The sequence below is a fragment of the Cavia porcellus genome, unplaced genomic scaffold, assembly GCF_034190915.1.
Source record: "Cavia porcellus strain 051 isolate PalLab524CR breed Dunkin Hartley unplaced genomic scaffold, mCavPor4.1 scaffold_5, whole genome shotgun sequence".
In the NCBI taxonomy this organism is placed as follows: domain Eukaryota; kingdom Metazoa; phylum Chordata; class Mammalia; order Rodentia; family Caviidae; genus Cavia; species Cavia porcellus.
The window spans coordinates 6,089,790-6,161,018 of NW_026947488.1; the positions used below are offsets into that span (position 1 = coordinate 6,089,790).

The 71,229-nt window shown below is 48.2% G+C and overlaps 2 long non-coding RNA genes across 3 annotated transcripts in view; both read left to right on the forward strand.

Annotated features, from left to right (window-relative positions):
- The first annotated feature begins 1,285 nt into the window (after positions 1-1,285).
- Positions 1,286-34,281, forward strand: LOC106029058 (uncharacterized). Of its 2 annotated transcripts, XR_010047284.1 has the most exons (3): positions 1,286-1,526; positions 33,115-33,184; positions 33,606-34,281. It is a non-coding gene; the product is annotated as an uncharacterized LOC106029058 (long non-coding RNA). The 2 variants fall into 2 exon arrangements; XR_001202689.3 differs by lacking the exon at positions 1,286-1,526 and having other exon boundaries at positions 31,326-33,184.
- A 34,168-nt stretch (positions 34,282-68,449) lies between these two features.
- Positions 68,450-71,229, forward strand: part of LOC134475946 (uncharacterized) — an 8,192-nt gene continuing 5,412 nt past the window's right edge. Inside the window, exons 1-2 of the long non-coding RNA XR_010047285.1 lie at positions 68,450-69,247; positions 69,570-69,867. This is a non-coding gene — a long non-coding RNA (uncharacterized LOC134475946). The remainder of the gene's footprint in view (positions 69,248-69,569; positions 69,868-71,229) is intronic.

The following is a 71,229-nucleotide window of genomic DNA, read 5'->3' on the forward strand; positions in this document are numbered from 1 at the left end:
AAAACAATATGGGTTTCAAATCATGATAATAGATTAACAACGGCTACTGTCTTCCCTGGTTAGACAGTTCCTCCCCTTTCCCTTTCTCAGGGTGCACTGTACACTTTGCATCCCACAACTTCTTTAGTTCTTAGATTAGGGAGGCAGCCCGCTACTCACCTAAGTGATTCTGAACCTTTTTACCCCTGAGCATGATCTCAAGCTGAATCCATTTTCCTAAAAGAGCCTCAAGGTTATCTTTCTTTATAGCTGAGTAGTTTTCCTTTATATAAAAGCCATTATCCTGTTTTGGAGTCCCCTATCATTTTCACTCTTTTGTTTTGATTGGCTTTATTCTGTTTCATTTTGCTTGTTTTTATGTTCTTTAAAAGAAAAAAAGTGGAGGGGGAAGCATCATGCCACAGCGATGTGTGCATGCCCATGTTTACAGCAGCAGAATTTATTAAACCTAAATCTTAAAAACAGCTCATATGTCCATCAACAGAAGACTGGATAAAGAAAGTATGGTCTTTTTGTTTCTTTCTTCTTTGTACAGAGACAATCTTTTTTGTCTATGGCTCCTACTCAGAGTAACATTTTGGTCATTCTTTTAAGAGCACTGTACTCAGTATATTAAACATTGTTATTCTCCGATGTGTGTGTGACATGTGCCACGGACAGGACACTGAAGTGTGATTCCACATTCTACCATGGCAGCCAATTTGCTGTTACTATGATAAAACACCCAAGCAGAATAATTTAGGAAGAGGAAAGCTTCATTTGGGTTCATGGTTTCAGAAGGGGTAGTCTGTGGTTGAGCAGCTGATCCCAAAAGGGCCTGTGGTGGGGAAGAGACGGGTGGGGCAGCCTGTGGTGGAGCAGATCTGCCTACCTCCTGGAGTCCACGAGGCAGACAGAACAAAGGAGGTAGGGACCAGGAGGACACGCAGCTTCCGGCCACCTACTTGCCCCAGTTCCCCTCCCCCTGGTAAACAGTCAGTGCATGGAGAGTTTGATCCCTGTGGAAGACCACAGCCCTCTCGATCTGGTTCCCTTACCTAAGTCCCCACCTCTGGACACTGCTTCCCTGGGGACCCAGACTTCACCACAGGGGCATCAGGAACGTTTCCAATCCCGTTTATAAAATACTCACAAGACTAGGAGATGAGTATTAGTATTTTCATTATGCAAATGAGGAAACTCAGATTCTTCGGAATCTTGCCCAAGGTCACATGAACAGGAAGAGGCAGGGCAAGGATCAGAGTGTGGTTCTCAAGCCTGGGCTCGGAGCCACTGGACAGTGGCCTCTCCCAGGGTGTAAGCCGTACACACAGGGAGCACATCTGTTCTCACCTTTGCACCCAGAATTTTAGTCCAAGCTCCAAACCTGAAGTCCCCTGAAGCAGGAGCGAATGCTGGTTTGCAGTTGAGCTGCATCATACACGAGCAGTGCAGTGAGGTGAAACATACCAGGAGTTTTAAAACAATAACCCAGAGGAGTCATGTTCTGGAGCAGCCCTGGGCGGCCAGCTGGGAAAGACATCACAGTAAGTAAGCCCTCAGCTATAGAGCTGGCCTTCTGGTTGGAGTTCCCAGCCCTGGCCACCAGGGGGCAACACCTGAGAGACAACAGTCTGGAAATGGGGCCGCTCCCTTTCTGGGGGGCTTTGCAGTGACACCTTCCATTGGGTTGGTTTCCCTTCTTTTTTTTCCAAGAAGAGCCCAGCCTCAAAATTCTTAGAATTGAGCTATTTCTCACAGCAGATAGAAGCCAGAAAAGGGGAGGTGGGGCTTGAATAGGAGTCCCCAGGGGCTGTCTGGAGGAGGTGGACATTGCCCTGGGCTGGTCAAGGCCAAGGACATTCACAGTCATCCAAGGCAGCACCATGGGTTGAGCACCGGACAGTGCACTGCCCTGGGGCCATGGGCAGAGCCAGCCAGAGCATGAGGCTGTGCAGGGGAGGCTGAGGGTTAGCTGGGTAAAGCAGACACTCAGGACTGCGGTGAGAGACAGAAGCCAGCAAGAAAAAGTGGGAAGTCTAGCTTCCTCCTGACTGCTGGAGCTGGAGAGGCATTTGAAGGGAACTTGAGACAGGTTGGCGCTGGTCACCTGGGGCGTCCTCGGCCTGCGCGAATGTCAGGAGGTGTGTGAATGTGGATATGTGTGAGTGTGAATGTCTGTGTGTCACACACACACACACACACACACACACACACACACACGGACTGACTCAGGCAGAGCGATTCGGAGCAGAAACTTTAGTGCTGGGCAAACCTGGGTCTAAGTCTCAGCCTGGTCAGCCTAGGCAGTGACCTCCTGACACTCTATAGCTTTTCTGAGTTTAAGTTTTCTCATCTGTACAGTGGACATAGTAGTTATTCTTAGCTCAAGAGCTGTTCTGAGGGCACCTCACACAAGAAATTGTTAATGTCTTGGGACTGAAGTTCTAAACCTTTTCTACCCTTCAAAGAGAGAGACGAAGACATTCATTGATTCAATGTTTATAAAGCGCTGCCAGGCCAGGCCGTGGGGGAGAGCAGGCTGAGAGGGAGATCTCTGGCCTCATGGCTGGTGTGGAGAGGAATAAACAAAGGGGATCCACATCAGGCCAGCAGGCTGGAATCAGGAGGGAATCCATGGGGAGAGGGAAGGGAGGGGAGCTTGGGGTGTGCGTGTGTGCAGGTTACAGCTTGTTCCCGGGAGCTGCGAGCGGCCTTGCCTTGGGGTAAGAAATCACTGTTAAACTCTGCTGTGGTTGCTGCAGTACTAAGGATGGAACCCAGAGTGCTCTACCACTGAGGTGCAGCCCCAGCCCTTTTTATTTTTTAATCAAGCTGGGCGTCTTGATAAATGTTTCAGGTTGGCCTTGAACTTGGGATTCCTCACCTCACTCTTCCAAATACCTAGAGCTACAGGAGTGCACCACCAAGCCCAGACAACCAATTTTTAAAAAAATTTTATTTAAGGAAAGACTAAACAAAGCAGAAAATAGGTAGAAATAATATATACGTTCAGAGAAAAAAACAGTAAGAAATCACTAGCTGATGTTTACATAGTGTCGTTTTACAAATAGTTGTTCAAGATACAGAAATGGAGCATGTAAAGTGAGAATTCAAACAGGGACACTGCAAACAGTTCTGTTCAACTGTGCAACAAAAACTTAGTAACATGGTTGTCAGTCCTATACACTTACACATACATGTAGTTATCCATATCTTCATTTATGTTGAGATTAAACAAACTAAAGCAGGTTAAAATCATTCTGAACAAAGAATAATAGTATTGCTGGATTTCAGATCATGATACTCTGTGATCAGCACTGGGTACTGTAGTGTCTTTTTTAAAATTTAATTTAAAGAAAGACTAAACAAAACAGAAAACAGGTAGAAATAAAACATAATTTCAAAGAAAAAAAACAGTAAAAAATCACTAGTTGATGATTACAGTTTGTCTTCTTACAAATAGTTACTCAAGATACTAAAGTGGAGCATATAAAGTGAGGAATTCAAACAGTGAGACTGCAACCAGTTCTGTTCAACTATCCAACAAAAACTTAGAAATATGGTTATCAATCCTGTACACTTAAACATACATGCAGTTATCCATATCTTGAGATTGAATAAACCCAAGCAGGCTAATATCACTCTGAACAAAGAATAATACTACTGCTGAGTTTCACATTATGACACTCCAGGCTCAGCAGTGGGTATTTTAGTGTCTCTTTTTCTTCAAAGTATCTGTTCATTTCATCATGTGTCATAAGATCAGTTCTCATAATCTGTTTATAGGTTCTACACATGCATGAGTCTTAACATGTATTTCTATCCTTGCTATATTAGAAGGAAAAACAAAACAAAGCAAGACAAAACAAAACAAAACATATTTCTATAAACACATGAAATGAAAAAATCAATAAGACCATTGAACAAAGAGTTCTCCCATAGTTCCTGTGTTGTCTCTTGTTATCTCCAATAGAATTGGCTATATCATCAGACATAGTATAGTTGAATATATCAGTACATAACAGTATTAATAAAAACACAACTTTGTATATAGTATAGAATTTCAAAAACCGGCAGTTATCAAACCAGAATGTGTATCGTAGAGTCTTGTCATCTTCAGGGTAGTTGCCTATACTCTCAAACTTGATACTATCAATCATATCAGTTTTGAATAAAATCTTCTCTGCTTCATTTCTGTTATGCTCTTTTTTTTGCCATCGGTTGTCTGCTTATCTTCTTCATTCTGTTTTCTGCTCCATTCATTGAGGCCTCTCTGCCACTGTTCCTGGAATCCTAGTACTTTTCTCTTTCTCTAGAATGCCCTGCAGTATTCTCTGTAGAGTTGGATTGGTGGTTGCGAATTTCCCAAGTTCCTCTTTGTCTTGAAAGCATCTTGTTTCTCCATTAATTTCTAGAGACAATTTAGCAGGGTATATCAATCTGGGATGGAGATTATTTTCTTTCAGGGCTTGGAATATTTTGCTCCAGGGTTTTCTTGACTTGATGGCTTGTGTCGAGAAGTCTGCTGTTATTCTGATGGGCCTTCCTTTATAGGTTATCTGTTTCTTGTCTCTAACAGCTTTTTATATTCTGTTCTTATACTGAATTTTTGGAATCTTGATTATTATATGACTGGGTGTAGCTCGGTTTTTGTTGTAGATGGCTGGAGTTCTGTATGCCTCATATAACAGAATATCATTTCCTTTTCTTATGTTTGGGAAGTTTTCCTTAATTATTTCTGTGAATACCTTTGTAGTTCCTTTGTTTGTACCCCAGCTTCTTCATTCACATTCTTTATTCTCAAGTTATAGATCCTTCTGTAATCTTCTAGCCTTTGTATTGTTACTGCTTGTTTCCTTGTTATTTTTTTATTGAAGGAGAAAAAGAAAAAAAACAGAAAAAGGGTACAAGTCATACAAAATTTAAAAAATAAACAGTAAGACATCACTAGTTAATAGATTACATATTCTCATCTTAGAAATAGTTGTTCAAGTTACAAAATTGAAGCACCTAAAGTGGACTTTCAAACAGTGAGAGTGCAAACAGTTTTGTTCAATGATCCAAAAAACACTCAGTAATATGGTTATCTATCTTCTACACTTAAACATATATGCAGTTATAACCTTTAGAGCACTTTCTTTTCTTTTTTTTTGTAGAATGATGATTACACATTTTGGGTTTTATTACTCCCACAGTTATTACTTTTTTTGAAGAGAATAAAACCAAATGCAACATATCAGAACACAGTCAGTCAAATCAAAAGGATGGACATAATAGATAATCTAAAAACTAAATATAAGATGATCAACAATGGTTACCATACTGCCTCTTGCTATTTTAAGAAGAATTGGCAGTTATAATAAAATTGAACTAACCAAGAAAGAATAAAACCAAAGCATTGGAGACATTACAGGATTTTAAAAGAAAAAAATAATCAATCGGAATGGGCGTCATAATGATTCTTATTGTCTTCACAGTTATGCCTATACTTTCGATCTTGGTACTATTAAGCAAAGCAGAATAGGGGAAAATTAGTCAAAACAAGATGGTAAGGGCAATACACGATTTCAAATCAAGTTAATAGAAATCAAAATAGGTTAATGTATCCTGCTATTTTTTATTTATTTTTCCCTTAATTAAAAAAATAAAAAGAAACAAGTAAATAATTTTTAAAAATGGGGGATTGAGATTAAAGAGGGCATAGCAACAGAACAGCGCAGGTCAAATCATAATCATTTAAGCAAACCAGTGTTTCACCACAAGATATCCTGACATAAAAATAGCTACCATAGTGTCTCTTTCCTTGAAATTTTTGCATATAACTTCTTATACTGTAGCACCAAATGTATCACGACACTATAAAACCATTCAAGAGAATGACATTATTACAGGGTATTTAGAACCAATTAACATAAAATGAACAATGGTTTCTACATAGACTCCTTGTCTATAAAAGATTTTGCTTATATTATCATATATAATAAAATCCAATAAGATACAACCTTTTAAGACCAATGGAGACTGAAGAATACAAGTTTGATGGGACTTCAAAACAAGATGATACTAAATCAGCACTAGCTATTATGATGTCTTATTTTCTCCAAAATTGCTGTTCCTACCTTCCGATCTTCTCTGCCTCATTTCTGTTGAGCTCTTTTTCTGTCATTTGTTGTCAGTTTGTCATTCCTCATTTCGTTTTCTGCTCCATTCATTCATTGTGACCTCTCTGCCACTATTTCTGGAATCTTGGTATTTTCCTTTTTTAGACTATCCTGCAGTATTCTCTGTAGAGTTGAATTAGTGGTTGCAAATTCCCCTAGTTCCTCTTTAACCTGGGAGCATCTTGTTTTTCCATCAATTTCTAGGGACAGTTGTGCAGGATATATCAATCTTGGCTGGAGGTTATTATCTTTCAAAGCTTGAATTATTTCCCCCCACACTCCTCGTGATTTGATGGTTTGTGCCGAGAAGTCTGCTGTAATTCTGATGGATGTTCCCTTGTAAGCGATCTGTTTCTTGTCTCTGACAGCTTTTAATATTCTGTTCTTATATTGGATTTCTGGAATTTTGATTATCATATACCTGGGTGTTGCTCTGTTTGGATTGTAGGAGGCTGGGGTCCTGTATGCCTCATATATCTGAGTATCTTTACCATTTGCCAAATTAGGGAAATTCTCTTGGATTATTTCTGTGAATAGCTTTTGTAGTCCATTTGTTTGTGTCCTCACTTCTTCTCTTATGTTCTTAATTCTTAAGTTATAGATCCTCTTATCATCTTCTAGTTTTTGTGTTGTTTCCTTGTTATTTTTAAGAAGTTTTTCATTTCATGCTCCCATATTACAAATCTGCCCTCCAGTTCAGATAATCTGTCCTTAGTTTCTTTGAAGCTGTTATGCCAGTTTTCGATAGAGTTTTTAATTTCCTGGTAATCTCTTTGAACCTGCTTCATGTATTCTATGCTTTCTCTATCTTCTCCATCAAACAATTCTCCTCTTTTTTTCTGTTCTTCCATTCCACCATCTGTTTTTTCTTGGGCGGTGCTTAGCATTTCTCTAACTATTCTGCTTATGTCTTGCTTTGGGTCATTAATAACTTCATTCCTGAATTCATATATGAGGCTCTGGAGATAGCGCTTTATATCTATTGGTGCCGTGTTTGCTATTGCATGTTTCTCAGGATTGGGGGCCGAGGACCCTTTCTTGTTGCTCCCTCTTCCCATATTCTTTGTTCCTTATATTTAAGCGTGTATAGGAGATCCAGCTTCCTGCCCTGTCAGACACAGTCTGTTTGAATTGTGCTGACTAGGTGTTCCCGCCCACTGCAGTGTACTAGGGAGACACAGACCTAGGCAGCCTATGCTGGGCCCGCCCCTCCAGGTCAACCTACCCCAAGGCTTCACCTCTAGGGTGCACCTTCAGGCGCTGGGACCTGACTTGGGCTAGCATATTGGGTCTCAGCCAGCGGCGTCTCACAAGCCAGGCACTCCCCACCAATCCCACTTGAGAGGGGGATATGTGACTGAAGTCACTGCAGCTTCTCATTCCAGGAAGTCTGCCTGGTCCGAGTATGTCCTCCGCTGAAGGCTCCTTCTCTATGGAAGGGTCCTGATTCACTCACTCACCGCAGGTCAATGCATGGCACCTGGCCAGTCCTGCTCCCAACTCCTTTCAATGCTTCCCACTCTCCGAGCTTTCACGCCTCTCTCCCTGCTTTGCTGACCAGGATGCAACAGCGGCTTCAGGTAATTCAAATCCCAGTTTCCAGTGGCGCGGGTCCAGCTTCCATGCTGAGACCTTATCTGTGCCTGCTGTCTCACCAGGATTGCATTTCCAGATAGTTTCTCTTAATTTAGTTCGTTCCTGGGTCAGCAAAGAATATCCCCCCTTGCCTGGGACTTCCTGTCTGGCACTGTTCCTAGATTTCAAGTGCGGTTTCTCCGAGAGCCTCAGAGGCTGCTGTTATCTATCTGCCATGTTCTTCCAGAATCCTGTTTCCTTGTTATTTTTTAAAAGTTTTCCCTTTCATAATCCCACATTGCAAAATTGTCCTCCAGTTTGGATAATCTGTCCTTAGTTTCTTTCAAGCTGATTTATCATCTTTCCATAGAGTTTTTAATTTCCTGGTGATCTCTTTGAATCTGCTTCATGTATTCTATATTTTTTTATATTCTTCACCAAATGGTTCTCTCCTTCGTTTGAGTTCCTCCCTTCTTCCATCTGTGTCTGCTTGAGGGGTGCTTAGTATCTCTTTTATTAAACTTCTCATATCTTGCTTTATTTGGCTAAATATTTCACTTTTGAATTCATCTATGAGGTCCCAAATATATCTTTATGTCCACTGGTGCCATGTCTGATATTGCATGTTTGCTGTTCTCATTCTCCTTTGTATTTACCTGTTCTAGGCCAGTGTTTTCAGGGTTGGGGCCTGGGGACTTTTTGTTGTTGCTTCCTCTTCCCATCTTTTTTGCTTCTTCCAGGAGGCCCCAGTTTCTTTCTTTGTTGGTTACAATTCTTCTGAAGTGCACTGGCTAGATGACCCTCCCCACTGCCTTGTGCTAGTGAGTTGCAGACAGGGACAGCGTGTGCTGGCCCCTCCCCTCCAAGTCAGTAAAGCTGCTGGGGCCTGCACTGTATTACTTTGCGCTGCCTCCCCTCCTGGTCAGTCAAACTTCTGAGCCTTCATTGGGTTAGTGTGGTTAGTGTGCGCCACCGTTGCAGGGACTTGACTTTGGATAACCTATTGGGTCTCAGCCAGGTCGTATGACCCAGGCCATGCTCTTCCACCAATTCCATCTGGGAAGGGAACAACTGACTGAAGTCACTGCTGCCCCTTGTACTTGCCAGTCCTTCCCAGTCCTAGAATGTCATCCGCTGGAGCCCCCCTTTCTGTGGAATGGCTCCACTCCTGTCACTCACCACAGGTCAATGCAGGCTCCCTGCCAGCTCAGCTTTCTGTTCGGCTTGCCGACCTCCAAACTCAATGTAATTGCACCTCCAGTGAGTCAAAGTGGTGGGACCTCGAATGGTCGGCAAGTCGCCCACTGTGGCAGGAACACTGAACCTTTAGCTGTTCCAATAATAGCACTGGGACTGTATGTCTAGGGGGTTCTTCTCACCTTAACTTCTTCTTGGCATGAGAGAATTCATCTCCCTCTGTTTGGAGCTCCCCTCTCTGTATTATGTTGAATTCTAAGTTGACTATCTCAGGGAGCCTCTGTAGCCAGCTGTTATCTATCCGCCATCTTTTTCAGTCCCCGGATCAACCAATTTTGACAGTGATAGACAAATGTAGCTTAGATATGTTTGGTGAAACCTTTAAAGGCAAAGCATAGTCCAACATTCAAGGCCTGAGGGAAAAGACAGAGAAAGGGAAACTTAGAAGAAGAAGGAGGAGGAGGAGAAGGAGAAAAGGAGGAGGAGGAGGAAGAGAGGAGGAGGGGAAGAGGAAGATGAACAGGAAACAAAATCAGATGATGAAACAGATGGCATTTTGAACTGCAAAAGCCAACAGTTATTTGTAAATTAGAGACACACGCTTAATAAAGTGAGCCAAGCAGGTTAATAACAAAGTGGCATAAATGGGGCAATGTCAAAGGAAACAACAGTCAAGGCAGAACTGGCACAATAGCCCACGCCTTTAATCTAGTTACTCAGCAGGCTGAGGCAGGAGGGTCTTAAATCCAGACCAATCTGGGTAACTTAGTAAGACACTCTCTAAAAATGCTTTTAGAAGGCAAGGGATGTAGTTCAATGATAAAGCTCTTCTTGCTTAGTATGTATGAGTTCTTGTGTTCAATCCCCAGCACTGTGAAAAAAAATAGGGTAGAAATATTCATATCAGATTAACCAGAGTGAAGTGAAGGTCAACAGTAATAAACAGTGAAAAGGGGGATATTTTGTATTGGTAAAATCTACATTCCACAAAGAAGATATAACAGGCATGGATTTTAATCTGTCAAATGTTTCTTGGAGTGCAAAGACTCAATTATAAAATCTCAATAAAGCCACGGTTGCAGCAAAATTCATTAGCATTTCTCTGTCATAATTTAACAGATTGCAGAGGAATTTGAGCCATATGATGAATGAACTTGATTTGTTAAATATTCATATACGTTGTTCCGAAGGGACCACCCTGTTCCTTGGCCCATGGAACATTCTCAACATCCGGTCACACACTTGGCTCCCTAGTAAGGCTAGTGGCCACAAGAGGTTTAAAAAGAGTATGCATGAATGTCTAGGAGGCTGGTGAAGAGCTGGCCAGGAGATGGGCAGTCCACAGGGCCTTGTCTTTGCATCGCTCCCCTGGGCCCCTGAGATGCTGCCTGGCTCTTCCAGCTGTAGGTGGCAGTGAGCACAGAGGTTCCTGACTCCCTTCCTCTGGGACAGGAAGCTGTCCTCCAATGGGGCACTGAAGTCCGTCCTTCTAGTCGGACTGGATCACTGGTGTTGTATGCTCACCTTCTAATCAAGAGAATATTGCTAAGAGAATTGTCAGATTGACTTAAACATGGAGTCACCCGCAAGACCCAGAATCTCCACACTTCCCAGGACCACTCCTGACCCATCCCTGCAGCTGCGATGGATCAACTTCCCCATGAACTTCATGGGACGTGGCAGAGGGTGGAGCGAATCAGGATAGATTGGAAAAGCATGCTGAAGGAGAAAAAGGAGAAAAGCATGCTGAAGAAGAACCAAGGGGCTGCTCTGGAAGCCAAGAAGAAAAAGCTAAGCAATTCCAGAAAGGTGGTGTCCTCCTAACCGAATTCTCTGCCAATAATGCTTTTTGATATTTGCAGGAAAATTAGATTTCCCCCCTTTCAGATGGAGGTAGACGTTACACGTTGTAAAGCACATGATGTGCAGTGTGTGCACCGTGAGAAGCACCATGCACTTCCATGCTGAGGACAGCTCCCTGCAGGATCCCCCGCACCACTCCCTGGTCAGTGTTCTGTGGTCAGTGTCCTGCTACTGAACACATTTGACCCAAGTCACTGAAGGCCAGCACTGTCTCTTCTCAAATCCCACGGAAATGGAATTATTCAGCATGTGTTCTGTTGTGTCTGGCTTCTGCCACACCCTGCCATGGACATTCATACATGCTACAGGCATATCAGTCAATTTTATTGTTATGTATTTCTTTCTGTGGAGTTATCACAGGTTAATCATCCTTTCCCTGACTGATGGGTAACTTCCTGGGAAATTTAAAAACATACTGTTCTAAATATTTTTTAGGTGAAAAAGGAAATAAAAACTTAAATTTGTAGCTTCAGATATTGATAGGATATAGTGACACTTCAGATGTAGGCAAAACCATAGTCAGAGGAAAATTCATAGCCTAAAATATTGTTAGAAGTATATATAGTCATATAATGTATAAGTATTATTAGAATTATACATATATGATAACATATATTATTAATGTTCTGTATTGGAATGATAAGTTAATTTTTCTTAGATCAATCTTATATAGTATATTATCCTATATCATAATTTTATATATAATAATGAGGGGCTATGAATGATTAATAACTAAAGAATTTAGAAAAAATACAACAATGTAGATAAATGAGAAAGTTGTGTTATTAGAGATTAAAGTAGAAATTTAGGGGGAAAAACAATAAAATTGATAAGTAACAGAGTTGATGATTTCAAAAGTTTAATAAAATAGACAGCCACCTCATAAATGTGTACAATAAGCAGCAAAACAAATATCTGCAACAAAAATAGAAATAAAATAGAAATAGAATCATGTAAAAATAGAAATAGAATCACATAAATAAAATCACATATCAAATAGAAATAAAATCACATATAGGAATGATTATAATCACATAATTTTTTAAATTATGAGAGAATATTTAAAAATCAAGAGAAAGGACAGATAACTGCTGTTTCTTTTGGTGCTGGAGGTTGGACCCAGGGCCATTTCACTGAGCTACACCTCCAGTTTTGCTAAACTGCTAAGTTGCTCAGTCTGGGCTCAAAATTTAGATCCTCCTGCCTCAGCCTTCCAGAGTGTTGGGATTATAGGCATGGCCTCCATGGGTGGCTAATTAATGACTTCCTTCTATACTATAAATTTGCAAAATTGATGCAAAGAAGATTTAAAGAACTCCCTGAAGAGACTAAAAATAATAGAAGAAATTAAAAGTTTACCCAGAGTTACACTGAAACACCTTCAAGTGAGTTTGATTTTACATGGGTCCAACTTCATTTCTATTTTATCAGACCACCAAAAGAGAGGAATCGATTGAGTTGATTTTGAGATGTCACACTCTGGAAACTCAGCTTTGGCTGGCCAGATGAGGAGGGGATGCTGGACCCGAGGCTCTGGTTTGGGCAGTGTCGTGGCTGGAGATGGACTTGGCTCACTGGACCTGATCCACGAAAGGCAGTCAAGACTCAAATGTGTCTGTCTTCTCAATTTTTCTGCTTTTTCAAAACACCCAACTTGGACCAAATAAAATGTCCTGATTGAATTTCATCCTCATTTTGCAACTTACGTCAAGATGGACTTGGATTTATGACTTGAAATGACTTGAACAAAAGAGATAAAGACATTTTTGCTAGAAGCTTGGATTTCCCCCAAAAGAAAAGTTCAGCTCTGCACTGTTTAATAGAAATGAAATGTGAGCCACAGGTGTAATTTAAAACTTTTGAATAGCTGTGTTAAAAAATTCAGAAGCAGATTAAATTAATTCTAAAATATACTATGAAGCCCCAAAATTGTCATTTCAACAAATTATTAAAATAGCAAAATGCTAAAATTATTAATGAATTATTTTGCATTCTTTTTTGCTTCATTTTAAACTGTGAATTTTATACTTACAGCCCATTTCAACTTAGTTGCTAGGTTTCCATCAGAAATGGTGGCTCGGTATTTAGATTTTATAAAGTTTGAAGTTGATAAAGTGGATTCCATACCGCATGGTTCCAAGCATATCTAAATTTTCCAGTAACTGGATTGTACATAAAAAAGCCATTTTCCTTTTACATTTGCATACATATTGACAAAACTTGTCCACTTTTTTAAAGAGAAGCAATTGGACTCTAAGACCAAAAAGTATCAGTTTCAAAAGCGCCCGGAAGTTGGAAATTCGCTACCTTTTTCCCTAAGTCAATATTACACTGAATGTGAAAGGGGGCCTCGTGTAGATTTGAAAAGCTACCCCAAACTTACTCTTCAGCTTTCTTTGCAGCTAATTGACATGATGTGGTCAGTTGTGATGAAAATCTTCTGTATACTGGCTCACGTTAAAAATGTGAAAATTAAGATTATTGACCTATGTTACAGAAGTGCTACATTTCCACATAAATTCTTGAAGTTGTCTAACCAGGTCCTGGATCAGCTTCCCTATTCTCTGGAATTTCAAATTTAGCTCTTTTCAAATGCTGCTGCCTGATAACAGAGAGAAACTTGAAATCAAGCTGCCAGGTTTGCCTCTGATTATTGCATATTTGGCAAGCACATTCTCCTGTTCAAAGAAATCTCGAACTGGAGTCATTCCGTAGCGGATCTTTGTGTGATGCTCTCATGACTCAGCCAGTGAGCAAGGCACACGGGATCACTGAGTTCACCGTCTCCTCCTCTCCACATTTCTGTAAACTCCGGTGACTCACTGTATTTGCCTGCATACTCTGGTTTTTACCGCTGTACCCATGACACTTTCGGAGCCTGCTGCAGAAAATGGAACACAAATACTTCTAACATGTATCACACAGTGCAGCCAAGCATGAAGGGAAACTTTGGCCTCTTGCTTAATATTCTAGCAAATCTGGACTTAAAATCTAACACACCCGAAACCTCAGATGTCAAGACAGAAACTAATTTTCTTATTGTTAGTCGAAATTCTCCTTTGACAAACGTAAAAGTTTCATCTGTGCTATGGGATCAATTTTTTAGATTCGGAGTTGACATTTCCCTGTAAATTTAAAAATCCTTGAGTCAAATCATACTCAAAATGTTAACTGGGCAGTGACCAATCCTACAAAGTATGTGTGATTTCTCAAATCATTCAGCTGATCTTTGACAGTTCAAAAAATGTGTTGAATTCTACGGTCAATTTTTGCTGGCTTAATAGAGAAGCTTGTACTTTTTACAAAATGCCTTTTTTAGTTTTCATAGTCTAACAATTTTTTCAACTGAGCTAATAATTTTTAAAAACTCCCTCTAAAAATGTTTTCCTTTTTCCGTGCAACAATTCTGGCTATTTTACAGCTGTCCAGAGTTATAAACTGGCTTGTTAATTCACTAGAGTTTTTTTAATTGGGCCTTAATTCTAATTTTAGTTGTTTTATTTTGTTGACCTTTTGACCATTGAAAGGAAATTTCCTGTCACGTTTCTTACGTATTTGATAAAAATGTCTGTGACAATTGTTCATTTTACCGTATTATCTTTAACCCAGCACATACAATGCCTTTCGCTTTTCCTGGCTGAAATGAACTCTGGCTGCCACGCAACGAGAAATGTATGATGTCCTGGTTTTTTTATTCTTCAGCTTCTTGGCTCCAATCTACATCAGCAGGATTTTACCTCTGTATCTGTCTCTATTTTATCTCTGTAACTCTGTCCATGCTCATTTTTTTTAAAGAGAAAAGCAAGTTATTCATATTAAGATGAAAATTTCAACCTACAGCAATATAACTAGGTAGGTAATATAACATGGTACCTGCATAACATAGTCAAATAGCAGAAAAATCATCACCCCGGCTGGATCAGTCCATGGATCCCAGGGGGGTCGGTGATGTGCTCACAGTGCGGTGCTGGGAACAGTGAGTATACTTCCCTGGCACCTGCAGAGCAGCACAGCCTGCGAAGTCAGTTGGGGAGACCATAGTACGGTGGCCAGGATAATGGTCCTAGAAGTCCACCTGTGACTCTGCAAATTTACACAGCAAGACAGGATTAACGTTACTGAGCAGCTGACCTTTAAAAGGGGCGATCACTCTGGATTAGCAAGGTGGGCCCAACATTACCATGAATTTACAGACACGGGAGTTGCGTGTGGCCAGATGCAGCTGAGCTGTGGTAGGGGAGTCAGAGGCTCATTCCCTGGCTCTTAAGGCGGAAAGGGCCTTTAGCAGAGTCATGTGGGCAGCGGAAAGGCATCCTCTCCTCTCCACACCTTGACCTTGGTGCCGTGAGCCACATTTCCCGACTTCTGACCTTCAGATCTCTTAAGATGAAAGCCTGTGCTGTTTTAAGCTTTTAAAGTCTCTGGTAATGTGTTATGGGAACAACAGGAAACGGATACAATAATTCTACAAAACAAGTCGTCTTCGTGGAAACATAATTCACTGTTCAGGTTTTAAGGTTCAAGTTCACAAAACAAGAAGCCCAGCTTCTCAGCTGCACCAGCTCCCGCCAGTCCCGCTCCGGGCTGCAGCTGCGGGGGTGTGGGTTCAGCCCAGCTCCTGCTGGGAGCTGCATCTGGGGGCATCCGCTGGCGTTTTCAGTGGATCTGAATTTCAAATTCTGTCTCAGCATTGGTTTCGGGACCGTGTGTTTGGAAACGGTGCCCTCCTGGGCCAGAGAGGAAGGATCTTAGAAAAAACATCTTGGTCTTTGTTTCTGAGGTGGGATAAGGCTGCGGTTGCTAAGCAGGCGTTGGAGTCCCAGCACTTCCTGTGAACCTGCCCGGAGCCTGACTCTGCTCCAAGCAGGAAGTCTGGAGGGGCTGGGAACACATTCTCTGTGGGTTCTGATTTCCGCCTTCTCCAGCAGAGGGGACAAGCCCCCCCCCATTGCCCCCCCACACAAGTCCCAGCACCCTGCCCACCCGCACTGGTCCAAGCTGAATCGTGGAGTGGAGCCGGGAGGACTTTGGGTCACAGCAGCTGTAGGAATTATAGGATCCAGGAACTGCCAAAAACTGAACCGAGAGGCTTGGGGCAGGGCTGGGCGGGGGAGAGTGAGTCAGAGCCAGCTGTAGAGTTTGCTGATCTGTGTCTCCGATCAAAGCAAACATCTAAGTGCTTATTCTTTGGGGAGGAAGGGAGGAGTGGTAGGCGAGGACTCTGAGAATTATGGGAGGAAAAATAACCCTTGATTCTTTAGAGGCCCGTGGGCAGTAAGCACGCCAGGCTGGCAGCTGAGTCTCTCCTGCTTCTGCCTCCATCCACCACTCCTGCCTTGCTGCTCTCTGGCCCCTCCCCGCCCCTCTGGCCCCGCCCCTCTGGTCCCTCCCCACTCCTCTGGCCCCTCCCCTCCCTATCCGGCCCCGCCCCTCTGGCTAGGCCCCGCCCTACCACTCTCTGGCCCTGCTCCATCACTTTCTGGCCCTACCTCCCTCTGGCCCCGCCCCCTGTCTAGGCCCCACCCTACCACTCTCAGGCCCTGCTCCATCACCCTCTGGCCCCGCCTCCCTCTGGCCCTGCCCCATCACTCACTCGCCCCACCCAAGCCTCTGACCCCGCCCTGACACGCCCCCTCCCCACCGGCTCCGCCCTCACCTCCTTTATCTTTCTGGGTCTTTTTCCCACTTTCACTCCCTCTCCTTTCTTTTGTTCTCGATCCTGGGCTTTGCCATATGGTGAAATGGCACAAAACTAAACAGGGAGGTCAGGGAGGGAGGAAGGATGCCATTCATTCGACTTTTTCCTTAAAATTTTAAGCAACATATGTTTGCCAAAAACATCTGAAAAAATAAAGCATGAAAAGAAAATAAATGCCACCTGTAATTGCCTAATTAGAGAAAAACACTTGTTTTTGAAAATTGCGGTGCATTTCTCTGAAATCACTGTCGTGTACGTGTGTGGCAGGTGAAGGCTGAGAAGCGTGTTTACGAAGCGGGTAGTTTAACCTCCTCCGTGCCCGCGGGTGGTGTGTCTAGACGCGTCCCACGCTGCCAAGACTTCCAGGACCCTGATTGGCGATGGCTGGCAGCTTTCTCACCCTGGACGTGCCGTCATTTCCTTGTTTACATGGTTTCTTGCTTTTATTAATGCACGGACACTGGAGCACCAGCAGACGTAAAGCAGCCTTCTGAAAAAAGCGGACTGAGAACCGGCCATCTGAGGGTAGAAGAATGCGCATGATCTAGAGAAGGCTACACGGCCTCCACCACCTCCACGCCAGTTCCGTCCCCCCACCCCCGGGATTAAGAGCAAGTAATAGTAATAAAGCAAACATCAATATTAGTTTTCATGTCTCGCTAGTTGCCTAGTGTAATTCTATAACAGATTGCTTTACTAAGACAATGAGTATTTATTGACTGTCTGTGTACCGCTTCCTACCGACATGGGAGTACACCGCCCTAGCAAACAAAGTAAAAATTCCCTGTCTGAGACGCCGATGTTGCAGGCTGGGGAGACAGGATATGCAAAAAGCCAACAGGTGGCAGATCTGGTCCACTGGACCGTGACCAGGACTGCCACGTCCTTGACAGTCCTGCTTAAAGGACAGAGGGGTGTACTATGTCCTGCTGAGGGCGGGGTGGTGCTGGAGGTCTGGGGAAGGTGTCTGCAAAAAGCCCAGCTAAGACACCTGTGTGCTTCCGTGTGAATTCAGAACGGCACCTTTACTATCATTATAGCGCTTTTCACCGTTTTAAAATGTGAAGACCCTGAAAAGTCAGCTGCTAACTGCGTTTTTCAGACAGATCAGTGACTGAGTCTCTTTTGCAGTGATGGTCTTTGACATCGTCACTTCAGAGCGTCTTTCTGTTCCAGATGAAAAAACCGAACTCAAAAAGACTTCAGGGAAGAAAAGCCCATTTTGATTCACAAAATCAAAATATCCAAGGGATGGTGCAGGCCTGGCGGCATGGAGGGCCAGGTGTGTCCCAGGAGTCCCCCACCCCCGCCTCTCTGCTGTGATTGATCTGTCTGTGTTAGCTCTGGGCCTCGGAAGCGCAGGTCCTCTTCCCAGTGGCTGTGACAAACATCCCAGGGTTTGCTCTCCCTGGCTGGGGACTGGTTCACATGGCTGCTCCGGAACCAATTCCTGAGGCCACGGCGGCCAGAACAGGACGGTTGAAGCTGGTATCAGTACATCCTCCCGAAGGTGGCAAAGGGGATCACGGAGACTTAGAGCTGGGAAGGCTGCTTGTCCCCAGGAAACCCCAGGAACTCATACCAGATGGCGAAGGGTGCAGGCAGGCAGCCGCTGCCGGCAAGCTCTGCTCTCGCCTTGCTGGTCAGCCCTCGGGAAAAGTCAAACCCATTTCTTCAGCTTTCCTTTTGCCCGGTGATTGTTTTCTGCCGTTTTACAAATGAACAACCAAATGCATAAAGACCATAAATTATAAACGAGCAGTTCAAATGAGGCGAGTGATGGCAATCAGTGAAATCTAATTAAGCAGTTTGAGATCTAAGTGATATTGTTATTAAAGTGCCACATTAACAGAGCGTTTGATCAGCTTCTCATCTGCTCTGTGAGTTAGTTGGAAGCAAGCTCCATGCTGACTGACAGCGATCAATCCCTTTCTGCAGGAGGAGGTACAGTGCAGTTCCATTTCAGGCGCAGAATCAGTGACTCGGGCTTGGCCTTGTAAACCCCACTCCGGTCCTGGCTTCCAAACGCCCCTGATAGCTATCAGGCTGGAGAGTTCAGGAATACCACTTCCAGGAAGCGGAACAGTTTGCTTTTTAAACTCTCCTGGGGTGCCCTGCCCTGCTCCTCCTCTTCCTCCTCCTCTAGCTCCTTCTCCTCTCTTTCCTCCTCTTTCTCCTTCTTTTACTTAAACAACAATAATTTATGTTTTCAGTTCTGAAAACGAGATGTCCAAGACCAAGGTGTCTACAAGTTTGGCTTCTCTTGCAATCACTCTCTTTGGCTGGTAGATTTCCTGGAGCTTCTCGAGCTCAGCTCTGGTGCTCACTTTCTCAGAAATTCAGAAGGATTTATCAAGGTAGCTGAGGCTGTGCTTGCTGGTGATAAGGCGCTGAAGGGCACATGGCCGTTTCTGCGCTCTTCGGGAGTTCTGGTCTGTTCTGGTGGTGACTGTCTGTCTTCTACCACAGACATGGGGAGTATAAGGGAGGAAACACTCTGGGAGCCCCCGGCGGACCCGCTGGCTGGTCATACCTTGGCAGAAGCTCTTGTCTCACTGCGGAGGTCTTTCTGGGACCCTCTACTTGGTTTGCCCACTTCTGCCTCTTTGAGTTGAGGCAAACTTGGTTATATAATAGCACCTCGTTTCACAAATGCTTGTGTTTGCAGACAATATGGTTCACAAACAAAAGCATTCAGCAAAAGTTTATTTTTGTTTGCAAACTTCACATTGGTGACAAACACAGTCACACCCATTCTCCCCCACAGCCATCTCCCCCAAAATTGTAAAACAGATTAAATTCACCAACTGAGGTACTGCTGTATTTGAATTCCAGGTGGGGAGCGGTGAGTTATTTCCAAAATAGCTGGAGAAGAAGCAAAAGCAATAGCAGTGTCCTCCCTGAGCACCTGGGCTCCCAGTCGGAGGAACTTCGCTCTCAGGTGCATGACACCTGGCCCCTCCTGTCATAGAGGAAACTGAGGCATGCAGGGGCCGAGCCCAGTTCCCAAAGTCACAAGGTCACACAGGCAGAAAGTGATGGCCTGGGTCAGAGCCAGGGCTGAATCCAGAGTTTGGGCTTGGTGAGTTTTAGGGGTTGGTGGTGTGCGGTGAGTGGGGTGTGTGTGTGTGTGTGTGTGTGTGTGTGTGTGTGTGTTGCTTGGGGTTGAACCCAGTGCCTTCACTACATCCCTATCCCTTTTTAATTAGTTAAATTTTCAGACAGAGTCTCATTAGATATCCAAGCCAAGGCTGGGGATTTAGCTCAGTGGCTTAAGCAGCTGCCTGGCAAGTTTGAGGTCCAGAGTTCGATCCCCGGTACAAAAAAAAAAAAAAAAAAAAAAAAAATCCAAACTGAGCTCAAACTTGTGATCCTCCTGCTTCAGCCTCTTAGTGTGCTGGGATTACAGATGTGTGCCATCACATCTGGCTGTGGCTTGGGTCTTCTGTGCGTCACCTTGAGAAGGCTGAGAACTGAGTCACACCTGTGGGACCTCCTCCAAGGTTAAGATTTGTCTTTGTGTGCACTGCTGTCTCTTCGGAATGCTGTACCCCTTGCTATGCTCCCTGGGACAACACCTTCCTCTGACCCTGCAGAACACGGAGAGGGACTCCTCCCCACATCGTGTCAATAATCGAATGAAGCCCTTCCGTCCTTGCTTGTGATTTAAATACTGAGACAGAGGGAAAATGCAGAGGAGGAGCAGCCTTTGCCTCTTTGGGAAAGAAGGTGACCCCTTAACTGGAAGAGGCAGAGGAGGCACAGGTAGGAGGGGGGGACGGAAAAAACCCAGATAACCAGCCAGAGTGCGTTCAGGAGAAAGCGGAGAACTTTCCCAGCCCTTCCAGGAATTCCCCTGCTTGCCCTCCTGGCTGTTGCTGGGCGAGAGGAATCCACAGAGCACTGTGGTTCAGCGGAGTGGGGAGAGCAGGAGAGCTGCTTCGACATAGAGCACCAGAAACGCATTGTCCCAGCGGAGGCAGAGGCCCAAAGTCGAGGCGCTGGCTGCTGGCGAGGCTGCACTCTCGGTAGAGCCCCAGGCAAGGACCTTTTTTCCTCTTTCAGGTTTTGGTGGCCCCCGGTGCCCCTTGGCTTGTGGCAGCCTTCCTCTCTTCCTGGGGACTTCTCTTCTCCCAGTGTATTGCTTGCCCCTAAAAGGTGGCAGTCTAAGGGTTTAGGTCCACTTAAATGAGACATCTGAAGAGATGTAACATTCCACTCTAAAGTCCTGGGTGCACATGGGTTTGGGGGACGCCATTCAATCCCCTTCTGTGCCCAGGGGGCTGTTTAGAGATGTTAAACTATTATCTCTCTCTTATTCTGCCTTTGGTTCCCCTCTATGGGTTATTGAGTTAAGAGTTACTTAGGGTCTTAAGTGTATTTGAAAGCTCACTCTTCCCGCTGGAGGCTCAGCTGAGTTTGAATTTTGGCTGCAGGATGACATTTAATGATCATGGGCCAGGCAGCGAGGCCTGGGGTCCAGCCTCATGAAATATTTATGTTAAGCAATAATCTGCCTGGGAAGCTGCCTGGGTGCTGGCAGGAGCTGAGGCCAGTCTTCGTCCAGCTCTGTTGATTCAGGGACAGGGTTCGTCATCTCCTGCCAAATATAATAACCCCATGTATAGCTGTCCCCCAGCAGTGCTTTCCGTGCCTAGGTTCTGTGGGCACACCTCCAGGATTTTTGGGCCTGCATGGCGGTCACTGTCATCTCCACTTGGAAAGAACCTGGGCCATCAGGTACCAAGCTGCCGAGCCGGGGTCTGCGCTGGGGACAGAAGAAGGGTGGTAAAGGCACCACTCCAGCTGTTGTCTGTCCCAGTGGCATCTGTCTCCTCCCTCCAGTCTCCCAAGAGAGGAGTCAGGGAGACGCACTGAGAGGAAGGGGTGTGGCCGGGTGGCAGCAGAGATACTCGTTGATATACAGGACGTGTCCAAACCCTGGGGAGAGGGTGCTGGTTCCTCAGAGGCCCAGAAACGTTTGCTCTGCAGTCCAGTCTCCCAGAGCAGTTTCCCTTGGAACTTGTCCTGCTTCCAAGTTGTGTCTACTTCCTGCCAATCTCCAGGACCCAGGAGACCTGAGCAGTAGGGTTCAGCGCCCTGGTATTTCCTGTGTCCTAACCTCCAGCTGCTCTCTGGGCCAGCTTCTCCCAAAAGGGAATGTGAGCAAAAACAAAGTAGATGTTTGGGTGAATTCATTTGTTCATTCATTCATTATCTGTTGTGCCCCTGCGGTGCTGCAGAAGCCTACAGCACAGTCTGCCATGTGCGGGCCCAGCTCAGCCTATGGCCTTCTGCTCCCCATGTCGGGGGCCAGGTCTTGTGAAAGGGTGAGCCCCACGCCTTTCTAGGCAGAGTTGAGTTCACGTTGGTACAGTCACGTTGGCTCTCGATGACGTGTGTGTAGTTCCTGTTTCTTGATTGACCTTGAGGCTTCACAACAAATGGCAAAAGCAATTACAGAGCCTTTATGAGCAGCGGGCAAATCTGCAGACAGAGGTACCACAGTGACACATCCGTCAGACTGGCATCTGTCCCCTCCTTCCATTCCTGTCCCGTCCTTAGCAACAGAAAGACCCGGCCACAGGGACAAGGGTCACCTGTAGCTCAGTCCCAAACCCCTTCTCCCCGCCGGGTGTTCTGGCTGTGTAAAGAACCTTGATTTGTTGTTCCTCCACCCACTATGGAGAGCCTGTCCTGGTTTAACAAGATGCCTGACCCCAAGGGAGGGCTGGACAGCGGTGCACTGGGGAGCACAGTCCTGCAGAGGGAAACTGGGTGTCACCGGCCTCGCTGAATTCATCTGGGAGAGGGAACACTCCAGACCTTGCCAGAGAGCTCAGCGGATACCTGCTCTGAGAGTGCTTGCAACAACAGGCTCAATGGGTGGGAGCCTAAAGGCGGATATGGCTCCTTCAGGGAGGGCCCTGGAGGCAGCGCCAAGTTCCCAGGCTATGCTGCAGCAGAGGGTTGCGGTGTAGCCTCCTTCTGTGTCCCTGAGAGTCAGTGTCCCTGTCCTGCCTGTGTTTGGGGTGAATCAGAGGGGAAGTGTCCTGGGGCAGAGAGGCTGGCTTTGTAAACCTCCTGCACCGCACCATGGTCCTTGGGGCTACAGAGAGGCCTCGGGATGAACCCCGCAATCTGCACAGCAGGCAAGGCAGGAGGTGTCTCCCTTGCAGTGGCTTAAGCGTGTGCATTTCTGGTACTGCAGACCCATCAGTCAGGGGCTGCCGCTGAGTTTTATTATTATTTTTCTCCTGCTAAAGGTCAGGGACTTACTGCAGCTGATTGTGTCCCTGAACCATGCAGACAGGCAGACCTCAAGCACTGGCGGCTCTGTGTCACTCAGTGTGGGAGACGCAGAATCTCCCCGGGACCCGTCCATCACGCGCTAGCAGCTGGCACTTGGAAATGAAAGCGGCTCGTTCCATATTCCCAATCAATGTCTGACTACCATCTCTGTCGATAACTGCCGGGCGGTCTAATCTTTCCCCTGACAGAAAGCCACCCCGGGGGTCAGCCCGAAGGTGCTCCTGAGGGGAAAAGCAGCAGTTTGAGTCAGAGTCTCCTTGCAGGGCTGGAATTAAGTTGACTCTTTCTCTAATGAAACTGACTCCAGGGTCTCTGTGAGCTAGACATTCAACGGCTCTCCGGAGAAGCCATGATGAGCAACTTTATTAAAACCGTGTGCACGCGCAGCCTTGAATCCTAACCACTTGGGTGGTGTTTCCAAGGTGATCTGAGCCCTTGGAAAACAGTGTTGCCAGGTGTGATGAGGGGTGCACGGTAGGGATGCAGTGACCGCACCCCATCCCTCCCTTCCCTTCTGCTTGTGGAGAGAACGGGCATGAAAAGGCTCAGGGGCTCAAGGTGGGCAGACAGGGTCTTACCTTGGCCATGGTTTGTATGCTTGCAAGTGGATGGAATCTCCCTCTGGGTAAAGGTCTAGGCTAGAGCCTCTGAGACCCAGGTCCCAACAAATAGGAGACACCATCTGCTGCCACCCTCAGCCTCCGGGACCGTCCCTGGCTTCTCAAGCACTATGGCTTCCTGAGTCTCCACCACCTTCTCTTCAGATACATTCGCCTCCCCTGGCCAGCATCCTTTGATGCCTTTTCTCTGATACTTACGGCTTGTTCCAGTCTCTTCCACCAAGAGTGTTAAAGCTGAATGAGTCCAGTGGAAGGGAAGACATAAAATCTAAACTAAACCTGAGTTGGAACTTTAAGCTGGGCTTCCTAACTTGTGGCCAGCAAGTGGTGGGATGTCATGAAAGGACTGTGCCCTCGGGCACGGCTGTAAAGCAAGAATACCCACAAGCATCACCGGCTCAGACAGAAGGTGCTCTCTTCCTTGTAAAGTTGCCTAGTGGTAAACATGCAGGGCTGAGAGGGTAGCTCTGCTCTGGGCAGCTCCAAGGCCTCCAGGGTGGACAGCCAGGTCTAGGAAGATGCAATGTGTCTGTTCCCTGTTAAGGTGAGGGAGGAGGGTTCCCTGTACGTTGGAAGTGGTGATGGCTATAAACAGGAACTCAAAGTACAGGATGTCAGTCTAATTTTACGTTTCAGACAAAGTTTAATTCATTTTTCAGAGTAGGTATGTTTCAAATATTTTGTGGGCCACACTTGTACTAAAAGTAAGCTCACTATCTGAAATTCGAATTTTGCTGGGTTTCCTACAGAGCTGCCAGTGGATTATTTGCTCAGTCTGCAGCTCTGGTGACCAAAGGAGCTGCAGGGTTCCAAAGGGGTGAGGGAAGGGCCCAAGTGGGGGTGGGGATGCTGGCCATGGATGGAAGACCTGCAACTTGGATAGGGGCTTATTCTCTCCTAAGGATGCTGGCTTTCCACCCACTGTTGGGATTATAGCAGACAGTCTGCTAAGGATCCTCGAATTCCTCCACCAGCCAGAGAACTTGGAGGTAGCAGCGTTCATCAACCTGTCCTGATAAGTGACATGTGTAAATGCATTGACTGGGGATTTAGGTGCTCCCTTCCACCAGTGATTCTTAGAAAGTTCGGACTGTGCTGATGAATTACAGCTTTGAGGACATTTCATAAAGTTCATCTTAAGGAAAAATGAAAATAAAAAGCTCTAGGAGGCGCTACAGTAGAAGGAGGTCCGTGTGGAGTGGACTCTGGGAGGACAGCGTACCATAACATGGCTGCGGAGTGGAGACCACACCAGCTGCACACAGAGATCTCAGTGTAGTGTGTAGAATTTAGTTTACATGAACGATAAATCAGGTGTCACTGCACATTTTAAGAAGCCTAAAAATCTCTGAGTTTTCACCCTCTCCTGAATTCTCTGAATGAAGGTGATCAGTGGTAGTGCTTAGCCTCGGTTAATCAGGAGACTCCCTGGGAGTGTTCAAACTCCAGATGCCCAGGATCCACCCTAATCCATGATATCAGAGCTCAGGAGTCAGCGGGGGTGGGGATGCTGTGAGCCGCCTGGTGATGCCCGTGTGCTGTCAGGGGTGGCAACCACAGAGGGAAAGGATTCCATCTGGAGGAAGAACAGAGACTTGGCCACCAGCCTCATTTTGGTGGTTGTCATGGCTTATATCTAGTGTTCCCCCAATCCCTCAGGTGATCATAGTCAGGGCTTTTGGGCAGAGACTGGATCATGGGTGTGTGAAAGTGCATTAGTCCACTGAGGGGTTCACAGCTGAGTAAGATGTTGAGAGGTGAAGCCTGGTGGGAAGAGGGGGGTCACTCTGGGTATGGCCTCTCCAGAGTGGGTGTGGTGTGTCTCCCTCCTTCCCCGCTGACGACTCTCGGCCTCTTGGCTACCACAGCATGAACTGTTTCTCCTATGCTGTGGAGCCAGGCAACTATATGGGCTGAAACCTCTGCAAACTGTGAGCCAAAATAACCCATTTCTTCTTTAACTTCTTCTTTAATTTTGTCCTAGCAACAAGACAGTGGTAGTCATGGAACTGAGATGCCAGACTGATTGCTGACTCATTCCGTATCCAAAGTGTTTGTTGTGATATGTTTCAGATGCATGTCGAACCCAGAACTGCCACTCATCTAAGGTTGCCGCAGGGTTGGCTAACCCAAGAAGCACATTTGCAGTGCACGCACCATGTGGCAGATGCTGTATCAGATAATTTATGTTGATTATTGGATTTGAGACTCTCTGTAGCTCGAGAGGTTCCTGAGGGCTGGTAAGGTTGAGGGCCTGCCCGACAAAGCTGGTGAGTGAAGTCCGGATGGAATCTGGCCAGCCAGTCCTCTTGGGCAGTGCTTCCTGGACTGAAGGGTCCACAGGATGGAGCGCTAGTCACCCACAGGTTCTTTCAAAGCAGAGCGGACTCAGCAGCGCTGAGGGGTGGGAGATATGAGACTGCATCTCTAACAACCTCACAAGGGAAAGTGGTTTGGGCTGGTCTGGGACCTCATTTTGAGTTGCAGGGGTTAAAAGCATTTGCTATTACTACTACGCCACTCCTATCTCTGCCACTGCTGCCACCAGTACCACTTCTGTCACTACCACTACCACGACCACCACTACCACGACCACCACTACCATGACCACCACTACCATGACCACCACTACCAGGACCACCACTACCACGAGCACCACTACCACGAGCACCACTACCATGACCACTACTTCTGTGATCACCATCCCTGCTCTCATTACCACTACTAATGACAGGGTTTTTCCTGTCTGTTTCACTTTAAAAATAATTTTAGAAGCCAAGTGAATCCTGAGGATAAGGATGGACTTTTTGGGATGTCCTCACCTGGGTTCAACAAGATCACTATCACATCTGAAGATAAAATTAACTCACAGCAATGATAGCTCCAACTGTTGCCGCAGTCTGTTTTCTAGCCTGGTTGGCTCATTAGGTGGTCCTCATTTTTTAAAATGTTGATTTCAGAGCAAATTCCCCTATTAATGCAAACGATCCCTTTGCTTCGTCTAATGTGGATTCGGTAAGAATACCCAAATATGGCAGCAAGATTTGTGTCTTAGCTTGGGTTCTTCCAAAGAAGACCTGAGACAAACTTTGGACAGAAGTGGTTTCTTTGGGAGGTAATCAGACAGCCATCGAGGCAGTGATGATGCTGGGGCGGCGGGGATGCAGGTCTCCTGGGTCCCTCTGAAAGACAGTCACTCAGACAGCCCCATCAGTGGGAGCTGCGCATGTCTTCCCCACACAGGCAGTAGTGCAGGAGATCAAGGCAAGATGCCCTGTGGTGCCCAAGCTGCCCACATCCCCTGGATGAAGATGCACCTGTGGACCAAGGCCATGGCAGCATCTCTGATGGGCTGGTTGAAAAGAGAGGGCTCACGTCCAGCTCCATGAATAGACACATTTCTAGGGACAAGCTGACCTACTTCTGGGGGCTGAGGAACAGCCAAGTAGTGCTTGGACAGCCTAGAAAGAAAAGAAGATCGTTTGGACGGTGCACTCGTCAGAAGAAGCCATGGAGGGAAGGCTGAGAGCTGAGTGTGTGTGTGAGGACGCAAAATGATTCACTGTCAGTGTCAGCTGAGCAGCAATTTTGGAGCAAGATACGGCAAATAAAACTCTAGACCTCCAGGAGCTTGCAGCCAGCTTGGTGAGGCGCCGGTGTGGGGCTGTTTCAATCAGTCTTCCTGTTGCCGAAACACAGTGCCCGGCATCTGCAGTGACGGGTGAGTTTACCTCGGCTCACAGTTTCAGGAGTTCTAGTCCATGGTCAGCTGGCTCAAATGCGGAGGCATCATGGTGGAAGGGCCTGCTGTGGAGGGAAGCTGCTCATGTCCCGGTGACCAGGAAGCAGAGAGGTGAAAGAGCCTGGGAGGAAGCTACACCCTTCTGGGTCACACCCCAGTATCCTTCCTCTTCTGACCAGACCGGCCTCCTGACAGCACCTGCAGATACGGATCAATCACTGATGGTTACAGCGCCCCATGATCCGATCACCTCCCAGAAGGTCCACCCCAGAGTGCCCGAGAGCTCTGGGCAGCGTTCTAGATCTCAACTACAACAGATACACACCAAAGAATGCGGATTTTCATCCACCATAATTTTTACAAGATCATTTAATGGCAAGGCTGGGGCGAGGATGCGGCCAAGGAGCCATCTGGGGACAAATAATGCAAGGGATGCTCGCTCTTAGGGTCACACGAGTGTGCCATTAAGTTATGCTGGCATCTTTGCGCTTCTAGAGAACGATTGCTGGGATTTTGATTAGGGTTTTGTAGAATACACAAATTAATTTGGGGAGAATAAAAAGCTTACCATTATCTAGTTTTTCAATCCATGAACATCTACATTTTTATATTTACTGTATTTTGGTCTTAAATTTCTACCAGAAAATTTTGTAATTTTCAATTTGTGAGTCCTACATGTTTTGCTCAATTTGCCACTAAATATTTCATATTTTTATGCTATTATAATTTTTTGCTGCTAACATACGGAAATGCTGTGAAATTTTGTTTACTGATCTTGTATCTTTTTTTTTTTTAACTTGCCAAGTTTGAAGCTTTCTTCGGCTGCTTACTTAGGATTTCCTATTTATGTAATGGTATCACCTGAGTAGAAAAGCAGATTTAACGCTTCCTTTCCTATTTGTGTGACTTTCTCGCTTGTTTTATTGTACTGGGTGGACATTCATACAAACCTGAACATGGTCCTAAGGGGAATCACGCTTTCTTGCTGTGTTCCTGATCTTGGAGCAGAGTCCTTAGTCATCATTAGGAATGGTTTTAGCAATAGGCTTTTCACAAGTAGATTTATTAGGTTAAAGAACTCCGTTTTATTCCTAGATGAGAGTTACTGCTTTTCTTTTTTATTTATCGGGCTTCGTTGGGACACTTTAGACTTGCCCCACTTTCTTGTGTCCATCTCCCTCCCACGGCCCCCTGCCTTTGTCCTTCCTTTGATCCCTCTTTTCTCTAATAATCTCCCTTCGATTTTCATGGCCACTTTTTTCCATACACGCCACATATGAGGAAAAATAGGCAGTATTTGTCTTTCTGAGTCTGTTTTTACTTTGCTTACTCTGCTAATCTCCAGTTACATCTATTTCCCTCCAAATGACACGACTTTGTTCTTGTTTAAGGGTGAAAAAGACTGCTGTGTATAAATACCACATTCATCCATTCATCTGTGACCACCTGGTTTGGTCCCTTATCTTATTATTGTAAGTTATTCTGCAATGGGCCTGAGTGTACAGGTATCCCTGCAGTGTGCTGACTTTAATTTTTTTCAGGCACATACAAAGCGTGGCATATGGTAGTTTTATTTTAGTTTTTTGAGGAACCTCCATATTGATTTCCTCAGTGGCTGGATTAATTTAAAATCCTCCCCAGAGCGTGTAAGCGGTCCTTTGTCCTTTGCTAACATTTATTGTGTTTTGTATTGTTGCTGACAGTCATCCTGACTGGGGTGAAATGGATCTCAGTGTAGTTCTGACGTGCATTTCCCTAGTGGATAACAATTCTCACATAATTATTGGCTGTTTGTACTTCTTTGGAGAAGTGCTTGTTCAGTTTATTTGCCCATTTTAATTGGGTTATTTGTTCTTTTGGAGTTACTTTTTTGAGTTCTTTATATACTTTGTATGTCAATCCCGTTTGAAGAGTAGCTGGCAAAGATTTCTCCCATTGGTTGTCTCTGCACTGTTGGTTGTTTTCTTGGTTGTGCAGAAATTTTTTGCTTTGATGCAATAGCATTTGTTGATGTTATTATTTTCTGAACTTTTGGAGTCCTACTCAGGAAGTCTTTGCCTGTGCTTATAAATGCATCTGTATGCATTTATGATGTTTTCTTGTAGCAGTTTCAAGGTTTCAGGTGTTATGCTTAGGTCTTTGGCCATCTGAACAGATCAATTTTTTAAAATGTTGTTGATACATGTTTGTGGTACACCATGAATACATTTATTGTGAAAGCTGGTAAATACACACCCCACATCCTATTTTCGAGCCTGTCTGTCCCTTTCCTGCATCTTATTGGCTTACATAGTTGAGAGCTTTCTGATTTTTCTGATATGTGTATTTTGCATTATAAATTTCCTCTTAAAATTGACTTCACTGTATCCCACAGGTTCTAGTATATTGTATTTGTACTTTCTTTTGATCTCAGGAAGTTTTGCATTTCTTTAATGACCCAGGAATCATTCAAAAGAGAATTGTTGAATCTCCATATATTTGTGTAGTTTCTGTAATGTCTCTTGCTGTTGATTTCTAGCTCTGTTCCATTATGATGTGGTAAGACACAAGACATTATTTTAAATTTTGTTTGTATTTGCTAAGAATTGCATTTTGGACCAAAATATGATCTGTTCTGAAGAAAGATTATGAGCTGCTGAAAAGAATACGCATTCTGCTGTTATTGGATGGGATATCATGTTGGTTAAGTCCATTTCTTCTATTGTGTAGTTTAATTCTGATGCATCTTTCTTGATTTTTTTGCCAGAATGTCTTAGTTACTCTTATTGTTGCTGACACAAAATACACAGTGTCCAAAGTTAAAGCAGGAAAGGTTTATTTTGGCTCACAGTTTGTAGAGTTTTCAGTTCATAGTTGGCTTCTTTCAAGGAAGAATAGCAGGGCAGAGGGGATCACGGAGCAGAAACAGTTCGTGGCCAGCAGAAGCACGGTAGCCAGCAGCAGATACCACTCAACAGCAGCAGATCTTCTTTTTGTCCACGCAGGTACATGCCCTAGGGATGGGTAGCATCACATCCAGGGGGCTTCCCATCATCTAAGCCCAGAACTATGCCAAAGCAATCAGTGGACTAATTTAGTAATCACACACTCTTAACCCCAGCATCACACACTCTGGTAGCAGTCTTCTCTGAAAGTCTCCACCTAAGAATGCAAGAGGCTTTACGGGGATATCTAGACACCAGCCACAACAATATTTATTGTGAGAGTGGGCTGAGGAAGTCACCTACTATCACTCTCTTGGGGATCTCTCTGTCACTTTATGTACCGCAGTACTTGATCCATGAAATTGGGTTCCCTGACACTAAATGCATATATAATTTTAATTATCAATTTTTCCTTGTGAATTATTTCCATTACCAATCCAGTGAATTTCTTTGTCTATTTTGACTAACTTGGGTTTGAGGTTTGCTCTGTCAGATAAAAATGTAACTACATCTGCTTGTGTTCAGCTTCCATTTGCGGAGAATATTCTTTTCTGTCCTTTCACAGTCAGTCTGTGTATACCTTTGCCAGTGAGGTGTGTTTCTTGTTGGCAGCAAAGACTTGAGGGTCTTGGATTTTATTTTTAATCTAACCTACCATCTGTGCATGTCTTTTAATTGGAGAATTAAGGCCATTTATATCCAAAGTTATTATTGAAATCTATGAAATTTCGTGTTACCTTTGCACAGGAATTGTGCTAATCTGTATGTTGTTTCAATTTTAGTATATGTGGCGCCAAAGTGAGTGTAATTGTTTTTATTCAGTCTTGATTATTGGATTGTTGGCATCTGTTAAAATGATCATGTATTTTTAATTTTATAATTTTTAACATGTGAAGTTACATTGGTAGGTTTTTGAATGTTAAACCAACCTCACATTCCTTGGATAAACTCTACTTAGTGATAATATATTGTACTTCTATATATTCCCTTGTCAAAAATTTTCTTTGGGTTTTTGCATGGATGCAAAAGGGACATTAATCTTTTGTAATATCTTTGGTTTTGATGCCAGATGTAATTCTGGCATCATGAAGAATTTTTTAAAAACATCCTATCTTCTACTTTTTGGAAAGATTTTGCTAAATTACAGTTATTTTTCCTTTAAATGTTTGGAAAAATTAATGAGTAAAGGGACCTTGACTTCTCTTATAGATTTTAAACTATGAAGTCTATTTTTATTGGATATAGGCCTGCTAAAGTTACTTCTTTACTATAGTTTGTAGTTTGTCTGATTTCTAAAATTTATTGGCATTAAGTTGTTCATTGTTATCATTTTATCATTTATAGAATCCTTGCTTTTCCATCTTATTTCAGATATTTGTATTTGCGTTGTTTTTTTTTTGTTTAGATATCTATCAATTTTTTGATCTTCTAAAAATTGATCTTTTGGATTCATTTAATTTTTGTTGTTGATTTTTTGTTCTCTATTTAATTGATTTCCACTGTACTGGTGTTATTTTCCTTCCTCTGCTTACTGTGAATTTGATTTACTTTTCCCCAATCTAGTTTCTTACAATGGAAACTGAAGCCATTGACTTAAGATCTTTCTTTATTTCTAATACGTGTATTGAACACTGAGTTTTCTTCTCTGCACTGCTTTGTTTGCATCCCACAGAGTTTGGTACACTGTCTATTTTTGTACAGTGTCGTCTGCTTATTTTAACTCAGTTTGGAATACTTACTGATTTCCATTTTGATATCTCCTTTGATTTCTGGGCTATTTAGAAGTGTTTTTATTAAGTTTCCAAGTAATTTTTGATTTTCCAGATACCTTTGTAATATCAGCTCCTAATTTAGTTACTCTAGTGATGCTGGCATGAACGAAATTCTCTAAAATTTGTTGAGACATGTTTGGCCCAGAACAGAGACTATCTCGGTAAGTATTCTGAGAACATTTAAAAATAACATGTAACATGTAACATGACATTGTTTGTTGGAGTATTATGTAAATACCAGTTAAGTCAAATGAGTTGACAGTATTATCCAGATCTTTTATTTCATTGCAGATTTTTTTCTAGTTGCTCTTTATTTTATTTCTTCTGGTGAGTGAGAGCTTTGCTCTGTTTGGGCTCAACTTCCCAAGAGAAGAGTTTGAAAATATACCCCTAGTCAGAGAGCCTGAGAGGATATGGGACTTGCCTGTGTGAAACCCTCTCTAGGGGACTGAAGTTCTGTCTGTTGTCTAGTGCTTGGAGGGAGTTGCTCCAGGTAAGTGTTTAGCTGTTAGATTTCTCAGTGTTTGTGGTGGGAGGCTAAGTTTACCCTTCTTGATGGCTGGACCCGAGAGCTTGGTTTTCTATTTGAACAGCTCCTGCTGTGTGTTTAGAGCAGAGGGGTGAGCTAGCTGAAGGCTAAACTTGCTGGGCCGTCTTTTTCTGAAGTTCACAGTTTCCAAGAGGAGTTTCATGGGAGCTGCTCAGAGTTGGTGGAGTAACGCCTTGCTGGAGTGAAGGGGCCTCTGTTTGGTGATTTTCTTGCTGACTGAGACTAAGTTCTTTCCTATATCTCCATATCCCCCCACCACTGGGGTCACTCTGGATCCCAGGGGAGTGTCAAACCATACTAACAGTGTCTCCAGACTCGTCTTGAGTGGAAGGAGGCCTGGAGACAGGAAGCTAAGGAGGAGTCTTATTTTAGGCTTACCATCTGGATAGCTCGCTGTGTGTGGGGCTGGGATTAGACTTCCCCAGGCGAGGGGATGTAGGATGACAGAATTTGGGGATGACAGGGTAGGCCTTCTGCAGTGACTCCGAGTATTTTCTCTGGGCCCGAAGCAGGGCAATGACTGTGTCCACAGACTACAGGATGTTATTCCAGATGTCCAGTGAGGGCTTTTTCATTTTTAGGGGATGTATGGAAATCAGCTTGGTCAAGATAAGTAATTTGTCAAATTACTATCACGAATGTATACCAGTTTACGTGGTTAATGTCAGTGATGGTTTTAACTGCATGAATTGTGCATTTTCATCTTCTCTTTCTACAGATGAGAAAACTGAGGGCTAAAGGGACAAATCAACCTGCCCATGGTCACCCAGGTGGTCACACAGCTTACGGTATGTGGCAGCACAGGGGGGATGGACATTTATAACTATGATGCTAGATACCTTCTGAGTTCAGTGTTCATGCTTGACAATGTTTTTAGGTATGGACGTGTAGTTGTAGGAGAGAAAAAGGAATTAACACTTAACTAGCACCTCTGATGGGATGCCTGACCTTGCATTTCATCAATCCTTTGATGCACTTTTCTTTTTCTTTGCAATTTCTCTGAAATTTGGGTTCATCTTACACTGCTGATGAGCCACCACTTATATGATGGAAACTCCTTCTCCTGGAAGGAGACTTAACACAACAGTGTGTCTTACGAGCTCTGGCACATTCAACAAACCTTTCCACAAAGGGCCAGAGGTGAACTGTTTCAGATTTTGTGATCCAGCAGTCTCTGACTCAACTGCTCAACTCTCCCTTCCTTTGCAGGGTGCAAGCAGCTCCAGACACGTGAATGAACAGGCGTGGCTGTGCGCTAACGCGGTGCTATTTGCAAACACTAGGGCTGGTGAGGTCTGGCCCCGGAGCTGCAGTTTACTGGATCCTGAGCTTGGATGTGCTAAAACACAGTGATAGCAGTTCTCCCACTGCATCAAAAACAGCCTCTGAGCCAGAGCAGGGGGGTCCTGGCTGCTCAGTGCTCAGCTGTGCCCTGTGATTCCACTTGAACTCCACTGTAACCCAACACTACAGTGCTTGCAGGTGAAAATCTAGGTCCAGAAGGTTAAGGTGCTGGCCTGATGTCCCTCCGCAGTGGATGGAAGAGTGGGAACCAGATGTAGCTGTCACCTGCTGGCCCAGGCGGTGAACTGCGGGCTGGCTGAGCCCTTCCCTGGAATGTTGTAGGTGTTCTTTCCCCTGAATCCTCTCACTCAGCGCCCGATGCTGCCATGTCAGTCAGGTGTCAGGTGACAGTGACAGAGCAGGCAACTATTTGCTTCCAAAGGTCAGCTACCTCTCCCGGTGTGCATGAGTGGACTCTGCCGGACTGGAACCGGCTAAATAATTTCCGGAACAACCTCACAGTCTAGTTCTATACAGATGTTAAACGAACTGAGGTAAATTTGTGTCTACACGCAATAAATTCACATAAAAAGGGCTTCAACATATTTTGTTGAGTTCTAATAGATGAATCTGAATCTGCAGTATTACAATATGGTTCCATCTGTGTTAAAAATACATTTTAAAAACCCACCCCTCACCTACTGCACAGGAATAGGACAAAATTTTACTTTCTAAAATTCAATCTTGATTTTTTAAAAAAATGTTTAGTGACAAAATGTTGACAAGTGCTAAAGCTGGGTGATGGGTAAAATGTGAATTCATCATGCTGTTCTCCCCACTTTTGTTTCATGTCAAATTTCTTGTTAGTTGTTGTCAGGGGTTACAAGGAGAATAACTACATGCAGGATACAGAATTTATAATATGCCTTTATGATGGTCACCCAGAGTTAAATACTAGAAAGTGCAGGAAATCTGTGCACAACACTAAAGACCTAGGAAGTTCAGCCAAGGGTCTGGATCCCACAGTAAGGTCCTGCATGAGTCCAGTCAAAGGCCTAGAGCCCATGACAATGCCCCCCACAATGGTGGCTGGAGCCAGACCCCATGACAATGACTCATGCCCGTCTGTTTTATGGATCTGCACTGGGAAGGTCCAATGGTCTGTGGTGGCAGATAGAAAGGCTATTCCAGCAGGGTGAAGGATCTGTGCCAGCAGGCTGAGGGTTCTGCACTGGAGCCAAGAAACAATGCTCAAAGTGAGGACCAGGACTCCCCTTGAAAGCACCACAGCCATCTTCAGTGACAAGGAGGTCCCAAGCTCCTCTGATGATGAGAACACTTGAGTACATGCCAGGAATCCAGTGTGACGAGCTTCTCCTGGAGACTGAGCAGCACACATCTTCCCCTCTGGAGCCAGGAAGCGATGCTCAGAGTAAGGGCCAGGGCTCCCCCAAAGTGAACCGCAGTCATTGTCAGCAACAAGGTCCTGAGCTCCTCCGATGATAACAGCCAAATTCTTATCAGAGACGCCAGCCAGCATGCTCAGCTCCTCCAGGAGAACCAACGGCTCCAAACAACACTTGGGAGAACCCACAACACCACGCTCTTCCTCTCCACATCTCCTTTTCTGCAGGCAACTTGCCTCAGGTGGGCCGTCTACACTCAGCACCATGTTGATTTAATTCGGCTGGTGTTAAGTTGACCACCAGTTTTTAATCCATAACATTAGTAAAATTTTTATTTAAAGAATTGTGGGTGAAGAAGGAGAAGAAGACAAAGGCTCTGAGTGCCTGTGTACAGAGTGTGATGCAGATTGGAGCTGGGCTAAATATGAGCTCCAGGTTTTGCTGGTTTCCCATGTATTTGGGTTGTTTCCAGTCTCCTGAGCCAGGCAGGTGCTACATGCAGCTGGGGATGCTGCAGACCGAGACTCCTAGGCCCCAATCTTCTGAGAGCTCAGGCTTCTTGCAAAACAGACCCAGGAACCCACATAAAGAACAATGTTCCTCTTTGGGAACAGCAGACTTTTGCACACAGACTAGAAGAGTAGAGGTCCCTATCCCTGAGGGAGCCAGGGGTCATTTGCTTTGGACTCCTCAGCATCAAGTGAAGGGCTACCAGGCACCGCAGTGCTTGGGCTCTGCTCAAGCACTTTTGTCACTTACTAATGACCCCACACCTGCTGCTTTATACTCTGTACCTCAGTTTCCTCATTGATAAAAGGGTGTGTAATATTATCTAACTCCTGGTATTTCCTGAGAACCAAGCAGGATCCCAGACAGCTCCCACTACCCCAGTGGTGTCACCCTGAGTTTTTGGTCTGTATAAATCCCAGAGTGTGACTTCACATGTTTGTTTCTAGAAGATGGACATGAAAAACCCATCTTTCATGTTTGGAGCCCCCATCCCGTGACAGAGCTGCATAAATAGGGAAGCGGTAACTGTTGATGAACGGGGTCTCCAGCTGGCCACTGTGGGTGCTGCTGTGAATCTTAGACGGACCTGAATCTGTATCCAGAGCCAGGTTTAGATCACAGACTGGGTCAAGACAGTGGTTTCGAATGCTGGCCTCTGTCCAGTGCTGTGCTCCCCAGGAAGCCCCTCAGCTTCCCAGAGGGAGAAACAAAAAACACCAAGCTCTCTCTTCGAACTGTTAGGTGGACCCACAAACTGACGGTCTATGCTGAGTGACCCAGCGTACAGTCAGCCGCTCTGGCACTGCTCTCGGGGTTGTCGTCCAGTATTATTATTTGTGGTTTTCCTGCTGATGAGGTAATGAGGCACTGCATAAAACCACCGATCGGCACAGAACAAGTTCCTCAGAAACTGTTAGCATCATGGTTGTTACGACTGTTATTACTAACGGTGGGTGTGGCTGAGGCCAGGCCTTCCCTTGAGACCTGAGCAGCTGACCCTTGGATACACCTAGACAGCTTCATACATCGCTGGTGCCAGTGTGGAAAAGGGAACGGTCTCATCAGTGTGAGAAGCTTGAGTTCACTCTCGGCCCTGTTTTGGATGGTCCCGCAGAGCCTGCTCAGGGTCCTGTCACCCCTCCACCCCACTCTGGCTCCCATGCTGGTCTCTGAGATGCCACAGTCCCCTTCCTTTTCCTTCTCAGGCTGCAGCCTCGTCTCTTTCCCACCATCATCTCTGGGCTGGGACTCGGGCAGAGAGCAAGCAAACAGATGCCCATCAGGGACAGGGAGTGGACTGGATCTGGGTCCTGAGGAGGAGCCCTGGGAACCAGATTGACTGTGAGCTGCTTTGAGCTGAAGGAGAGGGTTGGGAGAGTGCTGGTCATTCCCTCAGTCTCCTCTCTGTGATGACCCTACTAGATTGGACTCTGAGCTAGACACCCCCACCCCGAGAGCCTGCATGGTCTTCTCCACTCCTGACCCTCCGTGCAGCAACCTGAGCTCATGGTCCCACTGGGAGGCTTGGTTGCTTCCTGGTCACCATGCACAGGCTGTGGGCTTCCTGAGGTGGAGCTGCAGGGGCGTGAGATCCTCTTGGAGTGGGGTGAGGGTCTGGGGTCTGGTTGGAACCCTGGATCAGGCTCTCCTCAGTTTTTTTCTACTCCTTAAGCTCTGTTCTGAGCCTCAGTTTCTCGTTCTGTAAAGTGAGGATAATATTCTTTTCTGCCAGAATTAAGGAATTTGTAAAGCACGTAGGTTAATACCTGGCACAGAGTAGGTGTTCAGTGAATGGTGGTGGTTGGTACTATCATGGTTGTTCCCACTGTCCCCCTTCACGTCCTCTGGATGCCCCATCTTCCTAGCCAAGACTTTAGATGGTCTCTGGGTGGGCTCTGCGGGTATCGGAGCTGGGTCCCCAGAATGTGCCCACTGTATCTTGCCTGTTACCTCTGGCCCCTTCAGAGTCCCCAAGAATGTTTTTGTCCTCTGTCCATTCTCTCCTCCTTCCTCCTGGTCTGCTTGCCCTGTGGTTCCTTTTCCCCATCCATCCTTGCCTGTGTCTCTGACCCCATTTGGGGCTTGATTTCTAGCAGAAAAAAGTGTGGCTCTCTGCTCTGAGCAGCCAGGGAGCCTGGGTTGGTACTGGTCCTCCTGTGTCTCTAGGCTGGGGACAAGTGTCTGTCCTTGAGCGCCTTCTGTCCATTTGCATGGTATTCACACTGTGCTCTGAGTCCCACGCCCATCTTTCACAGATTGACCTAGGAACATTTCTTTCATGGACACAAATGGTTTTGCCCAAACACAAGTCACTTGGTTACTCACTGAGCTGGCCATGTGTGACTCATGCAGAGTCCCAAAACACTGCCCTGGGATGGAGACCTCGGGCAGTGATGTCAGAGCTGGCAAATGTCAGGAGGCTGGGTGGCCTCAGATGGCGAGTGTGGACTTTAGTTCTCCTTTGTCCTCAACAATTAGAGACCCTCAAAAGCATTCAGCAAGGGTATAACGGGGAGATTGTACAGTATAAACAGACCTTGGAACAACCCCAGAATGGACCACAATCACCCTCGTATGAGACATGCACGGAAGTGAGATGGGGCCATTGGGGTGGAGACAGGGAAGCTGTGGGGGGAGCCTGACCTTCACTTTGGGGTCAGTGTCCAGTCCTGGAATCATTAAGTTGGCCTCTGCCCAGACACTGTGTGAGGAAACTGAAACACAGGATTTTTAGCCCAGTAGTGATGGGTTTGAGTGTGGCTTAGACACTTACCAAGCAGAATGACCTTAAGCAGCCTCTCTGGATCCTCGCTGCCCTCCTCTAAAACACGAGAATAGTAACAGTACATCCCAGGAGGTCGATGCTAATATTATCCCTCTTATTGTCATTCTAACTTTGAGACAAAACTGGCTATTTGAAACACATTTGTAGAAGAAAAGTGAGCTCAGTCATTATATTCTTCCTACTAACCTCTGCCTGTAGGCCAGTCACCCCTTATTCCCTTGACCTGTGCAGGGTTTGTCAGTAAACCAAATGCACCATAACTAAGCTATTTAGCCACTAGGAATGGGTTGAGCCAGAGACAGACTCTTGCATCCTGTCTCTGCAGATAGTTCTTCTTCCCTCACCCCTAGAACGTTACCAGGTTCCATGACCAGGGCTAAACCTACCTTTCCCAGAGGCCGGGGTAGGTGGGCGTGGCCAGCAGGCTTTCCTAGGAGTGACTGGGGTGAGTCTCTGGTTACTAACGGCATGGTACTCACTGGTCATTTGAGGCTGCGTACACGACGCACATATCTTAGGGGAGGTGGTAACTGCCTGGTGGGAACCTCTAGTTGGAACACGAGTGGAAGAACAGACATTGCTGTCTTGTTCCTGTCTGGGGAAAGCACCCGGTCTGCCATCATTAAGTGGAATTTTGGCTGTGAATTTCTTATGGGTGCCCTTTATTAGGTCAAGGGAGCTCTCTTCTACTTCTAGGTCATTGAGTCGTTTTATAGTGAAAGGCTGTCAGTTTTATCAGATGCATCTCTATTGGGAGGATAATGTGGGTTTTTTGCTCTCAATTGTGTGATCGTGGTGTGTTACTGTGCTGTTATCACTGAACTAACCGCTCAGCGAGCTCACTGATAAGCTGGTGATGGAACAAAGACTTCCTCGAATGCTGGGAACTAGTCTCTCGGTTTTGGCTGTGCGACTCTGCCTGAGTATTGCATATAATTTCAACACTTGGCCAGGAAATTGGTCTTCACTTCCTGCTTGTGGACACTCTCAGGATCAGATGGAAGGAAGAGCTGGGGTCTTGCCATGTCTCTTCTGTGCATGTACCCAGCTCTGCTCTGACACATGGCTGTCTAGGGTCTCAGGAATATGCCGGAACTTTGCAAAGCCTCTGTGGACTGCTCCTTTCCCAGACTTTTTTTCTTTTAGGTTCCTGGTTGGCCTGTGGTTTGTACCAACTATAATGCTCTGCCTCAGGCAGACAGGAAGCTGATTAGTTGCTTCACCCAGACTTTTCACACCAAGCAAGGTTTGACTGAAGTCAAATAAAAACGGCCTCACCAATAAAGTCATCCAAGCATCCGCCAAAGTCAGGTAGTGATAGTTCTTTGGGAACGAGGCTTTGAAACTGTGCCAACATCCGTCTGTCCCCTCTGGGGAGGCCGGGCTCCTAGGCTGCACCCCGATCACATGCTGTGGGCTTTCCAGGCTGGCTCAGAGCTGACAAGCAAAGTATGGAAATACGGTGAGTTAAAATGCCAAGGAACTCACTGCTCTTAGGAGACTCAGCCATTTTTCTTGAATGTATGGTCTTTAGATTTCTGCAAGACTTTGCTGAATTTCCAGAGTTCTGAAAAACTCGATTCCAGCATTTTTACTAGTTTTTCCATGACTTTCCTGAAATAGAGAATTTTCCATTCTTGCTGATATTCCCGTGTTTCCTTTTATTCATGACAAATGGGTCTGAATATCCACTTGTGATGATAATGATATGAAGTTTCCTCTTTAAATAAATGTATGTGCTAAAAACCTAGTGCAGGAAATCAGTCTAAAAAGGCTACCTATTACGTGATTCCAGCTCTACAACATTCTGGAAAAGGCAGAAGTAGAGAGACCGTAAAAAGATCAGTGGAATTCAAGAGGAGAACTAAATAGAGAGAGCACTGAGCATTTTTTAAGATAATGAACTTGTTAAGATACCAATGGCGGATACTCGACCGGCATATCGAAGTGAGAGCAAGTGTGCCACACAGAGGGTCCTTAAGGTGAGCCCCAGGTACCACTTTGCTAGCACTGAGGGGGTCACCTCAGTTCCTCAGTTGGAGCTGATGGCCCACATTAATGCAAGGGGTGGAAAGCTAGAAAATACATGCCGGAAAGAGAAGGGGCTATGAGAGCTCTGTTCTTCCCGTTCAGTTTTCTTGTAAACCTAAAACTGCTTTTAAAACATAAGAACCGTTAACATTTATTTTTAAAATGTGTTGATTTTAAAAAATATATTCAGGATAGAGTGATAGGGGGAGAAGCGCATCGGAACGCAGGCGGCTGACCTTTGGGAAACCAGGTAAGAAATACGGGATCTCAAGTGTGAGGTAACAAATTAAACAAAGAATATTTTATTAACAACTTGAAATTAATGGAACTGTGCCTGCTCCACGGGGCACAGCTGGTATAGACTTTTCTGCTGAGGAGTTTAAGAGCAGCGTGGGAATAATCAGGAGACAAAGGCACTCAGAGACATCCAATACTGGTAGGTACCGGCCAGCAGAGCTCGTGGGAGGCAGGGGAGGACACAGGGTGGACACGGAAAGTCCCAAGCAACAAGCCATAAATCAGTAGATGGGACTCTGAGCTTCCCGAGAACGGTTTCCACTGCCCAGCACTGGCTGACTGCGTGCTTCAGGCTAGTATCAAGGTCAGAAGCTGGGTGGAGGCTCAGTGGTTCTGCAGACCTGGGGTTTCTTGTCTCCTTCCTGTGATGTTTAGTTTTGGGTCAGGTTACTTTGGGAACACTGGGCTGGGAAGGGAGTTCATCTCCTTGGGGGAGGGCTGGCCTTGTCACAGGGAGCTAAACAGAGCCCAGGAAGCAGGGTGACTTGGCCACAGCATTGCAAAACTGGGTCCAAGCTCTGCACCCACCCGATGCCTCAGATCTAGTAGCAGGGCACTGCCCCTTCTTCTGATCAGCCTTCTCTTACAAAGTGGCCTCAGTCCTTGATCAAGCCAGTCAGCCGCAGACCGTAGGTGCGGAACAGACGTGAAGCGAAAGGCCTTCCAAAGCTTCCTTCCTGGGTTATGAGCAGGGAGTGTGTCAGACAGCTTTTCTGTTGCTGGACACAAAACTTGACATTCACAACTTGAAGGCGGAGAGGTCTAATTTAGCTCGCAGTCTCTTAGGTTCAGTCCATGATCGGCTGGCACCAGGGTAAAATACCATGGGTGGCAGAGCAAAGCGGCTTAGTTCATGGTGGCTAGGAAGCAGGACAGAGGAACAGCGCCACCCAGGAAATGGATCAGGGACCATATGTAGTCACCAAAGTCGTGCCTCCTTGACCTGTCCGGACACACCCAGAAGTGTGCAGCATCATGCCTGAGCAGATCCCAAAGTCAATCAAATTGGCACCGACCTATCCAACACAGAGGGGCTGTGGTTGTCTTGTCTGGTTTTCTGTCTCTGCTTCCTGGCACTGTATTTGACACACAAAGCTTTCGCAAGTATTCAGAAAAGGAGGAACAGAGAGAGAGAGAGAGGGAGGACGATTCGCTTAGCTCCCACTTCAGCCTGCTCTCAGCCTCCTACACAGGGCCTGGCACCCAGGAAGGCACTGCCCCTGTGACCCTCCTAAGCACCCATGTCTCTCTTAATAAGCAACAGATACCAGGGGGCCAGCCTCATCTTCCCCAGGGACTTACCTTTGGCAGCAGTAAACCCTTGAGGGTGTGGGGGGCTTGAGGCCAAGGCACAGTGCCCGTTCCGAGGGCAGTTCGGGGAGCCTTGAGGATATTCTTTTGTGTCTTAGCCTGGGAGCCTGACTTTAATGATTCTCTCAGAAGCATCCCTCCTACTTTATTTCTGATCGCAGACACCTGGTGAGGCCCAGGCCCCGGGGAGTCTGGTCTGCAGGCGGTGAGCTGGCCAGGCTTTCGTGGTGAACTCACAGGCTTTTGATGTATTATTCAAATCCATCAAAATACCAAGTGAATGCCAGACACCCATCCATCCTCCCTGGTCGCCCTGCCCGGACCTCAGCTGTGTCAGAAGCAATTGCTAAGGTCCAAAGCGAAATTGTCTTCGTCTTGCTGTAGTGAAAGTACTTGGTGCCATTTGCTGGGAGAAAAGTTCTTCCACAATCGACTGATCTTGTTGTTTGCTGTTTTCCTGCTGGTTGTAATCACCTCTGTGCCTTTTGCCTTAGCAGGGAAACTGTCTCAGCAGCAGGTAAAGCAAAGGATGTCTCGGACTCACACAGCAATACTGTGTGTGCTCCTGTCTCTGTGATCAAAATGGAAATGCCTTGGAAAAACACCGAAGTGATCACCAGGCACTGGTCACATACACGGGCTGCTCGGAAAAGGAATTTGGTCTCTGTCTCTGTCTCTGTGTGTGTGTGTATGTGTGTGTGTGTGTGTGTGTGTGTGTGTGTAGATGCTCAAGGAGGAGTCACAGGCTGGACCCCTCTTGTGTCCACTGCCTCTGACCTGAGGTAACCGTGGCCAGGTCGCTTAGAGCACAGATAGCAACTGAGGCACGCAGTGCAATGACCCCTGTCTGCCCCGCCCTCCTCATGGGCTTCTTACTCAAACAAAATCCAGCAGGAACTTGGCGCCTGCGTGGGGCCAGCATCCTTTAACTGTGGGCCCTTCTCAGCTCGGTGGTTTAGCTGCTGTATGGCTTTGGGAAAGAGCTTCACCTCTCTATGTCTGTGTCTTCTCATCTATGAAAACAGAATCCTCAGAGCAGAGGATGTGACCAAAATGCGGAGCAAAAGGGTGAATTTTAAGAAAATACTAAAATACATGTTGCCCCAAGTCCCTTTCCAAACACCACCCCACCCCAAACACACCTGTCACACCATGCTCCCTGCTTTGTGAAGTAGCCTGAGAATTTCTCTGTACAACAGGTGATCAAAAATATGGTGGAGGCAGCTGTCAAGTTCCATCCAGTGGACCGGCAGGCTCAGAAAAACACCACAGTGGGCTCTCATCCTCCTTATTCACCAGATCTGGCACAGGTGACCTCTGACTCTTCCCCAAATCAAAACGACTGTGAATAGGGAAACGTTTCGAATTGACTCAGGACATCCAGGTACCCGTAAGCATTCGACTAAGAAGGCTCAAGGGAGGACCTTCAAAACTGCTGCAGACAGCAGCAATTAGAACGGAGACCAAGCGGCTTCCAGGCCGGGGGAAGGATTCTGAGGAGGATTCAGGGAGATGTCTCTTTTTAAAAAGAGAATAAAACAAAACAAAACAGAGCAAAGCAGATCAGAACAAAACAATACAAGCAATGCAAGGATTTCAAAACAAGACAACAGGAGATCTACAATGGCTACCATAATGTCTCTTGTTGTCTTCGAAACAGTTGTCTGTATCTCCGCCCACAGTGAATTCAAACAAAATAAAATAGTATGAAATTGATAAAAAAAAAAGAATGAAAGCATTATGGGCCTTCAAAACCAGATAATAGGAAAATCAACAATGTCTGCCATGATGTCTCTTCAAAATAGCTGTCCATACCTTCCTGTATGTTGAGATTAAACAATACAAAACAGACTAAAACCACTCCGAACAAAGAATAAGAGCTTTGCTGGATCTCAGCATGATGATACAGAACCAGCAACGGCCACCGTAAGGTCTAGTTTCCTTCTAAGTAGCTGTGGAAATCATCACACGTCATAAAATCAATTCTTGTAAACCCTTTACAAGAAGGAACATACTTAGCTAAGGTTATCCTGCATAGTTATCTTTAAGAGAGTTCTTCAGATTACCATATATAAATATGCAAAATTGGTCCAATCCTCTGACCGTTAGCTGTTTTGTTCCAAGAACTAATAGATCTAGTAATACAGTTGTCTTAGCTACCTAAGGCAATGTGTCTCTTACTGTAATAATTTTTTTTAACATTTTTTTCGTCTTTTTCCTTTTTATCGGTATTAGGGATTGAACTCACGACTGCCTGCTTGCAAGGCAGACGCTTCTGCAGCTAAGCTAAATCCCCAGCCCCAATAATTTTTTTTTTAATTTAAGCATCGATCACGTCTTTCGAGCACTCTGTGTATCTCAGCCCCTCACAGGGCTCTGAGGGTTCAGGTATCCATCTACTCGAAACACTCGGGCAGTGTCTAGCGCACTGCAAACGCTAATGAATGCGGGCTTCTGTTATTAACAGCAGAATTAATGCTACTACTTAAAAGTATTGTCAGGTAATATTAATACCCACTGCCCTCAAGGCAGTGTTCTGACTGCCATTATGGTCTAATTTAATCTTCTCAAGTCCAGAAGGCAAGTTTGTTTACCCCTCAGGACACCAGGTCTCTGAGGATAAAAGGGTCCAGCTGTGATCTGAGGTTCTGGTCCGCCCTCCTGGAGATGTCAGGAGTTTGCCAGAAAATAAATGTTCAGGGATGTTAACTCTGGGCTCTGGGGCTTGGCATCACCCGAGACCATGGATTCAGGTGCCAGTGAGAGGAGGCGCCAGGCCAGTGAGCGTCCAGTCCCTGGAGTGGTGTCTGGAGCCGATGCGGGCTTCTGCCCTCTCTGTTCGGTCAGCCTGGGCTCCCAGAGGTAACTCATTTCTGTGCAGTTGTTTATCCTCCATCCTCACAGCCCACGCACACAGGGACCTCTATGTCCCTGTCTGTATCTTCAGAGCCCCAGGATGGACCCCTGACGCACAGCTGTGCTGAGGAATGGAAGATGGGTGCCTCGGTGGCCAGGCAGGGGAGAGCGCACAGAGGTGAGGCTGGAGCCCGGGAGGGCGCGGTCCAGCCTGGGCAGGAGCCGACCACGCAGCAGGTAGCCTTTCCGCCACCCGTCCCGCCCCACTGTCCTCTCCTCCTCTCCTGAGGCCTTGCCTGGCCCGCTCCATCTTAGCAGAAACAGAAATCTCACTGTCTTAAACTCCCGCTCTCCTCTCTGAGCCAGGGTCACCCCTCGGGGAGTGGCTGGACCTGGAAGCAGCCTGAGGGCAGGGTATTGCTGTGTGGACCAGCAGCCTCAGTTACCGCCTGCTGTCTACCCCGCCCCGAGGGAGGACCAGCGCCTTCAGGCTGGGATGGGGGCAGAGGTTTCTGTGTCCCCAGACCTGCATTCAGCTGTGACCCCTGCCTTTGTCACTGTGAGGCTTCAAGCATGGCTTTTCCCCTCTGTCCCATCCCGTGAGGTCCGACGACCCATGCCAATCACCGGGTAAGCGGGTTGGCCTGGCTTGCACCGCCTGGGGGGTTACACGTTCCACCATTCATGCCCCCTTGTCAACCTCGCCCTCGGGTCACTCCCCTCGTTTTCTGTTTTCTAAATGAAGCTGAGTCTGCTCCAAGCCTCCACATCTGGAACCCAGGGCTGCAACGTGCGGCTGAAAGTTTCCCGTCCCCGAGACTTCTCTCCCTGCCCTGCACACCTGCCCTGTCTGCTGGATGAATGGTTCTAATAAGAACCGGAGGGGACACAGATCCCGAGGCGCCGGTGACTGAGTCTGCGTCTGCCTCCACCAATCACTGCTTCCTCGCTGCCTCCAGGCCTTGAAGTCCCGCGGGTTTGGAAAAACAAATGACAGCACAGCGCTTTGTCCCCAGCTCTCCTGGCAAATATTTCCTCACTGTCTTTCTGGTGTTGGGTTTGTCCCCAAGGCGCCCACTCTGGGAGTCACCTCCCTGCCACGCTGGCACTCAAGGTTACCTGGCTCTACATCCTCAGTGTTCAGCAGAGGGCACACAGCTAGGCCAGGTGTCCTTATTTCCACAGGGGGCCAGGGGCTTTCAGGTCACCACAGGGGTCTTCTCCAAGGCTATAGTGATAGCCTGCTGCTGCTCGGAACACTGCAGGGGGAAGGGCTGAACAAAACCTTCATACCCATTGCTGGGATCCCCAAACCACTCCCAGCCGCTGGAGCCTGGCCCTCACCGGCCAAGAGCTGAAACCCAACAGGCTAACGGTTGTTACAAGTCTGCACCTAGATAGCTGCCTTGATGGAGAGCAGCTTCACGTAGCAAAGCCATCGGCCTCAGACTGATTGGATCCAGCAGTGGCTGTCCCACCCACCACCCGCAAAGCCTCGTGTCCTCTTAGATGCGGAGCTATTCGCAGGGGTCTCCTTCTCCATCCCTGGGAGGAGCAGATGCAGCAGGCGTGGACTCCAGCTCCCCCGCTTTGCTGCCCTCACACTGCAGTCTAAGGACATTTTCCTGCCTGTGACGATGCCTGTGCAGCGTCTCGGCTGGTGGGGCGGCAGGGAGGGGCCTTCGCCCAGCCTGGACCCAGGCGTGTGCTGGAGCTTCCCCCCCGCGTCACACACCAGCCTCGTTTCTCACTGCAGAGCGGCTTCATCCCCTGCACACCCCACAGTGTCTCCCACAGCCAAACAACAATGTGTACAAAGATGTGTATTGGGAAAGATAAAGTCCTGGCTGAACCACGGTGGGTCATGGCGTAGAAGGAAAAAGGGGTCCAGGTTGAAAACAAACACTGTGACAGGTGATGTCTCCTTGGGGGCAAATGGTGAATGTTTTTATAAGATAATTTATAAGTTGTTTTCAGTATCCACTAACTGGTTTAGGGGCTGGAAGCAGCAGGAGCGTCGCCTTGTGAATCAAAGGTACCTTGGCCTTGCCCAAGGACTGGCTTTGTGAGCACACGGTTACCAGCACCATGGGTATCATCACCATGGGTATCATCACCATGGGCACCATCACCACGGGCACCATCACCATGGCTCTGCATCATGGAGCACTTCCTGTACGCCAGGCTCTTTACTCACGGTGTGGTGTCTGAGCAACCCGAAGGAGCTGCTGCTTGATTTCAGTTTCACAGACAAGGAAACGGGATACAGAACTTGCCACCTGCTCGAGGTGAGCACAGGCTAGGCCCAGAGTCCACCATCACCTCACTGGCTGGTTTTTGCCTGAGCCCAGAGGAAATACCAGCCTGTCTCTCTCTGGGGCTTTGGGGAGCCACTGAAGGATCTCAGCTTTGGCAGAGGCTCGATCAGGTTTGAGTTGGGGGAAGACAGCTCTGCCCTCGGGAGCTCGGGCAAGGCGGGCAGCTTTATAGCATCGCCTGGTCTCCGCCCAGTGCAGCCCGCTTGGCCCCTTTTGCGTGGTCACAACTGCTCTCCCAGTGCAAGGTTTTGGGAACAACTCTGGTCACACATGACTGAGCCTGGCACACTGTGGCCGTCACAAATGGCACCAATTATCCCGCGGCCGCTTCGGGCTCCACTCTGGGCTCGCTGTCTGGGTGACCTCCTTGATGTCCCTTGATGCCAGGGTGGGGGCTGGCCGCTCCCTGCCCACGCTGGGGTCGCGTCTGCCAGTTACTCTGCTCCCAGATAATCGCTTCCGAACCCGGGGGCGCGGGTCGCTGGCGGTGGCTCTCTGATTTCCTGTTCATGGTGGCCTTTCTTCTCTGAGGCCCCCTCCTGGCCGGTGCTCTCGGGATCTGAACCCGCCGTTCTCATAGAAATATGTCTCCAGCAGCGCCTGGGACAGAGGTGATGACGGCCGTGAACTTCGGGCAGTCTGAGTGCAGAGCACAGGAGACAAAGGGATTCCAGAGCCGCCGGGCAGCGCCCGGCCCGGCCTCTTCCCAGGCCCTCCCTGGCCTCCGGCCCCTTTGTTTAGGGTTCAAGACCAGAGGCTGCCAAGTTTCTGACTGAAGCTTTTGCTCTGTGCTGAGCGGTCAACATCTTAATAGCTCAACAAGCTGGAAAAAAAGCAAAAAAGCAAAAGGGCGGCTCAGAAGGGGACAGAACAGAGCACAATTAAGCGTTCACTCGGCAGCCGCGGGGCAGGGGTGAGGCAGGGTTTCAGGGGCACTGGAAAGAGACTCTATTTTTAAAACTGCAGATAATTCCGGGCTTCCTGAAGCCTGCCAGGGAGGGGGAGCTCAAGCTGAGGGAAATGTCACAAGCCTTCAGACACCGGATTCAGCTGGCCAAGGAAGAGGAAGCCCACGGCCCCAGAAGCGGTGTGCGTGGTAATTGCACACGGGGACTTCGATCCGGTCACCGATTCGCCTGCTCTTTCTCTCCATGTGGCCGTGGTGGCCGCTCCCCGCTGCCAGCACAGCCTGCGGGGGTGCAAGGCAGGAGTTGCGCACAGGACCCCGGGCTCTGTACTGACTGGGAGCTTCTGGGTGAGGGGTCCTGGCCTGACCCTGACCTTGCACAGTGTCCTCTGAGGACAAGGGGGCAACAGGGGAGGGTGCAGAAGGAAGCCCAGGCTGGGTAGCAACGCTGCAGGAAGGAACTGTGGTGGCCCACCCCGGTGCAGCTGAGACTATGAAACAGGCACATCCGGGGCAACTACCCCTTTCCGATGCCCTCATTCTGGGGGGGCTGACACTGCACGAGGGGCAGGGAAGCAACAGGCTCTGTGAAGAAGCATTAAGTCAGGGTTCAGGTAGGGTGGCCTGGAACGGTCTAGCTGAGGAACTGACATTTCAACTTAGAGCCGAAAGTGGCGGAAGAGACACAGGGAAAGGTGATTCCACGCAGTAAGGGTTGTGGGTGCAAAGGCCCTGGGGTAGGAAGTGGTATGGGACATATGAGGACCAGCAAGACAGGCACAGAGCTGAAGGGCAGTGGGTGAGACAGTGCAGGATGATCTGAGGGCAGAAAGGTGACGGGGTGGGGAGGGTAGGCTGCAAGGCCCTGGAGCTGTGCTGAGGGCTTTGGTTGTCAGACAGATGGGAAGCCAGGAGGGATCAGAAGACCCTGAGATGGAGATGGAGACTGACCAGCCTTTGTTCCTCTGCAATCGTCCCCTGCATCCCAGGAGCCCAGGGACCTTTCAGGGAGAAGCACCTGGTCATCCTGCTTCATTGAATGATGGGCTTGGGACCCTGTCTCTGCTGGTGAGATATAAAGAGAAGGTTCTAGAAGGTTCTGGAAGTGACTTTTCTATCTTCCCAGAGAGAAAAGTAAGACACAGTTTCCTGTGTCCTGTAGGAAAGAGGAAGTGCAGAGCCTCCACGGCCACTGGCTCAGAGCCGTCATCACAAGGGAACTGTTTTGGGATGACTGTGGCCAAGACCCGCCCCCCCAGCACTGTACAGGATGCCAGGGAGGGTCCCGGTGACAAAGCCCTTCCTCCCCAGACATCCTGTCCCGTGAGCTGGTACGTGACCTCACGTGAGCTGGGATGGGCTTCCTGTCACATTCAGCTCCATGCAGGCACACAGCTGTGGGGCCCCCTCCCCACCCCGCCACTTCTCCAAGCTCCCAACGCTGAGCTCAACACAGGGGTTCCGGAATGGACAGAAGAGGGAGTAAGCCCCAGCCCGGCCACTGGAGAGCTGTGTGGCCTCGGGCAGGCGCCCTGCCCTTTCCGAGCTCTGGTCTTCTTTCCCCTGCCCTGGGAATGGTCGTATTTCCTTCCCTGCAGGGCTACGGATGCAGGGTTCAGTGGCTAGGCCACAGCCTGGCACGCAGCCAGCATTTTGGTTGGGTTAGGGCTGCGATTTCTGCACACTGACCACAATCCTGCCACTCTCAGGGGTTTCCGGGGCGGGGTCATCACGGGAAGGGCGCGCCCTGATGTGCTGGGGGGAGCAGGTGGCCCTTTGGCTTCTTTCCAGACCAAGTCCCTGTAGTGTCTGGGGGCTGGTGGGTCGGTGGCTGCTCCAGGGATGTCTCTGATGTCCCCACCGCCCCCGTCACAGGGGTGGACACCTGCCGAAGCTCCCAGACGACCCAGGCACCCCGGGGCAGCCGGCGGAAGGGAGGACGGCTTTTGGGCTGAGAGGAGGGGAGCAGAGGCCACAGCGCTCTCCTTTGCGGGCTGTGTAAATACTCGGCGTCCTTCACCGTGGCTTTGCTCAGCACGTGAGCTTTCCCTGCCGTCTGCAATCCAGCCACTGCTTAGATGCCGGGAACAGAGCGGTGAAAGACACAGAAAGAAAAAAATCCAAATATAGACATTTTCCTCCTCTGGGACGACCAATTAAATGCTTCGAGATTAAACAAGTAGAAAGTAAACACACAGCCTCTTTCCCCCATGAAAATGGAAACAGCCACAGTGGAAAATATGGAAAAACAGAAAGAAGAAAAATCATCAAAGTTCTCTCCCACAGAGATGACCCAGTGACCAGTTCACTGTGTTTGCTTCTCTATCTCATGGATGCGTTTTGGGTACCATCAAGGTGATTTAGTGTGGTAGAGTTTTTAGCAGTTTATTGTAAAACAAAACAGATCCAGAACACAGCGCAAGACCACAGCACAGCTGGGAGAGGCCCAGTGGGCCCTTGGAACCACCTTGGACCAAGAAAGGAACTTCGCTTTCTACCCGTAAAGGTCCTCCAGCCCGGCCCCTCCTCCAAAGGCCTCATCCATTCTCCTGACTTACACAGCAATTCTTTCTTGGTTTCTTAGAGTTTCATTCTTCTGGCCTACATTCCTGGCCTCTATGGCCTGTGTTTGCCTATTTTATAAAGCCTCCTAAGTTTCTCTGTACCTACAATCTGCTCTTCCACCTGCCTATTAGCCCCACCCGTAGATTACGACACTCTAGAGAGAACCTAAGAAACCTGGCCCATGAAATTTCTCAGTCTGGGACTGGCTGATTGCAAACTCTGGATACGGTTTAATATGTCCCTTCATCCTCTGTATCTTGTGCACATTGTTGGCTGGGCCAGAGGTTCTCGTGTCTCCGGTTCAATCCCTTGCTGAGATGGCAGGTAATTTGCTCTCTCGTTGACAGGAGCGTCAAGTCTGACGTCCTTCTTATCGACTACTGATGCTTTGTGCTTTGGACCCGTAACTCACTGGGCATTGCAAAATGGTCACATTCTAGTTATGTGACCACTTGTTCACTTATTAGCTGTAATATTTTTGCCCTCTCCTGTCTTCGATTGCCCTGTGGTAATGAAGTCCCGGAGAGACGGGGAGGGTCCAGGCTTCACTGTTTCTCTTCATGCTTCAGTTTTCACAATAATGAGCTAATTACTCCTCATCCTCCAAAGGTGACCAAGTGTAGCAGTTTAAATATCAATGTGAACTCATAGATCTAGACAAATTTGATTGAATTTAAGCAAGTACAAGCGAATTCCTTCTTTGATGCTCCAATAATTGACTTGTAAATCACTTACTGTTTCTGTGTAAATTTTTCAGTGGATTTTTTTTTTTTTGTACAGAGAATTGAGCTCATGCCCTTGTGTGTTCCAGGCAGGTACTTTGCTGCTAAGCTATATCCCTGGTTCCAGCAAGGGATTGCTTTGTTTGTTTGTTTGGTTGGTTGGTTGGTTTTTTTGGGTACCAGGGATTGAACTCATGACCTTGTGCTTGCCAGGCAGGTGCTTACACCACTGAGCTAAATTCCAAGCCCCTGAATTTTTTTTTAATTGATAATTTCACTTTAGAATGTAATTCACCATATCTGGGTTGATATTCTCAGGTACTTATAATGTGTGCTCTTGTAATGATAAATTATCATAGCATGTAATACAAATCATCCTTTATGTCACACATTTCTACCAGTTTTGACAGTCACATAACCATTACCATAAGTAAGATAAAAAAAAAAACCCTCATCACCCCGTCAATGCATGTATTCGAATGTTTGTGTGCTCAGCACAGTTTTCCTGAGCAGCGTCCATGGGGCCGCCCCTTGTACATGCATTTGGCCCTCTTTGTCAGTCTCCAGCATCTGTCATGTTTTCCTGAGACCCCCTTTACGCCTTCTTTCTCCCCTTCTCTTTTGACTTTGGATATTGTGTTACCACATATTCAGCTCCCTGTTCTTTTCTCCGTCACCTCCAATCTGTACTTCATCTCACCCAGCACATTTTTCACATCGGATGTTATTTTCATCTCTAGAAGTTTGATTTGGGTTCGTTTCATATTCTGTTTATCTCCATGATGGTCTCCTCCAACTTCTTGCACACATAGACTGTAGTTATCAAAATGTTTCTAATCCCATCTACCCATTATAACATTTTGGTCTATCGATTGGTTTTTTGCATGATGTGCCTGCTTTTAAAATTAGAATGATCAGTTTTACCTTACTGTATGTACAAAATAGTTCTGTGTTCCTTTAATTCATGGATTTTATGGATGAAGGCAATAAAATTCAGGAGGGAAGAAAGCAAATACTTTGTTCTTGTTGAAGTTTGTCTTCCATCTCTCTTAGCTGAGGACAGGTGGTCCAGGGTGCTGGCCCCGTGGAGGAGGTAAGGGCCCTCCAAGAGCTCCAGCCAGTGTTCCCACAATAAAGATCTTTACATTCGGAACACAAATCATTTCCACTTCCTAATGAACTCCACGAATTGTTCTTCCCACTTCTTTTGGGGGATTCTTTCTCTAGATTTGGATCATTTCCTCAGATTCATAAAGAGATCAGTATGTATCTGAAGACTTGAGAAAAATTCTCTGTAGAGCTCTGCAGATTTTTTTGGTGTATCTGTGGTCTTCTCTCTGGCACACTGCTGCCCGGTCCAGCCATCTCGACCTCCTTAAAGCTTTGATTTTGTCTTTTTTTGGGGGTGGGGGGTAACTGGGCATTGAACTCACGACCTTGCACTTACAGGGAAGCACTTAAGCTGCTGAGCTAGATCCCAGCCTAATTTTGCCTTCTTTTCTTGACTCAGGATGGTACAGTTTAAACATGAGGCATGTCCCAAAGACCCGTATATTGAGACCTTGATCCTCATGCACTGTTGTCCAAGGGTTGAGGATAGAGGATCCATCGTCTCATGAGGGTGCTGACCCCACAGTGAACAGGCTCTGGGGAGAGGAGAGGGGCCCCGTGGAGGACTAGGCCACTGATGCTGGCCATCGGTGGGTACACCATGTCCCCAGCACCGACTTCTCTGGCTCTCCTCCTGTTTTCTGTGCTGTCTGGAGCAGCTTCCTCACCCATGATGTTCCTACCTTGAAGTCATTTGACCCTGGACTGACAACTGTGAAGTCACAGGTCAAAATGAAGCCTTCCTCCTTCAGGTTGTATGTCAGGTGTTTTGTCAGTGGTGAAAAGCTCACCACTGCATGAGAGGACCATCAGGCGGTTTGGAGGTGCCTGGAACCTCTTTGGGCACTGGGCTGGAGCAGCGAGCACCCACCTTGCTTATTTGTCCCCTTTCCCTTCCCTTCCCTCCCCTTCCCTTCCCTCCCCTCCCCTTCCCTCCCCTCTCCTTCCCTCCCCTCCCCTCCCCTCCCTTCCCTCCCCTCCCCTTCCCTCCCCTTCCCTTTCTTTCCCTCCCCTCTTCTCCCCTCCCCTCCCTTCCCTTCCCCTCCCCTCCTCTTCCCTTTGGAATCACCGTCCTATGGTGTTTGTTTTTCAAAGCCTGAAATTTATTGTTTCAATACTTTGTTTGGCTTTTTAGTTGTTTGATACAAGAGCACAAATTTGTTCTTTCTTGCCATCTTGGCTCTCTATTTCTGAGTTTTAAAACTTTTCTGCTTCTCACCTTCTGTTTTTCTGAAGGCATCGTCGCCTGCATCTGTTCCTGGGTGCATTTCCTCTGGATCAGCCTTTAGTTCTGTGATGATTTTTTTCCTTTTGTTTCTGCTTTCTTCCTGAGCTTTTAGAATTCTGCTCTACGTGGTTTCACCGCGTCTTCTTTATACTGTTGGGGCTCTTTCTGAAGCAGGAGGCCACGCTGGCGCCCTTCCCATTCTGTGGGATGAGCTCCTGCCTGGGCTTCGGTGCCCCTGCACTGTAACTGCATGGGACCGGAGCCAGCACCTTCCTGGTACCCACGGGTACATGAGATTAGGGTTCCCAAACTTTCAGGAAGGGGTGGGGCTCCTACTTCTTCGTTTTCTTTTTTTCCAGGCAGTGTTAAAGGTGGGGGCAATTTGGGCTGAGGGTTACCTCAGTGGTAGAGCACTTGCCTAGCCAATCATTAGGTTCAGTAAATAAACAAGTTAATTACAATAAACACAGAGTAGCATCTTGCCCTCTGAGGATTCTCAGATCTTTCCTCCACCCCACTTTTATATGGGCCTCCTGTTTCTTGTCCAACCTGCCCCTGGTATGGAGAACAGAGAATGAGAGAAGGGACCAGAAGCCACGTACAGTCCCCCAAGTCACGCCCCCAGGCCCCCCTCCCCGACACACCAAGAAGTGTGCTTTACTAAGCCCCTGGGTGGCTCTCAGCAAAATCAAGTTGGCAATCCAGCTTAACGATCACACTGGGATATCTTGTAATTTAATTTTGTTAATGTCTCTGCATTGGAGCTATTTCCCAAATTTTTGCTATCATAAAAATACAGCATGAGATGTACAAAAATCTTAATCTGTAACTTTGTTTTCTAAGGCTGCATAGATACCTGGATCCTCAGTTATTGGGCACGAGGAGCAGTCCGGTAAACCCAGGACACTGTGGGGTCATTATGTGGCCCAGATGTCAGGAACCTTAAGCCACCCCTGGGCCACTCACCCATTTCTAGCTGGGAAAAGTGAGTCTTAGAAGAGAGAAGAAATGTGTTAAATTAGGTTTCTCACCACCAGTGCCTCTGGTTTCACTGTTTCCATTGTGTGTAGCACGATGCTTGCCCTCCCTGCACGGGGATAAACACATCCCGACATTCACTTCCTGTTGATGAGCAGGAAAGGTGCATGTTCCCCGAGTTCGATCAGTCGTGCACCCTCATCCTGCCCTGCTGGCTGGCTGGGTGCACTCCGAGGCCATCAGAGTCACTGTGCAGTTGAGCCAACCTGGCTGGGGTTAGCGGTGCTGGATGTGAAGAAAGGGACAGGATCCGGGACACATGTGCGGCCCACGGCTCCTCTCCTCCTTAGGTCCCAGGGCACAGCGTCACCTGATCGCCTTGGCCACGTGTGACTCGTGAGGGATCACACCCGCAGCTCCTCCTGCCTCTTCCTGCTGCAGAAACTCACCCTTCCGCACTGACTCTCGGGCGCGTGGGTCCCTGGTGACTTCAGTCTTTCTTGGCCAGACGGGTGCTTTGCTTGGATCAGGCTGATTCTGACACTGTGCACCCTCTATGTCCTGTGATTCTGTCACTGCGTCAGTGCACGGCTTTGAACTTTGTGAGCCTGGGAGACTCTGTGTTTGGAGCAGGTCCCGAGCCATCAGGCGCATGCACACTCAGGGCCACCAACTGACTCTTGAAAACCACTAGCCTGGGCCTGAAGGCACCACTGTCACACAAGGGTTCCTGCTCTTGGCTCTGGTGGCCAGAGGCTTCGAGGTCAGCACTAATGCTCCTCAGTAGGAAAACGAGCCACTTCCGGGCACGGAGTAGTGACATTTTCCTGTATTCTTAGCCTCTCTGGCTGTCCTGTGTCCTGTCTGACACGAGCCATGGTCTCTCTCGATTGTCTCCTTTTTCCTGTTGATTTTGCAGCGTTTTCCTAAATGCATTCATACTAATTTTTGTTAGAAATCGGGAACTCCTTCAGCCTGTCACTTCCTGCTGTCTCTGTGATGTTCTTAGCTGAGCAAAAATATTTAACTTTAATGTGGTCAAATCCAAGGAATCCTCTTGTGTGTTTGCTTGTCCGCATCCTGTTTTAAATTCCTTGTCTACTCCCACATCCTGGTGGGAATTCTCCTGCATTTTGTTCTCACAATTTGAAAGCTTTCTAAGGCTTGTTAATCCTTTATCATTTTTGTGTGTGATACAAAGTATAGACTGAATTTTAAAAACCTGGGTGTCGAGCCAAATTTCTCAACGTCATTTAACTCTTTTTTTAACGGGGCTGTCTTGAGTCTGTTTCTGAATTTTTCCTCTTCTTCCACGGCCGAATTCCTTAATTTCTATGTTCTACCAAATAATTTAAGTTGTTATCATTTTGTAATACATTGCGAGAATCATAGCATGATTTAGCTTTGCAAATTACTTTGGCTCTTTGTTGTTTGATGTTTATTCTAGATTCTGTTTACCTCATCTCATTCCTACCCCCAAACACTCCTGAGACTGTTGATGGCCCCTGTACTAAATTTCCTGAAATACACAAGGAGACGGGTCTCTATGGTCATGGCTCCTTCTCTCCTGTTACATCACATCACGAGACAGGTGGTTTTTCCTGCTCTCAAACCGAGTCCTAGAATTCTCTCCACAAAGCTCCTCTGCATTTCTGCAGATGAATTTCTATACACCTTATGACTTCTGTCCTATGGCACATAGGTTCTTTTGCTTGCATGGCTGGTTTTCCAATAGGACACGAGGTGTGACCAGTTATGCTAGGTATAACAGAGGTGGGTTTGTTCTATCAGAGTACTTAGTGGTTTTTATTTAAGAGACAAGGTGTGGCTATGTAGCTCAGGCTGATCTTGACATTACTGTGTAGCCCAGGCCAGTCTCAGACTCATGGCAATCCTCCTGCCTCGGCCTCCTGATGCTGCTGGGATGACAGGCACGCACCACCATGCCTGGCCTGGAGTGCTTGGTGTTACCGGTGCTGCACTTTCTTCTCGGGATAGGTTTATGCAGGGCTGGCTCAGGGCAGAGAGTGGGAAGCCAGGCAAGAGAGTCACTGTAAGGAAGAAGGACTCAGGCACCAAGGCCTAGACCTGTGAGCAAGCCCTGGGCAGCACGGGAGCTCAGGTGTGCAGGTTCTCGCCGGAGACAGCACGGCTTCATGCTTAACCCTGATCCCTGGCTTCTGCACTAACCAGCAGTGTGACCCCATTTAAGTGCACAGCATCCCTCTGCCTCTCCTCCGCACCCGTAACATGGGGGGAGTGACCACACCAGCTGACCCAGCTTGCGCGAAGGTGGCAGGGTGCCTGACACTCGGCAAATGTGCACCTTGACCATTTCAGCTGCTGAACCAGAAGCTCAGAGGGGAGACTCAGGGGATCTGACCTCCTTCGCTGGGCCGCTCAGGTGCTGACCATCGGGGGCCAGGGGAGATGGGCTGGAGCAGGGCAGCTGTGGCTGTACCAACCTTGCTCGACTTTCTGGGGGCGGTCACCCCCTCTGGGCCCTGCTGGCAGCCTGTGGGCCAACTTCGAGGAATTGAATAGAAAGCGCTTCAAGGGCTGACCACCGCATCAGACGCGTAATTTTCCACTAGGTTCTTGTTCTTAAAAGTCTTACTAAAATCAAGATACACTGTAGAAGTCCCACAGTCTTGCTTAATAGAAATGTTTTTGAATAGAGAAGCATAAATATCGACACACCAGGAACTACCCTGCCCAGCCTTCCGTCTTCTGAGTTTGAATCCTTTCCGTCTGTCTCTGTCACGGTGACTCTCAGTCGGAAAACGCTGTGCCAGAATTCATAAGGCCTTCCAAACCCAGAGATTAAGTCAGAGAAATTCAGAAACTGTCTGTTCCTGGAAAGTCCCTGCGTGGGTGCTGAACCGGTAAACCCCAAAGGCTCGCCTAAAACAGCAGAGCCTCCCCAGAGGCTTCCCACCTGCCTCTCTAGACGTCAGCCTTGCTCTCTCCTGCCCTCGGCAGTAAGAGAGAGGTCATTATTTGCCCAGCTCTCTGTTGGTTCAGTGTGTGTTTATAGAGCTCTCACTGCATGCTGGTCACTGGCTGGTACTAGGGGTACAGGAGGAACAGGAACAGACATAGTTCCTACTATCACAGAGCTACAAAAGACGGGAGCTGGGTGTGGTGGCGCATGCCTGTCATCCCAGCACTCGGGAGGCTGAGGCAGGAGGATCCTTGTAAGTTCGAGACCAGCCTGGGTTACAGAGTGAGGTCAAGCCCAGCCTCAACCACATAGTGAGACCCTGTCTCAAAAAAGATTAAAAAAAGAAAGAAAAAAGAGTAAGAAACGGAACTCAAAGAGGCAAATATGTAAAATATGTAGCTAGTACTTGTCATAATGGTCAGAGGAAGTGGGTTTGGGGGAGAATTGAGGGGGGCTGTCGGGAGACGGGGTGTTTAAGCTGATCCTGCAGGAGCAGAAGGATCCAGTCATGCCAGGAGCAGGGAGAGGGTAGGAGGGGATTTGAGGCAGAGGGGATGTGCTGACCAGACTTACCAAGGCAGGAAGTGGGCTGGACCGCAGCCCCCGCGTGGCCCTGTGTGCAAAGAGGAGGCGAGTGAAGGGGGACGTTGGGCGCTGACCCTGGCTTTTGATCTTCATCGAGATTTAGGAGAGACCATCGACAGAGCTTACGGAGGAGAGTGAGACAATAAATTAGTGTTTTGCGAAGATCGATTGCAGTGGGAGGACGACTGGGAAGAGGAAGGAGAGGCTGGTGGCCCGGGGCCTGCAGAAAAGGCGGGGGGAGGAGGAGGAAGAAGAGGAGGAGGAGATTGTGCTGGGGGGGGAACCGCCTTAGGGCAGGAGCCTGGCTCCTGTCCTGGGATCCCTGTGGTCACGGGAGGGACTCAGGCATCCCCCCTCCCCTCTTGTTCCGAGTTTCCTCATCTGCAAAATGCAGGCAGGGGATGGGAGAGGCCGTTGTTAGCTTGGCTTCAGCCAAACACTGCCCATCGCCGGCTCTGCTACCCCTGGGGAGCAGCGGGAGGCATCAGTGCCCCGTCAGGCGTTTGCTCGGGAGGATGCGCAGAGCTGAGCTTCATGGAGTGTCCAGGTCTCCCCGGAAAGTCACCACAGCCCTCTTCCAAACTGTACCATCACACAGTTTCTAAAACATGTTTCAGCAGGACTTAAATATACTATATCCAAAGGAATAAAAAGCTTACTGATTTTACTCCTGAGCACACCAAAGTATTTAAAATGCCTTTAACAAAGAGTACCAGCTGGGCACGGTGGCACCTGCCTGTAATCTCAGCACCTTGGGAGGCTGAGGTAAGAAGAACATGAGTTCAGCCCCAGAGTGGCCCCCTCATGACTTGGTATTATCCAGTTTCACAGTTTTTTGAAAAAGGAGGTGAGAGCTGCTGGGAATGTAGCCAGTGCAAAGGCCCTGGGTTCAGCCCCATTAGGTTTCCCAGAGTTATCCAAATGTGCCAAACACACCACAAAGACACCGCTTCACCACTCAGAAGTGTAGTAAACTCTAAGGCAAAAGGCAGAAGCCTCTAAGCGGCTTTACTATATTAATATCTGTCGCTTTCATGGTGTGAATGTTGAATTTTCAAGTATCTATAATTTTTGATGCACAAAAGACAGAGATCAGCAAATTTTTCACTGTAGCATGTTGAGCTAGTCCCTGCACAATGCCTGGAACCGAGGAGGGGATGAGTGGGTCTTTGCTGAAAGACCAGATGGAATCTAAGAAGCTCTCTCCCTATCCTGGGGAATGCTTGCCACAAACAACCTTGCACTGGGTAATGAGTGGCCTCCTGTCACCTATAAGTCTAGAAAGAGTCAGCCAAACCAGAGTAACCCGAGGAGATTACAAGTAAGGTTTGCTGATCCTTCCCAATTCCTCCCTCACAGCAGGCTGAAATGCCATGTCCAAGGTAGTGAAGTGAGTTCCTGTCAGGCAAGGGCCGTGACTTGGGCGTCTCTGTGTTCACTGCCGGCTGATGACTTCACGTGTCCCATGAATGCATGGAGAGATCCTCGGGTGGATGCATGCATATACCCGTAAGTGGATAAATGGATACATGGATGAGGAGATGGATAAATGCATAGATGGAATGGGTGGATGCATAGATGGACAGATGCATGGATGGACAGATGCATGGATGGATAGATGCATGGATGGACAGATGCATGGATGGATAGATGCATGGATGGACAGATGCATGGATGGATGCATGGATGGACAGATGAATGGATGGACAGATGCATGGATGGACATCTGCATGGATAGACGCATGAATGGACCAATGGAGAGCTGGATTAGTGACTGGTTGGATGCATGTAGGTATGTAAGAGTGGATAGATGGATAGGTAGACGGAAAGATGGATCATGAACAGATGGAGGGGTTAGTGCATGGGTGGGTGGGTGAATGGATGTATTTGGTGCAAGAATAGCCATCTTGCAAGAGATATTTCCTGGAAATTGTTGGCTTTCTCTAGCGTGGCCGTGTAAGACACAGCAGGAGAGAAGGTAGCTTGCTTTATCATAAGCAGGACAGGAGAGGGAAAGAGGGAAACGTGAGTTGCCAGTGGTGGCAAATTAATTGCTAACTTTACAATGAAGGTTATTGGCCTCAAAAACCCAGATGCTTAGCTGGAGTGCTTTTAGGCTGTGGCCACACTGAACTCATCTTTCTGCCTATAAATGGCTGCTGGAGCTGGATGTGGGTCATCTCCATTGGGGAGCAATGGTCCGCCCCCCTTTACCTCATCACAGGAGCATCAGCCATCTGTGGAGAGGGGTTTGGGCTCGGAGAGCTCTGGGCCACGTCTGACCCCACTGCATCCCCTGTGTGACCTTGAGTGAGTCGCTCCCCTCCTGCTCCCCGGTAGGGCAACAGGCCTGACGGCACTCGGAGCAGCTCTGGCTGGGCGCACCCCTCCTGCCAGCCACCCCTCCGCATCTCTGATTTGAGGTTGATGACTGAGGCGGGCATGTTACTATGAAGCACTCGGAGTCCATCACTGAGGTTCCCAGAACTGTCATCTCCACTCGAAGTCAACGTTCAGCCTTCCCAAGGTCACTCCCCACACAGCCAGGAAGCGGCAGGGCCAGGATTCCAGTTGGCACCGTGTTCCCAGCCACTACCCTGCTTCCTGGGATGACGTGAGGTGCTCAGCACAATGTCTGCCTCCTCCGAGTGCCGCCGTCACTTACGGTGCATTCCTGACAGTTCCGGGGAAGGCTGGTCTGACCCTGTGCCCTTCCTTTGTGGCACACCCTATGTAAAATGTTGGGAATGCAGTTCTTCCTCTCCCATTGGCACTCCGCTCCCCCGGACGCTGTCTGTCCCTTCCCACACAAAAGGCCCAATGGGTGCTTTAACCGGCGTGACAGAGGGGGCCCGTGTTCCCAGCCTCCCGGAAGCCCCAGGGACTGCCTGGCTGGCGTGTTGGATGCTGCCCAGCTTCAAAGAGCTTCCCAGCCAAATGGGTCCAGCTGACGATGTTCCCAGGGGACTGTGTCTTTCTCACGGCCACACAGGCCCCAGGATTGGCCTTGTCCCCAGCCAGCCCCCAAGTCCTCCATCTGTGGCTTTCCAGTTCTTGGGAGACAGTGGGGCATGGTAAGAACCTGGACATAGGGCTCAGTGACACCCAGGTTTGGTTCTAAGAAGTCATTGATGTCGGTCAAAGGGATTCCCAGGTCTGAGTCTCCTCACCTAGAGGTCGGGGTTCCTAATGTCTGCCTGCAGGGACCTCACTGGGTTTTTTCGGTGAGGTTTTCTGCCAGACCAGCATCAAACTGCATCTACCCTGAGAAAGTACCTCATCTATCACCTTTGCCAGGCTGGTTTCTGGCTCCAGAGGCTGCAAAGCTGTTGGTCATCTTGCCCCTGGCACCAAAACCAGGACTCAGATGCCGAGCGGTGACAGCCAGAGCCTTGCTTCCTGGCATCATCTCTACTGAGGCAGACGACGCTTTGGGGAGGGCACGTGCGGCTTCAGATGAAGCTCATGAAGAACAAGGACGTTGCTTCCCGGCAAAACATAGTGAAGGAAACAAAAATACACGTTTCCTACGATGTCACATAGGCCTGACATAGAATAAAAAGGAACATTGCACACCTGGGTCTCAGCTACTTGGGAGGCTGAGGCAGGAGGATCCAAAACTCTAGATCAGCCTAAGCGACTTAGTGAGAACTTGTGTCTCACTAAACAGCTGATGGTATCTCAGTGATTATCCTTGGATCTGCCCTCCAGCACCATGCAAAAACCAAAACCGAAACCAACAAGAGAATCAACCCCACACGTGGCCTTTGAAATATCACTGTTACGGAGGTACCTCGGTTTATGAATTTAACTTGTTTAATGAGTTTGGGGAAGACAGCAGTGTGTGTGTTTATGTGGAGAAGATGGCTGTGGGCCACGCTTGTCACCAGTGCAGAATTTGCAAGTAGAAACAAAATTTTGCCTCGTGCTTTTGTTCAAGAAACAAATGGTTTGCAAACAAAAGCATTCGGGAACTGAGGTGTTACTCTACTGTGTATAGAAAAAGCTTATCCGTGGCAGAGAGGTCGTAAAAGCAAAAAACAAATGAATAACTAGACAAATATAAAAATTATCCATTCAATTATAAAGCAAAGTAACAGGCAAATATGTTATACAAATTCTAGATTAATCGAGACCGGCTGTGCAGTCTCTGGAGGCAGGAGAAAGCGGATGTGCCAGGTCCTGAAGAGAGAGCCAGCTTGCCTTTCCTCTGCTTCTTGTTCTGTTTGGGCCTCGGTGGGCTGAGTGGCACCCACTCCTGTTGTGTGTGCTACCAACTCACACCCTCCTTTCTTCCAAAGCGACCTCACAGACGCACTCTGCAACCAAGCTTTACCGGCTCTGTGTGTGTCCCTTCGCTGAGTGGAGGTGACAAAAAATTAACTGTCACATCTCCTAGGAATGCTCTGAGTGTAATCAATTCAAAAAGTATTGAAAAGCGTTCACGCCATGTTCTGAAATCTTATAGCTCACCAAGAAAGAAATGTAACGGAAGATGCCAAATTTGACAACAGCCTGAAAAATGACATTATATTACTAAGAAAGAGTTGAAAATTTGAAAGAATCTCTTATAAACTGTTAAACACACAAAGCAAATTTCTCCCAACTATAGTAAAAGGCACTTTAAAGTATCTGTCTATATTTCTCCATAGAAAGGGGTGCTGACATTGCCGAAGAGATCATCAACATGTATACAACCAGAAACAAAGTTGGGGGGGGGGAATAGAACAGTCCTTAGTAAGTACGAAAACAAATTTAAGCTGTTGTTAATGAAAATATTATATCTGTCCTGTCCCCCTACATTGTGTGATTGGACTTAATTTTTACGTATTTCAGAATCTACTGTGGATTCATTCCCTGGGTCAAAATAAATATTTTGGATTAGAATATTTGGATTGCGCCCAGGGGAGTGGGGAGGGCTGTCTCTTTAGGGGTCTCATCGGAGGAACAGGCTGATGAATGGGGTGGGGCCGCAGGGGCAGGAGGCCTCCCCATTGGAAAGGCAACAGAGCCCTGGGACCCCTCCAAAAGGGGGAGCAGAACTGCTCAGTCACGGCCTCGGGCACTGAGGTGAGGTCTTTCATAGCCGTGATTCAGCCCCAAATCAGCTGGCACTCAGAAAAGGGATTCTCCTGATGACCCAGGGGGCCTGGCCCGATCAGGCAAGAGCCTTAGGAGCGGGGTGGAGGCTCCCTAAAGAAGGAGAAGGGATTCTGGCTGTGGACGCTGCTCTCCCAGGGTAAGCCTGAGGACCCCGCCTGTGTTCAGAGCCTGCCCCGCAGCTGCGGAACAAATCCTTTGATCCGGGCCTTCTCCTGCCCTGTCTCTCCAGGTGACTCAGACAGCGAGAAAAACACACAGAAAGCAAAGTTTTCACTGGTCTTCTGGGATGTGGCCTCGAATTTCCCTTTCTCCTGCGAATGCCCTGCCTCACCCTGGCCCGCTGGCAGCACTCTCCCAGCTCAGCAGGCGGGGGACACTGCACCTGCTCAGAGGCTGCCCCTGACCTGCCGCGGAGGCAGCCCCTCCCGCTGCTGTCTCTGCCCATTGTGTGCCTTGGCATTCGCTAATATGTTATCTGTGGATGCACCTGCTCTCCTGTTTATCCTGCACCCCCGCCCAGCATGTGTGTCCCCTGGACTTTGTCTGATCTGTGTCTGCTCCCTCCAGACTCCGTGTCCCTGGGGAGTGCTCCGTAAATATTTTGGGATAAATGAATGACCTGGAGGCCGGACAGTCAAGGGCTGCTGCCGGGACATCAGATTCTGAGACCCAAGGCTGCTTGGCTCCAGTGCCCAGTGCGGGCAGCTCCGAAACATCCCATCCCTGCTGCTGGACACCAGACCTTCCTCTGGCTCACAGCTTTCTCGGAAAGTTTCTGGGCTGCAGCAGGCTGCCATGGCCCTGCCACCTCGCGGTGTGCATACCGTCTGGCTCAAGGGCGGACACTTTATCCCATGTTGGAGCACAGCACTGGACAGGCAGCAGGGTTCCGCCCAGCCCAGGAGATCCTTCGGTGAACTTGAGCCTGGTTCTTGCCAAGGGCTCAGAGGTTGCAAAGTTCAGAATCTGCAGAGATTTCAAGGTCAGGCCAAGCCAGGGCTTAGCGAAGGCGAAAGTCAGAACTGTTTTCCTTCTTCCACCCTGGAATGTTCCTGAGGATTCCTTCCATCTTCCCTCTGCAGCAAGACCACGCCTTCAGCGAGGAAAACATTGCAACTGGGTCTGTTCCCATGATGCAGATGGGGAAACTAAGGCTCCAAAAGGGGAGGTGTCTTGGCCCAGGGTCTGAAGAAAGACCAGGAGCACAGCTGATTCCATGGAGACAGGGGCGGGTGTGCTGCTGAAATCATCCGGTTACGATGTCTCTGACTTTTCCTCCCTCCCTTCCGTATTTACTGAGCATCTAGGCTGCCAGGTCTTGTGCCCACTGCCCCAAAGTCCCTTTGCTCAAGGACTGTCTCTCCATGGGTAGGTGCTGCTGCAGGTGTCAGGGAGCGAAGGGGACTGGGGCCCGGAGCCCTCAGTCAGCGGCCCTGGGTAGGGGACCAGAACCCTGTCATTCCCTGGGCAGAAGGGGAGGCCTCGGGAGGACAGACTGCTATGTGTCCAGGAGCAGAAATCGGGGCCGTGGGCACACAGCACAGTGCCCAAAGTGGGGAGGACTTTGGGGGCCACACCCTGGAGGGCCTTGCATGAGGAGCTTTGACTTTGTTCTAAGTGCTAGGGGAGGTACCTGGGGGTTTCGATCAGGGGTTGACAACAGCAAGCAGCTCACATTGGGGGCCACCCTTCCCGTGGGACTCGCTGGGCACCTCCTGGGGGGAAGACAGTTGTCATCATTTCCCTTTGGGGTGGACTCCAGAGGGCCACCCGCGTGACCGCCCGCTGACCCTCTTCTGCCAAGCTGGGCCCGGCGGGCTCTCTGGACGGCCAAGGGGTGAACTCATCACCGGCCGCCGCCCCGGGGCCGCTGTCTGAGCGCGTCTGCTGCTCCATCAAGGGACAAGGACGCTGTGTTCCGGCACCAGGCTCGCCAACATCCTTGATGAGTAACTGGGACCATCAAGGGACGGGGAAGTGACCACAATGCCTCCATTGTGCTCTCGTTCCTGAGCACAGAGCGCGGGGCGGCGCAGCCGGCTGGGCTGGCAGCCGCAGCTGTGGGCGACACAGGCAGGCTCATCAGTCACCCCGGCAGGAGGCGCGGGCGAAGGCCCAGCTGCCCCCGGGACACCACCTCCGCAGGGTGCCGCAGACCCACAAAGCAAACAGCTCTTCTTGTCTGCAAACAACAAAGGGGCCTTTCTGCTGGACGGGCGCGCAGGCCGGGTGGAGGGCAGCGGATTCATGTCTTCACCCACTGGTTTCTCCCTGTGCATTCAGAGTTCTTCCAGCACCTTCAAGAACTTTCCAGAACAGGTGGAGATGGCAGTCGGTGCTTAACAGATGTGGATTTTTTTCCAGGTCACTTGGGTTCTGCTCACTTGGGCTGACCAGGGCCGGGTGTCTGGTGGGGCCTGGATTGGCTCCAGCTGCTCCACAGCTCGCACACAGTGGGCGACTTCAGACACCTGCTGCAGAGCCTGTCCCGGCCCCTGAAGGGTCTGCACGGTTTAACTGCAAACTCGACCCTAGAGACAGTGAGCCTGAGGGGGCTGCCCAGGTGACATTCCCGCCGGCCGTGCCGCCTCTTCAGCAGTGAGAGCACACGTGAGCTGTGGCATCAGTGCCTTTCCAGGACACCGGGCAGCAGCCTGTGAAAGGTACACAAGGGATCGAGTCCTCGGAACCAAGGTGGAGACAGCAGCCAAACGGAAGGGTTTGTGCCTTAGGCTTCCTTTTCTGCCAAGTTCAAAACCAGGCTGGAGAAGCGTACCGAATTGGAATTCAGGATCTTGGGTCTCTCCGGCTGGACGGACAGGAGTGATCCGAACCAGCCGCAGCCTTCAGGTCCTGTGTGAGGGCGGGCTGAAAGGGCTGCACACTTCTCAGAAATTCACTGATTTAAGTTCAGTGTGTTTTTAAAAACTATGTTCATGTTCCATAAGAAGTGGAATAAAAATGTCAGAGTTATGAATAAAATAATAAAACAAAAACCCAGCAAACTAAACTAAAATATTATCTCCTCAACAACTCTGGGGCCAACAAGAAAAACCATGAAAGACCTGGAACGTACTATTCTTCCAGGAATTTGTCCTAGGTAGTTAACTATGGACATGCCCCAGTGCTAAGCAGAGTGTTTTCAATGCAGAGCGATTTAGAACAGTAGAAACCCAGCACCACCCAAGTGTGTACAGAGAGATTGGGCGACTATCATGGCACAGCCATGGTGGAATATTATTCAGTCATTAAAATTACGCTGTGAAGAAGAACTATTTCATAACGTGGAGAGGTTCATAATGTGTCATGAAACGGTGATGACAGATTTTTTAAATGATGTTGCCTTGCTTTTTGTATAAGGAAAGATAACTAGATAGAAATACACCAAAATATTAACAGCTTTTATCTCTGGATAATGGACTTGCAGGTTACAAAATGTTTTATTTTTTTTTTTTTTGCAAGTGCCTGGCTCTGAGCATGTATTACTATTGTAATCTACGAAATGATCATTGAACACGCTATCATTTTTGAAGCCAGCATATGCCAGACAAAGAATATATTTTCTGTGGATCGTTCATAAATGTGTGAGTGGTTGATTTGTAGGGCAAAATGTGTGGAGGGTTCTAGGACACGGGAAGCAGGGACATTTTCACGGAGAACGTGGCAACAGAATCCAAGTTTTCCAGTGGCAGGAGCAGGGTGGATTCTGACAGGTGGGGTCGGGAAGGAGCTCTGCAGGTTGGCTGCGGTGTGAGCACAGCAGAGGGGGAGTCCGTGTGGCTGTGATGTCTGAGCTCTAGTTTCTGCACTCCATTCCTCACATTTTGAGGCCTCTGGCTTACTACAGCAGTGAAGAATTGCCAAAGCAGGGTGCAAAGTGTCACAGGTGATCAAACTCTACAGTGAATCTTAAAGATTTATCGCAGTGAGAGGCTCACAACCATTGGTCTCCTTCCAAACACCCACCCACCATGGCTTCAAACACACTTAGCCCGTCGTCCTGGACACTTCCGGGAACATCTCTGGAAGTCCTGGTTCCCGAGCATCTTCCTGGGGTGTGATCACCCATGCGGGGAGTGCTGCTGCCCAGTGCCATCCTGCAGAAAGACAGGCTGCAGTGTCCGCCTCTGCCTTACTCCCCAGATCTGGCTCCATGCGACCCTGGCTCTCCCCAGGCTCAAAATGACCTTGCTAGACCTGACTTAGGTCACTGAGGCGGCCAGGACAGCACAGGGACAGTCACTTCCCTCCCCTCTCCCTCTTCCTCCTCACCTTCCAGCGAGCGCAGCAGCCCCTTCTCAGGGCTGGACCTGCAGGTCAGGCTGCTTCTCCACAGGTGCAGGGTCTGACGTTTGCTCCAAGGGCCTCAGAACGAGGTCCTGCCTGCCCGGAGGTCAGGACAGAGCGGTGCTCCTCCCTGGGCCTCGGACATTCCTCCACCACCACGCTCCTCCCGGCCTGGGGTCTCACAGGGACTTTCTCACCCTCATTTCTGTACCTCACAAGTGTAACAATGTCCTGAAAACACTGGTGGAGCGTATGCCGTGTGCCCGGCTTACATAAGGCTTTCTTGTTTTTCTGGAGTCCTTGTCCCAAAGCCTTAGTGGTACCTTCCACACCTCTTCAGGGGCTCCTATAGGTCGCTTGCATGTGCAGCAGGGGCTCAGTGACAACAGTGTCCTCTTTATACTGGTTCCTATTTGATGGCTCACAGCCACTCGGACAGTCTCTGTTCCTGCAGAAAAGTCTGGGTCCCGCTGGACACGACGGTATTTATAATTCAAGTTGCATGGAAGGCTGAGTCAGGAGGATTGCACACCCAAGGCCAGTCTGGGCCACTTAAACCAAATAAAAATGGGCAGGAATGCAACAGAGTCCTTGCCTAGCAGGTGTGGAACTGTGTTTGATACACACACACACACACTCACACACACACATATGCAGGGTGTCTCTCAGATATCTCTCTTCCTCCAGCCTAGCCCAGTTTTCCCAGAAAGTTATATTTTCCTACTCGATCAGCAGCTGCCATTTTCACCTTTGATCAAGGCTAAAAAGCACAATTGCAACGTCTGGTGGCAGCAATCAATATCGTAATAAAATTACACCTAATTTATTTAGTGCTTCGAGTGCCCTAAGGTTCATTTATCTGAGCAGAGTGTTTCAAAGTTTCAGAATGAGAAAGACGCATTTGGCCATGAAATTTTTAAGCCCAGCCTTCACTAAAGCAGCTGTTAATTGCAAGACCGCCCAGCTCTGACCCACTTAGGGAGTCGATGGGGTAGAATGTGACTCCCTCCTGGCGTTCCCAAATGTCCTAGTCACAGCACCAGACCCAGTGGCAGTAGGCCGGCCAAAACCCCGATAGCTGATCTGGACTGCACTGGGTTGGGATCTGCTTGTGTCTCCATGGCAGCCTTTAATGTTGCTTCCAAGAAAACGGAGCGCTTTTCTCCAAGCAGGAGAAGATGGAGGACAAGCGCACACAGGAACAGCCAGGCCGGGAGACAAATGGTTTCCAGGAAACACAGGCCAGGCTTGGAGTGAAGAAGGTCCAACCCATGAGCCACGCAAGGACAAGGGGCCCAAATCCATTTTCTGCAAACAGCACGCACAACCCTTTGGGTCAGCTGGAAGCTCTGGTTTGCCTTCAGATACTTCACACAGTGAAGTGGGCTTGCAGCCCTGGGCAGCGGGATTTGTTTCTTAAAAGTTCTGCCCAGTAGTTTGCAGGATGTCTTCTTGGAGACAGGCCAGTGTCAAGCAGGTCCCTGACCCGTGACCCTCGAAGGCCCCATCTCTGAAGAGCAGCACCAAGCTCAAGACCCTGCACCTCCCTGTCATCACCCACCCATTGCCAGCCTCAGCCGGCACTGACACTGGGGCTGTGTGATGGTGTGCTTGGTAACCAAAGGTGGGTGCAATCCAGGGTTCAGCATGCTCACCCCACGAGGTGATTAGAGAGAGGCGAAGGGGCGGGGAGGGTGATACCCAGATGATGAGTGGGACCTGTCTCAGGGCTTCCTGGACGCAGCACCCAAAGCCCTGCGGCCAGCTGCAGGCTGCTTTGTCTTCAGATAATTAATAGCACCTTCCTGCCTGTCGCTGCCTTCACCCGGGCTGCAGACCTGCCCCGAGGGACCAGCTCTCTGTGGCTCCCCTCTTCCCCACCCCATCTATGTCCATTCGGAGTCTTCAGCCAGAGGGGACTTAGTCACAGTGTTCTGGTTTCCCAGGCTGCAGAACAAAGTGTCCCAAACGGCGGGTTGAAACAGCACGAAGGGGTCCTACAGCCATTGGAGGCCAGAAGCTGACAATCAAGAGATCCGCAGCGCCCTGTCCCCGAGAGGCCCTGGCTCCCGCTTGCCTTCCTGGTGGCTGGTGACTCCCAGGGCTCTATCTTCCATCTGCTTGTGGCTCCCTCCTCTTGGTCTTCCCCTCTGTCTCTTGAAGTAACAGCTGACGTCCCTAAAACCAGGATGATCCCTTCTTGTGACCTTGACTTCATTCCCTCTGCAAAGAGCCTGCTTCCAAGTAAGTTCCCATTCAAGGTCCTGGCGGGTGGACCTGACACAGATTTAAGGTAACACGGTGAAGCCCCTTACAAAGATGGGGCCCACAAAAATCAAACCCATAAGTTTACCCTTGGATTTTTTCCCCTTAGCCTCCAGGAATCCCATGGTCTCAGACACGCAGATCCTTCACCTCCTCGCCCCCTCACCCACGACCCAGCCTCAGTGACCCCCATCTACCTCTCCAAACAGGGCACCCAGAGCCTTGACATAGGGGCCCCTCTTGCCGTCCTCCAGGAGAGCGGCCTCCCTGTTCCACTCCTTTCCCCAGCATGGCAGGCAGAGCTGGGTAAGGGCAGGAGCTCAGTAAAGACTTTTGACTCCGTGACAGTATGCCAGGGTCACCACAGCTTTGGAAAGTCCAGAGACCAAGAGAGAGAGGGCAGGTGCCTGGAACTGGGGAACAGGTCTGCTTAGTCCCAGGGCAGCACCCAAAACCCTGAAACCCTGGTGCAGGGGCTCCCAGGGAGGGCACCACCCATGTCATCCTCCTGCACAGAGGACCTGACGCTGGAGTGGGGACCCCTGGAGTGGCTGGGTGTCCAGTCAGACCGCCTCCTGCCCCACATCATGGACCCTGTTCTCCTGTGCCCCACTGGGATGCAGGTGGTACCCAGCGCACTGTCAGGAGACCCCACTGGTCACATCGTGTGTGAACCTGGTCACCTCCCAAAGGTCCTGAGGGACCAGCACCCTGGGCTTATAAATGGGGAAACTGAGACACAGAGAAAACAAAGCCTTCCCTGAGGTCACAGGGCTGGTCTGGGTGACGCATGGCAGCCTGGCCGCTATTCTTTGGAGCTTGCTCTGTGGGCCAGAGTTAGGCAAGATTGCCGATCTGAGGCTGGCACAGGCCCCCGGGCGCAGGCTGCTGCTTCCGCCCCACATGTGATGGCACCCCCGCCGTACCCTGCCCTTGGAATCACTCACACAGTCTCTGATCCACACCCTGGTGCGGGGCGGGCGTGGCGTGTGACCCAGAAGGGCAACGCCCAGTGGCTGGGGCTGCTGAACCCGTTCTTCAGAGCCCTGCAGAAGGGCAGCGCGAGGGTCCCCCGGAGCCAGGCCAGGCCGGGCCCTGCCAGCTGGGACAAGGACTAGATTATGCTCTCACTGTCAAGAGAAGTCCCTGAAGGTTTTTGAGAAAGAACAAAGATGATCCTACGTGTGCTTATAAAGGTCTTTCCAGTTCAGAATTGTCAGATCTGGCAAATAAAAATCGAGGGTCATCAGTTAAATTAGATTTTAAAAAACACTTTCTAGCATAAACATACACCACCTACTGCTCAGGACTTACAAGGGCTAATCAAAAAATATGGTGTGT